Below are 60,948 nucleotides of genomic sequence, written 5' to 3'. Positions count from 1 at the left end.
GAGGCCACTGTCAAAATGCCCTCAGACGGGGCCCAGCACGAGGCAAGATAGGCAGGCGGGGTCCCACCCTTTCCAGTCCGGCAATCTCGGAGATGCAGTCCTGCATCCTGGCCTGGCCTCCCTCCACCCCCGCCGCAACGACCTCTCCCACTGCGGCTTCTCCTCACCCCTCCTCATGCTCCTCCTGGCCCGTCCTTGTCATTATTATTAATAATGATAATAATAATAATGATTGGGGCATTTAAGCGCTTAACCGTGTGCCACGCACTGTACCGAACACGGAAGTAGAAATGCCCAGTGTAGGGATTGACTGTCTTTAGTGCCGAATTGCACTTTCCAAGCGCTCAGTACAGCGCTCTGCACACAGTAAACGCTCAAAGGATACGATTGAATGAAATGACACAATCAGGGAAGACACAGTCCCCGTCCCACATGGAGCTCACCCTCTAAAAGGAATCGAATCCCCGTTATACGGACGAGGAAACTAAGGGCCCAGAGAAGGTCCTAAGGTCCTGCAGCAGACGAGTGGTGGAGTGGGGATTAGAACCCAGGTCCTAGGCCACGCGACCGAAAGGTTGAGCTTCTGGGACGAGCCAGTCGTGAACCAGACAGACAGACAGACAGATATCCTCTTCCCAAGGCTCCGCCTGCCTCCCAGTGGGGGGCTGCTGGGTGAGGGCCCAAGGGGGGAGAGACGGACCGACGGACGGGATGAGCTCTGTGACTGTGGGCAAGTCACTTAACTTCTCTGTGCCTCAGTGACCTCATCTGTAAAATGGGGATGAAGACCGTGAGCCTCACGTGGGGCAACCTGATTCCCCTGTGTCTACCCCAGCGCTTAGAACAGTGCTCTGCCCATAGTAAGCGCTTAACGAATACCAACATTATTATTATTTGGGGGGGGGGAGGTGGGGCCGCATAAAAGGATGGAGCGCAGGGGTTGGGGACCGTTGGATGGGGTGGGGGCCGACAGACGGGACGGGTGGTGGGGCACAACCTGACCGCCCCCCCCCCCCACTTAGACGGTGAACTCGGGACCGTGTCCGACCCGATGAACTCGTCTCTACCCCAGAGCTTAGAGGAGCGTTTCACGTGATAGTAAGCGCTTGGCAAATACCGTAGTGATAATGACCCTGAGCAGGAGGGAGGTCAGGTATTGAATCCCCATTGCACCGCTGGCGAAGTTGAGGCACGAAGAAGTTAGAAGACTTGCCCGGGGTGAGCCGGTGGGCGTTTGGCAGAGCTGGGACTAGAACCCAGGACCTTTGATTCCCAGCCCCGCGTTCTTTCCTGTAGGCCCCGCTGCTTCTCAGCTACGGTAGAGGGAATCGGCCTTGCTGAGGACCAAGTAATAGTAATAATGACGACGGCATTTGTTAAGCGCTCACTCTGTGCCAAGCACTGTTCTAAGCGCTGGGGGAGATACGAGGTTATCAGGTTGTCCCGCGTGAGGCTCACGGTCTTAATTCCCATTTTACAGATGAGGAAACGGGCACGGAGAACTTAGGTGACTTGTCCAAAGTCACACAGCGAGATACACATCACCTTGATTCTATTTATTTGCTATTGTTTCAATGAGATGTTCATCCCCTTGATTCTATTTATTGCCATCGTTTCTGTCCGTCTCCCCCGATTAGACCGTGCGCCCGTCAAAGGGCAGGGACTGTCTCTGTTACCGATTTGTCCATTCCAAGCGCTTAGTACAGCGCTCTGCGCATAGTAAGCGCTCAATAAATACTATCGAATGAACGAACAGGGGGCAGGGCGCCGATCCCTCTCTACTCACAGCTCTCTACCCCTCCTAACTTCTCACTTCCTCCCTCGAGGTCGGTAGCCACCGGCCCCTTCCCCACAACGCCGCACACACCCGCGGTCCCCCTCACCGCCCGCCGCCCGGGCCGTTCTCGCCCCCGCCGGGCTCCTGGGGACGCCCGGGTGAGGAGAGAGTGGAGCCCGCGAGGCCCGCCGGGATTGAGGCCGCCGCGGAGCTGACGGCAGGAGGAGGAGACGCATCGCGCCGGGCTGGCACGCCGGGCGGCTCCCCGGGGCGGCACCCGAGGGCAGCTCACCGGGGAGGCCGGCCCGCCGCCGCCGCCTCAGACATCACGGCACTTCAGAGCCCAATCCTCTCCTCTAGAAGAAGTCACTCCACTCCGGCAGACGGGGAACACGCCCACGGCGGGGCACGTGCCGGGGCAGGGCGTACGGGACGGGGGAGGGAGAAGGCAGGGCGCCCGCGGGTCGGGGGTGGGAGAGGAGGGGAGGGTCCGGCCCGGCCCCGGTGCCGAGAGGAGCCTGGACGGTGAAGCGCGGGCCCGAAGGTTAGCCCCACGCGTGAAATGCAGAAATATTTATTTTGGTTTCCTTCATCGTTTTTGGAAATTGTTTTGGTTTATAAAACATAGAAATAGCCAACACTTAAAGCGAACGTTCAAAACTCCAATGGGACAAATTACCGACTCGGTTGTGCAATCGAGGGCACCCGGATGAAGTCAGATTACTGAATAGTGTTATTACGGTGACGGTCCTCTAGCGCTGACCCTGTCGTGCTTGGCGATCGCGTGCCATCCGGGGATCGGAGAGACGGGATTGCCTCTGCCCGGGGACGGGGCAACTGGATTCGGCCAGGTGCGGGGGGCTCCGCGGATGGACGGAGACGCCGCCCCCTTGATTCCCCCCACGCTGCCGGTCCCCCGCCGGGCCCCAGAGACCCCGAGGAGGAAGGGGGACGGGGGAAGGGAAGGGGCCTCTCCTAGGTCGAGGCCGCGGGCGGCAGGCACTTGGTTCCTTTCCCCCCATCGCAGCCCTCAGGCGTCGCCTTGGCCCGAGACCAGCCCCTCCGCCTCGGCCCGCGATCGGCTGTGACCCGAGCGTCCGGACGCCCCCTTCGTGGGGCACCGCGGGGCAGGCTCGCCGCGGGACGGGGCGATCTCGGCGCGACCCGGGGGCGTATCCGCCGCTGAGGCCCGGCAGGCGCCGGCGAGGGCGGGAAGGTGCCAGGGAGGGCTGGGCCGCCCCTCCGTCCCCCTCGGACCCTCGCTTTCGCCGCGGAGCCGGGGCTGGGAGACGGCGGGGAGGGGTGGGCTCACCCTGTCCGTCGGGATGGCGTCCTGTCCCCGAAGCCGCCCGGCGTGGGGACGGCGGGACGGACGACCCGACCCCGGGGGGGGCGGCCGGGCCGCTCAGCGGCTGGGGGGAGAGGGTCTTCCAACCAGTGTTTGACCGAGATCACGATGACGTTCTCCAGAGCGGTTGAGGAAAAGAAAACGGGACAAAAAGGCCGAGAAGAGAGAGAGACAAAGGGAGAGCGTTCCTTCCAGTGTACCGGACCCCCGCGGGGCAGGCGGCCGCAGAGGAGCCCGGAGCCGGGAGCGGGCTCGTCGACAAGAGCGCCGCCGGCCCGTCCCCGCCCTCTTCTCGGTCGGAAAAACGGGGGCGGCCGGCCCAACCCCGGGCCTTCTGGGCCGAGGGAGGTCCGAAGAACTCATCACACTTAAAGCGAGATTCCCTGTTACAATTTAAGGCTCGTTTGGGAAACGGTAGGTCGGCGGCAGGCGGGGTGGGCGCCCGGGTCAGTAAGGCAGAGCCGCCCCCTTCGCTATTCCTATGGCCGGGCCCCCGGGGTCGGGGGGTCGCGCCCGCCCTCCCCACGCCGGCTGGGGGGGGGGGGGGGGAGGAGGGGCCGTGGCTCTCCCTCGCCGCCTTCGCCCGCGCTAGACTTTGATGGTGGCGTAGAGCTCGTCGATCTCCGGCCGGAACTGTTTCCTGAGCTCGGGGCGCTTGGCCTTCAGCGTCGGGGTCAGGAGGCCGTTCTCCACGCTGAACAGCTCCGAGTGGAGGGCGATGCCTTTCACCTGGAGGCCAGGGCGGGACGGAGGGATGGAGGAGAAGGCCACAGTGCCACCGTGACAGCCACGCTCTCGGACCCGGCTACTCCCCTCCCCACCCCGCATCCTGACCTAGTGGACAGAGCCCGGGCCCGGGAGCCAGAAGGGTCTGGGTTCTAATCCCCGCTCCGCCACCTGTCTGCTGGGTGACCACGGGCAAGTCACTTCACTTCTCTGGGCCTCAGTTCCCTCACCTGTAAAACGGGGATGAAGACCGTGAGCCCCACGTGGGACCACCCGATGTCCTTGTTTCCACCCCAGCGCTTAGAACAGTGCTCGGCACATAGTGAGCGCTTAACAAATACCATCATAAGAGGACTTGGCCTAATCTCTAGACTCTCCCCGCCTCTACACTGTGAGCTTAGCTGTGGGCAGGGACTGTTTCTCTTTATTGCTGTATTGTACTTTCCCAAGTGTTAAGTGCAGTGCTTTGCATATAGTAAGTGCTCAATAAATACAATTGAATGAATAAATTGAAAGCGAGAAGCAGTGTGGCTCAGTGGCAAGAGAACGGGCTTAGGAGCCAGAGGTCATGGGTTCTAATTCCGGCTCTGCCACCTGTCAGCTGTGTGACTTTGGGCAAGTCACCTGACTTCTCTATGCCTCGGTTCCCTCATCTGTAAAATGGAGATTAAGACTGTGAGCCTCACGGGGGACAACCTGATTACCCTGTATCCACCCCCGCGCTTAGAACAGTCCTCGGCACATAGTAAGCGCTTGACAAATACCAACATTATCATCATCACTACGAATGAATAGACTGTAAACCCCCAGGAACGTATCTACCAACTCTGTCATATTGTACTCTCCCAAGCGCTGAGTACAGCGCTCTACACAAAGTAAGCAGTAAATAAATACCATTGATTAATTGACTGGAAAATAGTTCAGCCAGTCAAAGGTAGGCCTTCCACCTCCGGCCTTAGCCTCCTGCCCAGCCCAGCCACACCGGACACCACCCTGGGGCACGGGGGGGGCTTCCAAACTAGTAAACTAAGGTCCGGGACCCTGGGGGCCTAATTGGTAGAGGGGACTGTGAAACAGTCAGTGGCGGGGGATGCGGGACCCTCTTGGGACTCTCTCTTTCTAGGCAAATCCTCCGGGATCCACCCACCCGCCCCCCAGCTCTGCCCAGCGTCTGACCTGCTCAAAGGGCTTGAGCCCCGCCTCCTTCCCGAGTCTTAGGAGGTCCTCCAGGATGGCCTTTTTGAGGTCCTGCGGGGGGGGGGGGGGGAACGAGCAAAGAGGGAGTGACTGGAAGGCCGGGCCCACCCTCCCAAGCAATGCAAAATGGCAGGGGAAGCCCGCGGTCGGGGTCCGGGGTCGGGGATCCGCTCGCTCACCTTATTTCGACACAGCTCGCCGTAGGAGCCCTGGATGCCTCGCTTTTTGGCCCAAGGACACACGGCCTCGGGGTCTGGCACCACGATAGCTATGAGGAAGGCCTGCAACACGCGTGCCCGCCCGCACGTACACGAACACACACACACACACACATGCGTTTGTTAGTGGGGGGCTTCGGGGGGGAGGGGGCGGGTGACCCTCGCCCACCCCTCTGAGAATTAGCTCCTGAGCCACCGGGGAAGCCCGGCCAGGAAATGGGCCCACTAGGGCTGTTCATGGGGGCTGGGAGCCCCAGCTCCTCCCTTTGTCCCAAAGAGTCGGTTTGACTCTTCTAGACTGTAAACTGGTTGTGGGCAGGGAACGTTTCTGTTTACTGTTGTACTGTACGCTCCCAAGCACTCGGTACAGTGCTCTGCACACAGTAAGTGCTCAATAAATACGACCGACTGACTGAACGACCCTCCCCGCAAAAGCTAAAAGGAGCAGCGTGGCCTAAAATGGTGCCCCACCCGGACTCCCGGCCGTCCTCCCGCCGCCTCCCTCTGGCCGCCCACAGCCGCCCGGCCTGGGGATTTGGGGTAGTTTCCGGCCCGGGGGACCCTCAGGGGAGAGCCCCGGGAATTCTGCCTCAGTGCCCTGCCAACCCCGTGAGAGGCCCAGGTGCTACCAGTCTCTCCTGGGAAGCGGTGGTCCCGGGAGAAAGCCCTCCCAGGAGAAGAGCGCCGGGAATGCCGCCCTCCTGCCTGGAGGCAGCTCAGCCCCATCGTCATTCCGGGAAACTGGAGCCACGGGGGTCGGGGGAAAGGCCGAGGAACAGGAGCCGTGCTCCTCCGGCCCAAGTTCAGGCCGGGGGAGAGAGACACACACCTGTAAGCTCTCGCCGTAGACAAACACCTGGGCCACGGGCTCGCTGCGCTGGTACACGTTCTCGATCTTCTCGGGCGCGATGTACTCGCCTTGGGCCAGCTTGAAGATGTGTTTTTTCCTGTCGATGATCTTCAGGGCACCGTTCTGTACACGGGGCGGGGAGGGAGGCGAGGGCGTTCGGGGCTCAGACCTGCCGGGCCCTCAGGGGAGGCAAACCCGGGGAGGGGGAGCCACCCAACAGTCCCTGCCCTCACCGCTACCGGTGGCTTCCCAGGGAAGGGAGAGAGTGGGAGTGTCAGGCCCGACCGCTGGGCCGCCAGGGCGGAGGTCAGCTGCATTAGGGGTGCAGGTCACCAGCCCGCTGGGAAGCCTCCTTCGAGGCAGAGGGGAGATGAGCTGCTCCCTCCCTCTCTCCTGGTTGCCCGCTCTTTTTTTTTTATGGCACTGGTTAAGCGCTTCATATGTGCCAGCTACTGTACTAAGTATATTGTTGGTATCTGTTAAGGGCTTACTATGTGCAGAGCACTGTTCTAAGCGCTGGGGTGGATACGGGGTCATCAGGTTGTCCCACGGGAGGCTCCCAGTTAATCCCCATTTTACAGATGAGGTAACTGAGGCCCAGTGAAGTGACTCGCCCACAGTCACACAGCTGACAAGTGGCAGAGCCGGGAGTCGAACTCATAACCTCTTACTCCGAAGCCCAGGCTCTTTTCCACTGAGCCACGCTGCTTAACAAATACCAACAGTATACTAAGCGGAGTTGGAAGGCCCCATCTAATCCCAGGATTTAGTACAGTGTCTGGCACGTAGTAAGAACTTAACAGAGACCATTTACAAAAAAAAAAAAAAAGGAGGGCAGGGGTCCGGGTGGGTCTGCAGGCTGTTTCACCAGCCCTGCACGTGGAGCCTGGGAACGGTCCCTAGCCGGACCCCCTCGGAGGCTGAAAGGTCACTGTGGCCAGGGGTTGTCTTTTTATCGTTGTAAGGTACTCTCCCGAGAGCTTAGTCCAGTGTTCCGCACACAGTAAGAGCTTAATAAATACAACTGAATGAATAAATGACCTGGGTTCGAATCCCGTCTCCACCACGTCTGCTGTGTGACCTCGTGCAAGTCACTAAATTTCCCTGTGCCTCAGTTACTTCTTCTGTAAAATGGGGGTTAGCGGTCTGAGCCTGATGTGGGACAGGGCCTGTGTCCAACTTGATTAGCTTTGTACTTACCTCAGCGCTTAGAACAGTGCTTGCCACATAGTAAGCGCCTAACCAGTACCATAATAATTATTACTAATCTTATATGAGCAAAATCAGGTTGGACACAGTATTAATCCCTCTTTTACAGAGGAGGGAACTGAGGCACAGAGAGGTGAAGAGCCTTGCCCAAGGTCACCCAGCAGACAAGGGGCGAGTTGGAATTAGAACCCGGGTCCTTCTGACTGCCGTACTATCCAACCGGTCCCTTGGCTCCAGTTCTAAAGTCCCTCAGACTGCCAAGGCCAGGATGCGCTGGTTTGCCAACCAAACACAACCCGTCCCTCCGGGCCCTGGAGCGGAGACCTCGGACCTTTTCGGTCGGGGAGGGAATTATTTGACTTGGGTTAATCGGTCGCAGGGATATGTTTTCCCACATTGCAAAGCCTTGTTCCAGGGAGATTTATCTCGGCAGATCTGCTGATACTTAGATTCCGTCAGCCCCGTGCCGGGAGCAGCGTGGCCTAGTGTCTACGGCCCGGGAATGGGAGTCGGAAGAACCTGGGTTCTAACCCGGGCTCCATCACCTGTCTGCTGTGTGACCTTGGGCACGTCACTTCACTTCTTTTTGTGTGCCTCGGTGACCTCATCTGTAAAACGGGGATTAAGACTGCGAGTCCCATATGGGACAGGGATGGTGTCCAACCTGATTATCCTGTGCTCGGTGCCTCGTACATAGTAGGCGCTTAACAAATATCACTTCCAAAAAAAAAAAAAAAAAAGGAGGGCAGGGGTCCGGGTGGCTCTGCAGGCCAAGTTTCACCTGATCTGCACGTGGAGCCTGGGAAGGGTCCCTAACCGGCCCCCCCCCCCCCCCCCGGGAGGGAAGCCGGAGAGTGTATGGGCCGGGAGATCGTGGGGAGACCAGCTGGCCGCCGGGGAGTCCGGCTCTCATCACCCAGTGGGAGGGGAAGGCCAGTCGGACCCCGTCAGGCGAGCGCGGGTCTGGCAGGGGTGGGGTGAGGGGTAATAATATAATAATAATAATTGTGGTATTTATTGAGCGCTTGCTCCGTGCCAGGCACTGTACTAAGCCCAGGGGTAGATACAAGCAAATTGGGTTGGACACAGCCCCTGTCCCACATGAGGCTCATAATCTTAATCCCCATTTTCCAGAGGAGGTAACTGAAGTAAAGAGAAGCAAGTGACTTGCCCAAGGGCTTCAGGGGTTCCGGGTTGTAGTTCCGGCTCTGCTCCTGGTGGCCAGCTGGGTGACTTCAGGCAAAGCAATTAACCTCTCTGGGCCTTGGTTTCTACCATCCGCTCCCCCTCCCTCTCAGACCAAGAGCTCCGGGTTTGACAAGAGCTGTGTCCAATCTACCAATCTTGCATCTTCCCCCCAGGGCTTTATTTTATTTTATTTTTAAATGGTATTCATTACGCACTGAATAGGTGCAGGCACTGTATTAAATGCTGGGGTAGATAAAAGGTTGTCAGGTTGCACACTGTCCTTGTCCGGCATGGGGCTCACAGTCTTAATCCCCATTTTACTGATGTGGTAACTGAGGCCCGGAGGAGTTGAGTGACTTTGCCCAAGGTCACACAACAGACAAGTGGCGGAGCTGGAACTGAAACCCTCGTCCTCTCTCAGGCCCAAGCTATATCCACTAGGCCGTACCGCTTCCCACTCGTCAGTCAATCGAATATATCGAGGGCTCACTGTGTGCAAAGCCCTGTACTGAGAGCTCGGGACACTAAATTATAACAATATAATTGGCGGTGTTGGAGCCAGACCAAGTTACTTCTCTATGCCACAGTTACCTCAACTGTAAAATGGGGATTAAGACTGTGAGCCTTATGCGGGACAGGGACCGTCCGACCCGATTTGCTTGTAGCCACCCAGGTGCCTGGCCCCTAGTAAGCGCTTAACAAATACCGCTATTATTATCATTATTAATGCTGTAACAACTAAATGAAAACAGGACAAGTCAGATGGCTGGAGGCTCCGGACGACTCACCGGCAGCCACTTCCCGACGTCCCCGGTGTGAAGCCAGCCGTCCTTGTCCAGCGCCTCGGCCGTCTTCTCCGGGTCCTTCAGGTAGCCCTTGAACACGTTGGGCCCTTTCACACACACCTGGGGAAGCGGGGAGCGTTTGGAGACCGTTACTGCGGGCTCCGGCCGGCCCGGCTCCACCCAGCAGGTCCCAGCTCACGGGGCGGGGGAGAGGCAGAAGGGTGAAGAAGTTATTTATTCATACGCGATTCCCACGTCTGCCATCTGTCCCGTCGGCCCCGCGGGCTCCGGAACCCCAGTCCGGCCCCCTCCCCGACCCCCATCCCTCCCTTGCCCCAGCGTGGCTCAGGCGTGGCCCGGCTGCGGGCAGGCCCTCCTAGGCCACCGGCGGGGATCCGAGGCTCGAGGCTCGGACGCGGGGCTGCTCACCTCCCCTTCCCCCTTGGCCGCGAAGTAGTTCATTTCTTCGACGTCGACGAGCTTTATGTGGTTGCATGGCATCGGCGCGCCCACGTGCCCTGGGGGTGTGACAGGCCCACCGCTACTTGCCCGGACTTAGTCTCTCCCCCGGCCATCGGCCAACCCCGCTTCCCCTTTTCATCCCCCGCACCACTCTCCCTCTGCCGACTGGGTTGGGGGTGGGCAAGAGAGTAGGAATATAGGGGGGCTCCACTGGCCCAAACCACCGGGCTCCAGGGCAGGAGAAACAGGAGCCCGGAGACACGGATTCTCGTCTTGGTCCTGCTCCGGCTGACTAAACGGCCCTCGACAAGCCCCTTAACCTCTCTGGCCTCGGTCTTCTCCATCCGTAAAATGGGGAGAAGAGCCCCCTTCCCCCCTCCGTCTTCCACGGGGAGCCTTGAGGTTAGTCCGAGGGACCTACGAGCGATGGGCCCCAGCGTCGGGGTCAGGGTCCACTGCTGACCGTCTACTACCTACTCCACCCCAGCCCGCACACTTGGGCCCTCTAACGCCAACTTCTCACCGCCCTTCCATCTATCTCGTCTATCTCTCCCATGCCCTCCCTCCTCGTATCTGACAACGACTCTCCCCCACTTCGAAGCCTTACTGAAGGCCCAACTCCTCCAAGAAGCCTTCCCTGACTAAGCCCTCCTTTCCTCTTCTCCCACTCCCTTCTGCGTCGCCCTGACTTGCTCCCTTTCTTCATCCCCCCCCCGCCCAGTCCCACGGCATTTATGTCCATTTCTGTAATTCATTTATTTCTATTAATGTCTGCCCCCTTCTCAAGAGTGTGAGCTCGCCGAGGGCAGGGAATGTCTGTTAACTGTTATACTGTACTCTCCCAAGTGCTCGGTACAGTGCTGTGCACACAGTAAGCACTCGATAAATACGACCGACTGATTGACCGACAGTGGGGCCGGGGCTGAGCGGGGAAAATGGCATCAGACCGGGAGCCTTCGCTTTCGGAGAGAGGCAGAGGTGACCCCAGGCCGCAACCCGGACAGGCTAGCCGGGGGCGGCCCAGGGGAGTCCACGGGGCGGGCGGGGGATGGGGGTGGGGGGTTTCGTCGGTCGTACCGGCCGTCCAGTCTCCGGGAATCGACAGGGAGCAGCCGGCCGTGCACTCCGTCTGCCCGTAGCCTTCGTAGAACTGCAACGGAGAGCAGTGAGCGGGAAACAGTCACCGCGCGACCGCGTTCTGGGGAACGTTCCCCTCTCCGACCCCGACCGGGGCTCAGCCCAGCTCCCGAGGAAGAAAAGGGAGGCAGTGTGGCCTAGCAGGAAGAGTGCGAGCCTGGGAGCCAGAGCCCCTGGCTGCTGACCCCGGCTCCGCCGCTTGTCCGCCGTGTGACCTCGGACAAGTCACTTAACTTTTCGGGGCTTCAGTTCCCTCATCTGTAAAATGAGGATTAAGACTGCGAGACGGGGACTGTATCCAATCTGATTGTCTTGTAACTACACCAGCGCTTAGTTGATTGTCCGGCACGTAGTGAGCAGAGAGTGCTTAGAACAGTGCTTGGCGTGTAGTAAGCGCTTAACAAATACCATCATTGAGGCACGTGGCTCAGTGGAAGGAGCCTGGGCTTCGGAGTCAGAGGTCATGGGTTCGACTCCCGGCTCTGCCACTTGTCAGCTGTGTGACCGTGGGCGAGTCACTTCACTTCTCTGGGCCTCAGTTCCCTCATCTGTAAAATGGGGATTAATTGTGAGCCTCATCTGGGACGACCTGATTATCCTGTATCTACCTCAGCGCTTAGAACAGTGCTCTGCACATAGTAAGCAAGCGCTTAACAAATACCAACATTATTATTATTTTTTAAAATCCCATTCAAAAACAAAACAAAAACCTAATTTGGTGTAGTGGATGGAGCCCGGGCTTGGGAGTCAGAGGACGTGGGTTCTAATCCCGGCTCGGCCGCTTGTCAGCTGTGTGACTTTGGGCAAGTCGCTTAACTTCTCTGGGCCTCAGTGACCTCATCTGGAAAATGGGGATGAAGACCGTGAGCCCCACGTGGGACAACCTGATTACCTTGTATTCATTCAATAATATTTTTTTTTAAATCTACCCCAGGGCTTAGAAAAGTGCTGAGCACAGAGTAAGCACTTAACAAATACCATGGTTATTATTATTATTATCATTCTCTGGGCCTCAGTTCCCTCATCTGTCAAATGGGGAGATTAACACAGTGAGCCCCATGTGGGACAATAACTGTCCAACCCAATTTGCTTGTATCTACCCCGTCACTCAGCACGGGGCCCGGCACACAGTAAGCACTTAGCAAATACCACCGTTATTTCTGCTGCTTCACGAGAAGCAGCGTGGCTCAGTGGAAAGAGCCCGGGCTTTGGAGTCAGAGGTCATGAGTTCGAATCCCAGCTCTGCCACTTGTCAGCTGTGTGACCGTGGGCAAGTCACTTCACTTCTCTGGGCCTCAGTGACCTCATCTGTCAAATGGGGATTAAGACCGTGAGCCCCACGTGGGACGACCTGATGACCCTGCGTCTACCCCAGCGCTTAGAACAGTGCTCTGCACATAGTAAGCGCTTAACAAATACCAACATTTTTATTCTCATAGAAGACTCCGGTGCCTGAACCGGGGCGGGGCAGAGCGGGTGCCCACCCTCGCGGCCTGGGCACTTACCTGGCAGCCCAGGGCGGCTCTCAGGAAAGTCAACACGGTAGCAGAAACGGGGGCCGCTCCAGTGATCATCAGCCTGACTCTGCCGCCGAGACTCGCCTTCACCGGCGGGTGGAGGCGGGGAAGGGAGGAAACGGAGGACACGGACGGTCAGCGAGGCACCTCATACGGAGCCTCGCCCTTCCAGAAGGGCCACAGTCCCACCGACCCGCCCCCGCCTCGAAACCGTCGGATACCATCACCCTGTTCTCTGCCCTCAGATGGCCACCCATGTCACGCTGTGGCTGAAGGATTTTCTTTGGAAGAGGCTCGAGGACGGCCTGGGAGAACCCAACCTGTGTTTTCCTCAACGTGCTTTCTTAAACATAGAGAGGACTAGTGGCTAGAGCATGCGCCTGGGAGTCAGCAGGACCTGGGTTCAAATCCCGCCTCCGCCACTTGTCTGCTCTGTGACCTTGGGCAAGTCGCTTCACCTCTCTGGGCCTCAGTTACTTTATCCGTTGGACTGTGTCCAACCTGATTAGAGAAGCAGCGTGGCTTAGTGGGAAGAGCACGGGCTCAGGAGTTAGAGGTCATGGGTTCTAATCCCGGCTCGGCCACTTAGCAGCTGCGTGATTTTGGGCAAGTCACTTAACTTCTCTGTGGCTCGGGTACCTCGCCTGTAAAATGGGGACTAACACTGTGAGCCCCACGTGGGACAACCTGATTACCATGTATCTACCCCAGTACTTAGAACAGCGCTTGGCACCTAGTAAGTGCTTAACAAAAAAAAAATCATTATTATTATTTTTACCCAGGCACTTAGGACAGTGCCTGGCACGTAGTAAGCACTTAACAAATATCATTAAGATAAACATTCATCAAGATTTCAGTCCTCCCGACACTCCCTCACTCAATCATTCCAATTCAATTCCATCATATTGAACGTTGTGTTCAAAGCACTGTATTAAGCGCTTGGGAGAGTATGATGTAACAATAAACTGACACACTCCCCGCCCACAACGAGCTTACAGTCCACCCTGCGGCTCTGACCGCTTCCTTCATAAATCTGCCAATCCAGGCCCGACAAGAACCCGGGACTGGAGGAGTCCAGTTGCCCAGGCTCGAGGTCTCGTGGGAGAAAACCGGACCAGGCTTGTCTCCCCAGGAAAAAGCAGGGCTGGGGGTGCGCCGGGCCTATTATTTTTTTGGGGGGGGACGGCCTGGCTGTTCCTGCTGCTGCATATCCCTCCCCCCGCCGTGATGCGGCTCAGCCAGCTCCCACGATAACCGGTGGGCCGGTCGAGGGAAGAGAAAGGGGGGAGACCCCCAACTAATATGTTTACTTCAAGGCGGTCGTTAGGCTGGGTGGTTGGTGCCCGGGTGCCCGGAGTAGGTCCTCAAGGTCCCAACTCGCGGGACCACACGCTAACAAACATGTCTCCCCTATTAGAGTGTGAGCTCCTCAAGGGAGGGAATAAATTTCCCCTCCCAGCCCCACAGTACTTACGTACACATCTGTAATTTATTTATTCATGTCGGTCTCCTCCTCTAGACTGCAAGTTCATTGTGGGCAGGGAATGTATCTGTTTACTGTTACGTTGTACTCTTCCAAGCGCTCAGTACAGGGCTCTACACCCAGTAAGCGCTCAATAAACACGATTCAATGAATGAATGAATGACGTCTACCGTCTACTGGACTCTCCCAAGTGCTTAGTACAGAGCTCTGCACAGGGTAAGAGCTTGATAAATCCCACTGAGTGATTGAACTGACACACTAACAAAAATAGACTGCAAGCTCATATATTGTACTCTGTACAATATATTGTAATTCTCAATATTGTATATTGAGAAGCAGCGTGGCTCAGTGGAAAGAGCACGGGCTTTGGAGTCAGAGGTCATGGGTTCGAACCCCGGCTCTGCCACTTGCCAGCTGTGTGACTTTGGGCAAGTCACTTAACTTCTCGGTGCCTCAGTTCCCTCATCTGTAAAATGGGGATTAAGACTGTGAGCCCCACGTGGGACAACCTGATTCCCCTGTGTCTACCCCAGCGCTTAGAACAGTGCTCGGCACATAGTAAGCGCTTAACAAATACCAACATTATTATTATTATTACTCTCCCAAGTGCTTAATACAGTGCTCCGCAAACAGTGAGCAGTGCGGCCTAGTGGATAAGGCATAGGCCTGGGAGTCAGAAGGACGTGGGTTCTAATTCCAGCTCTGCCACTTGTTTGCTTTGTGACCTTGGGCAAGTTACTTCACCTTTCTAGGCCTCAGCTACCTCATCTGTAAAATGGGGATAAAGACTTTGAGCCCCACGTGGGACAGTGACTGTGTTCAACGCGATTCACTTGTATCCACCCCAGTGCTTAATACGGTGTTTGCCACCTAGTAAGCGTTTATCAAAGCTTTATTGCTGAGTTGTACCTTCCAAGCGCTCAGTACAGTGTTCTGCACACAGTAGGCGTCCAATAAATATGACTGAATGAATGAAATACCATAATTATCACTATTACTATTAGTAGTAAGTGCTCAATAAATACAACTGACTGGCGATTGACTGACTCACCCGATCTGTAATATTATTATTATCACCCCCAGCTTCATCTTAAACCAGAAACGGGGCAGTCCCGGGCCCGGCCCCTACCTGGATCTTGTGGAAAATGAGCTTGTCCCACAGGCTGTTGTTGCGGATGATGCCGCTCCGGAGCTCCGCTTCTTTCCTCTTGGAGGCAAAGTCCAGCAACCAGCGCTTCAGCGCCGTGTTGGCCTGCCCGAAAATCTAACAGGCCCGGGAACCGTCAGCCGGGGCCGCGTAGGCCGCTCTCCCGCCGGCGCCCCTGCCTCCAATCGCGATGGGGCCCGCCTCGCGGCCTCTCTGGAGCGGGACGTCGGCCGGACTCCGGCCGGGTCGACGATCCACCCGTCCCCACTTCCCCGGGCGAGTTCGGCCGGGATCCGTCCGGATCGGCGAGCGGGTCCCCCCCAGCGGGACGGACCGACTGGGCGACTCTCCCTCGGAGACCAGCTGGGGCTGGGGACAGGGGAGGCGGAGGGAAGTCTTACTTTGTCGAACATCCTGTTGAGCAGCCTGGGGACCACGGGGAAGATGGTGGGCTGCAGCATCTTCAGGTCATCCATAAGGAGGCGGATGTCTCCTTGGAAGAATCCGATCTTGGCTCCGTGGCAGAGCATCGCCGTCTGCAGGGACACGCAGAGAGCCCCTCGTCAGCCCGGCGCGCCCACCCAAAATGCGTAGCGGAGCGAGTCCGGGCCTGGGAGTCAGGAGGTCTAATCTCGGCTCTACCACTTGTCTGCTGTGTGACCTGGGGCAGGTCACTTCACTTGTCTGGGCCTCGGTTACCTCATCTGTAAGGCGGGGATCGAGATCTGTGGGCCCCGCGTGGGACAGGGACCCTGTCCGACTTGATTTACTTGTATCCACCCCAGCGCTCAGTACAGTACCTGGCACATAGTGAGCACTTAACAAATACTAATTATTATGATTATTTTTATTAATACAGGAGACCCAGAGGTGGAAATGGCGGGCAGAGAGCCGTCGGGCTCCCAGCTCCCCACCTCCTTCAGAATACCCATCATTTCCCTGAGGGGGTGACTGGGACCCCAGGTGACACCCCCACCCCCAAATCCCGATGCCCCGGGCTCCTGCCCATCCCAGATAACCGGTCCCTTTCTCCCGAGGGGGACGGTGGCCGATCTCGGGGTCCATTCGCCGGGAGAGATGGGACCCCCTCGGATGAGGGGAGGCGGGGCCGGTCCTTTATTCTTTGACCACTCCTGTTGTAGGTCCGTTTCCGTTTGCCTCCTCCGTTAGGGCGGACGCTCCCTATGGCCCGGACACGAGGCGTCGGGTTACTCTGCAATTCCCAAACGTCTAGTGCAGTGCGCCGCACCAAGTAGGTGTTCAGTAAATGCCCCTACTACCTCTGTGGCTTCTGAACCCCACCCCCACCCTACATCAGGGTGGGGATGGACATGGGTGAGAGGGAAGGGATGGCTGGAAGGCCGGAAGGAAGCTGGGGCAAAAACCACTGGGTCTCAGCCCCAGTCCGGGACTACTGCGGGGGCACTTTCAACACCGCCCACCCAAAGAGGGTCCCCCTCTGTAGCATGCCCCTGTGCCAACGTGCCCTGGGGCACCACCTCAAACTCAGCCAGGGTATTTTGCTCCTTCCACTCCCGGAGCCCCATGTCCAACCCGATTAACTCGTATCTACCCCCATGCTTAGAACAGTGCTTGGCACGAAGTTAGCGCTTAATAAATACCATAATTATCATTATCACATCCGGTCACGGGCCTCCACGTGTCCGATCTGACCGCACTGTCTCAGTCCCAGCGCTTAGCACAGAGTTGACGCTTCTGAATAAATCAACGGTATGTATTGCGTACGGAGCACTGTACTAAGCGCTTGGGAGAGTACAATACGAGTTGGTAGACTCGTTCCGCACCCTCAACAAACTTCACACAAATATCACAATTCTTATTACTGAAAGGAAGCTCAGACCAGCCTCTACCCCTCCCCCGGCCCGCCAGCACTCTCTCCCCCCCGTGGAAAAAAAAAAAATCCCTCCAGGTCCACGGAGAGGTCAGGAGACGGGCAGGAAAAGTCTCCGATTTCACCGGGACCTTCTGAGTGCCGGGAGCCATCGAGAGCAGAGGTCAGTTCCTCCCCCAAGGCCAGAAGGCTCTTTTTTCCTTGGCCTACCAGCTATTTTTGGGAAGCAGTGTGGGTCAGTGGAAAGTGCACGGGTTTGGGAGTCAGAGGTCATGGGTTCGAACCCCGGCCCTGCCACTTGTCAGCTGTGTGACTGTGGGCAAGTCACTTCACTTCTCTGGGCCTCAGTTCCCTCATCTGTAAAATGGGGATGAAGACTTTGAGCCTTGCGTGGGACAATCCGATTACCCTGTATCTACCCCAGCGCTCAGAACAGTGCTCGGCACATAGTAAGTGCTTAACAGATACCAACATCATTATTATTATTCTATGTCGAGAAATGCTTGGGTGTGGACGTACGCCCCGCTGCATCCGGCCGAAGCCCAGGGTAATCCGGGGGGCCACCGGTGGAGGGGAAACCGTAAGTATAGAGATCTGGACCGTCCAAAATCCATCCATCTGCACCCCTACTACTTTCCACCGCTAAGGATCGCCTTGCGAGTGCTCGATACGGGGCGGAGGAGGAGGAGGAGGGGCCGTTCTCCGGCTGAAATCTCTTACCTGCATGAGTCTCTCATACATGTGTGCAAGAGGTAAAAACGAAATGTGCGTGTCACTGGCGTTCAACCCAAGAACTTTCTGAAAGAGACAACAGCTGAGGGAACATGCAACGGGACTAGATGCCTACCTCCACCACTCTCTCAAACATATGTGCCAGGGGCAAGAAAGAAATCAAAATATCATCCCGGTCAGGAAGGAGCACAGACTGCAAGCGGGAGCCACCACCGAGACAGGGAAAAGAAAACAAAACAAAAAACGACCGTGATTTGGATACCGCCCCTCATTTCTGAGCCCCTATCACCCCAGCTTCTGGGAGAAACAGAAGGTAAATTACGACACCTCTCCCACGTCTCCCGTGCCCCTAACGAACCGTCAGCGCTCAGTACAGCGCTGAGCACACAGGAAGCGCTCAATAAATACCACCGGTCGATTGATCGACAGGGACGAGGTCCCGGAGGGATCCCGTTGGGCAAGCGGGGGGTGCCTGAGTCCCCAAGGGGGTCACAAATTGGGCCCCGCTCCCCGACTCAGCCCCTGTGACCATCATTTTAGGCCTCCAGTTAAGAAGTGAGGGGAATATGGGCTCAGTCATTCAGAATTAAAGTCGAGAATTATTTCCAGTTATATCGCCGGAGTGAGAAATACACCTTGGAACCCAAGGGCTATTAAGTAACAATCATCCCGTCTCAAAGCCATAAAGAGGGGGAAAAATGAACCACCACCCAGAGAGTGCCCTGTTTGTCCCGCCAGGTCCTCTCCCCGGCCCCGGCCCCGACCTTAACCCATCGATGCCCTGCAGATCTCCGGTCCCCCATCCAGGAGGGAGAGGCTCAAGCGGCCAGGACCGAGCCGGCCGAAAATAGTCGCGGACGGCCACCCGAAGCCGATCCCGGGCACCGTGGCGGCTCGGCCCGGTCTAAGGCGGGCAGGACTCCCCCGGGCACCACGAGGAATTCCCCGCCGACAGAAAGCAGTTCTCGCTTGGCCCCGACCTCACCCCTCCCCGTGCAAACAGACACTTGTTTAAGCGGATTTTAAATGCGACTCGGAGTGAAGGAAACAAGGAGCACTGCCAGGGAGGCGATGGGAACGCTCTGAGAGGCTTTCATTTCCCCCTGCCCCTGGGGAGGGCGGACCTTCCCGGTCGTGGGGTGAGCAAACAGAGCCAGGTGGGCCTCTCGCCCCCGCCCTTGACCCCTCAGAGACTCCGGTCATTGGGCAACCGGGAGAGCACGAGATGCCAGCCGCCTCCCTCCCGCTGTCTCCGGCCCATTCTTGCCTGCCAGAAACCGCAGAGAGAAACCCGATTAGAACCGGGCATACGCCGCAAGCCCCGAGCAGTTCCTGCCAGGAGATTCGCCTCCCGGGAGTGTCTCCAGAAGGCACCCCCCCGGAGAGAGATAAAGTGATCCGAGAGATGTTGGGAGATAAGGAGAAAAACTGCCAGGTCTTCGGGTCAAACTGGCAGCCTCGGCCAGAAAGAACGAGGGAGCTTGTTGGCCAGAGTCGCCCGAGGCGGGGCCGAGAAAGCCACCAGCTTCCCGAGCCCTTCCGATCGGTCCCGGATCCCGGCGGCCCCGCGCCCGGCCTGACGCCCCCGCCGAACTTACCTCTGTCATCATCACGAACGCTGAACAGTCGCTCACTATGTTTTTATGGGTGATCATGGCCCCTTTGGGGTTGCCTGTGAGATACATGGGGAAAAATGGTAAGGGCTGCGTGGAGGAAGCCCACAGACCCATCTGCGTGGAGGAAGCCGCCGGGAGAATCTCACTGACTAACAGCCGTTGGCCAACGGCATCCTCTGGGGCAATCGCCTTCCGCCCCCGGCGGCTCTTCAATAAATCAATGGTATTTATTGAGCACTTACTGTGTGCACGGCATCGTATTAAGTGCTTGGGAAAACACGATACAGTAACCTTGCCTAAACCAACCCAAGAGCCCTGCCCTATTCCTGTCCCGGATAGACAAGGGATCCATTAGACTGTAAGCTTGTTGTGGGCAGGGAACGTGTATACCAACTCCCTTGTGTTTTACTCGCCCGACTGCTTAGTACAGTGCTCTCTGCGCGCTACTTTTCTGCGGTGTGATCGTGGGCAAGTCCCTTTACTTTTCTGTGTCTCAGTTACCTCATCTGTAAAATTGGGATTCATTTGGAGATTGAGCCCCATGTGGGACATGGACTGTGTCCAGCCTGATCAGCTCGTATCTACCTCCGTGCTTAGTACAGTGTCTGGCACAAAATTAGCTCTTAACAAATACCATTAAAAAAACCCCAAACAAAAAAAGGAAGCACTCAATAAATCCCAGTGATCTATTGACAGGTCTCCATCTTGGAAGCCAAAGGTTTGCTTGATATTCTCTTGGCCTTAGAACAGAAGACCACAGCATGGTCTAGTGGAAAGAGCAGGGGCCCAAGAGTCAGGAGGATCTGGGTTCTAATCCTGACACATGTCTGCTGTGTGATCTTGGGCAAGTTCTTCCCCTCTCCCAGCCCACAGCACTTACATCCATATCTGTAATTTATTTACTTGTATTGATGCCTGTCTCTCCTGACTGTAAGCTCGCTGTGGGCAAGGAATGCGTCTGTTTATTATTTTATTGTACTCTCCCAAGTGCTTAGTACAGTGCTCTGCACACAGTAAGTGCTCCATAAATACGATGGATTGAATGAATGAACGAAGGAAAGTCACTTAATTTCTCTGGGTCTTAGCTACCTCGTCTGTAAAATTGGGATTAAGACTGTGAACCCCATGTAGGGCAGGGACTGTGTCCAATCTGATTAACTTGTATCTACCCCGGTGCTTAAATCAGTGCTTGGCACAGAGTAAGCACTTAAGTACCATCGTTATTATTATTATTCTTCACCCTGAGAGGATTTTCCCAAGGGCGGAGGAGACCCGATCCTGGATGATGTGGGATCAATTGTTATGTCATGACTCGTTCTTGCAAGAGGACCTCTCTGACCCCGTTAGTTAGAGAACTTGCCTGTAGTTCCGCTCGTGAAGCAAATCACCGCGAGGTCGTCGGGTGCCGGAGGCTAGAAACGATTAGGGCAAGAGTCAGTGGAGGGGCCGTCGTGCCCGGGCCCACCCCCACCCTTGCCCCGCATCGGTCCTGGAGGGGAGGGCCGGGAAAGGGCCAGAGCGAGTGACTTCAAGTGGCCGAGAGGACAAGTGGGGCCCGGAAATTTGCTACCTGGATGAAACCGTGGATCGCATTTGAGACTCACCCTGGGTTTCTGCCGATTGGCTCTTCCCAGGGACTGGACAGAGAAGAAGGGGAGAGTTAGCGAGGTGAACGCTTTTCACCTCAGGCGCTCTTCGCTCTAAAGCACGAGACTCCGCCACCCCACCCCCCCGGTGAATTTAGCCAAGCTGGCAATCAACCGACGGCATCTCCCGAGTACCCGCTGGCGGCCGGACACCGTACGATGAGCTAGGGATGGTGCAACTGTAGCGAGGCCTGCGTCCCTCCCCTCAACGAACCCGCGGTCTAATGACGGGGGGGAAATCAATGAGCCGGGCTGTACTGAGCATCCACTGAGTACTAGACATTGTACTCAATGCTCGGGTATTGCCAGAAACACGTCCCCTGCCCTCAAGGAGTTGACGGGTTCGGTTGGGAGAGACGACACCGCTGATTTACAGATAGTGGAAGGTGAAGGAAGAGCAAGGATAGAGCTGGCGGCGCTACAAACGTTTCCGGGACAAAGAGTTGAACAAATAATTTTGCTGCCTCGACACTCAGGGCTGTGACTTTAAGACCATCATTAGGTGAGTACAAGCATTATTTATAAATTAAGGTTACGTCCAAATAGAATCCACTCCAGTGAACCGCACTTTGGCCCCCAGGGCACACCTTCTCCTCCAAGCTGCCAGAAACAGAAGCTACGCCGTCATGTTTTCGCAGGGTGCTGCCGTTTTATCTGAGAGACCAGGACTGTTCAAAAACGTTACGGTATTTGTCGAGTGCCTACAATGTGGCAGGCACCGTATTAAGCGCTGGGGTAGATACAAGGCAACCGGGTTGAACACAGTCCCTGTCACACCTGGGGCTCGCAGTCTTCATCCCCACTTTCCAGATGAGGTAACCGAGGCCCAGCGAAGGAAAGCATCTGGCCCAAGGTCACAGAGCAGACAGGTGGCGGAGCCAGGATTAGAACCCAGGCCCTTCTGACTCCCAGGCCCGCGCTCTAACCGCTAAGCAGTTAGACCCTACGGATTTTGGTCCAGACGAGGAACAGACCCGATTCGGACACCTGGTCCCGAACTGCCCCTGCCCCTGCAGGGTGGAGAAAGGTGCCTGGGCCGCCCCCGAGCCCGTGAGAGGAGACTCGCTCACCTGCAGGCTTACGTGTTTACCAACTCTGTTATAGTGTCCTCTTCCAAGTGCTTAGTACAGTGCTCTGTACACAGTAAGCGCTCGGTAAATTTAATTGCTTGCTTGATTGATTGATGCTAGGCCCAGCTGGCTCTCTCCAGGTGTCCCTCCCCACCTTAGATGGGGCAGACCTCCCGCTGAGAGCCTCCCGCCTCTCCGGCGGGGGAAAACCGAGGGTCAGACTGACAGTCCCGGCATTGTTATATTGTACTCTCCCAAGCGCTTAGTACAGTGCTCTGCACTCAGTAAGCACTTAGTAAATACAACTGACTGTCAGCTCCATCTGCAGGATTTCTTGAACGCCACCACAGCACACAGGGGCTTTTGGGGGCGTCTGGAGTCACCGAGTTCCGCTCATGGAAGCCCCCATGTCCCTAATGACAATAATAATAATAATAAATAATTATGGAACTTGTTAAGTGCTTACTATGTGCCAAGCGCTGTTCTAAGCGCTGGGGTAGATACGAGTTAATCAGGTTGGACACAGTCCCTGTCCCGCATGGGGCTTACACTCTTAATCCCCATTTTACAGATGAGGTAACTGAGTCCCAGAGAAGTGAAGTGACTAGTCCAAGGTCACACAGCAGCAGAGAAGTGGAGGAGCCGGGATTAGAACCCAGGTCCTTCTGACTCCCAGGCCCGTGCTCTACCCATTTGGCCACGCTGCTTCTCCTAATAATAATAATAATAATGATAATAATAATGTTGGTATTTGTTAAGCGCTTACTATGTGCAGAGCACTGTTCTAAGCACCGGGGTAGATACAGGGTAATCAGGTTGTCCCCCGTGAGGCTCATAGTCTTCATCCCCATTTTACAGATGAGGTAACTGAGGCACAGAGAAGTGAAGTGACTTGCCCACAGTCACACAGCTGACAAGTGGCAGAGCAGGTATTCGAACCCAAGACCTCTGACTCCCAAGCCCGTGCTCTTTCCACTGAGCCATGCTTTCTCATTCCTCCTGGACGAGTTCACTGCCATTTGGGATTCTTGTGAGCCCGTCGTTGGGCAGGGATTGTCTCTATCTGTTGCCGAACTGTACATTCCAAGCGCTTAGTACAGTGCTCTGCACACAGCAAGTGCTCAATAAATATGACTGAATGAAATCCAGAGGTCACTGCAGGCTCCGCCGACCACCCTCAGTGTTCACAATTTCGATTTCCTAACCAGTCACCACCGGGAGAGAGGGAGGGAGGGAGACACACCAGCCTGGATGTGGAGAAGCAAGGAGGTAGACAGAACCCTGTCCTTTGGGAAGGAATTCTGGAATAAATCAATCCACAACTCGCAGTGTAGCCCTGAGCCTCTCCGGGGAACACTATGAACCCCAAATCCCACATCGGGCCTGGGTGGCTGAGATTGAACAAGTTTCATCACCCCAGTCTTGCTCAGGAATCAGAGCAGGGGCATCATCTCAATACAATAATAATAATAATGTTGGTATTTGTTAAGCGCTTACTATGTGCACAGCACTGTTCTAAGCTCTGGGAGAGACACAGGGTCATCAGGTTGTCCCACGTGAGGCTCACAGTTAATCCCCATTTTACAGATGAGATAACTGCGGCACCGAGAAACGAAGTGACTTGCCCACAGTCACACAGCTGGCAAGTGGCAGAGCTGGGATTTGAACCCATGACCTCTGACTCCCAAGCCCGGGATCTTTCCACTGAGCCGCGCTGATGCCCCAGAGCTCGACTGAGAGGTGCTTTTCTCCTGGAGGCCAGGGATCACATGATCCAGCTCGAGTGTACTTTCCCAGGTGCTCGGTAAGTGAACACAGTAAGCGCTCAATAAATACGATTGAATGAATTGAATGAATGAGGTGCTCAATAAATACTACTATGGATTCCTATCCTGCCAAAGAGACACCCCCCACCACACCTGTTGTCCACTAGGATGCCAAGGTTAATTTTCCCATTTCTGGAACACACCACTTCCTCCTCCTGTAACCGCCTCCCACCCCACAAAGTCCAGGGAATTCTCCGCTCTCGGAGCACCGGGCCGACCAGCCGGCCGGCCGCGCCTCAGCCGGGATTCAGCCGATGTTCAGAGGAGAATTCCTCCTGTCCGCGATCTCCCCGGCCCCAGCCGAGCCTGGAAAAACTGGTGCCGCCCCAGGGATGGAGTATCCTGGAGCAATACGGGCCAGGGCTTAGCACGGTGCATCGGGCCCACTGGGCGCTCAGTAAATGACCTCGTTACTACTAATAACGTTGGTATTTGTTAAGCGCTTACTATGTGCAGAGCACTGTTCTAAGCGCTGGGGGAGATCCAGGGTCATCAGGTTGTCCCACGTGAGGCTCACAGTCTTCATCCCCATTTTACAGATGAGGGAACTGAGGCCCAGAGAAGTCAAGTGACTTGCCCACAGTCACACAGCTGACAAGGGGCAGAGCCGGGAGTCGAACCCATGACCTCGGACTCCTAAGCCCGGGCTCTTTCCACTGAGCCACACTGCTCCTCTGCTACTACTCTTCCTCCTCCCGCTACTATGACCAGCTGCGGGAGAGCAGCACTGACCCCTACTTACCTCGAAGGATTTCATGCTGATGATGTTGACCCCACACTTCTTGCCTCGTTCCACAATGTCGATGTCAAAGGAGTCCATGAGAACGACGGTTTTGAGGACGGGGGTGAGCTTCTTCTCCACCCCGTCCAGCAACATCCTAGCCTTCTCCGGTTTATCACAGAAAATCAGGGAGAGCTCGGCTGGATGAGAGAGGAGAGAAGAGGGCGGGTGATTTCCGGCCGACACGGGGTCGGCACGTCCGCGACGGCTCGGCTAGAACCCGGGGTCGGGGGGTGGTGTTCAGGGCACCGTCGCCGGCAGGGAGGAGGCGTGTTCTTCGATCTTTAAAGGCTCCCGGAAACGGGCCGACCGGGGGCCGGACCCTTCTGGGCGAGCCCCCCGCGGCCCAGGGTGGGCAAAGGGGGCGGGGGGCCTTGACCCACCTCTGGTGACGATGAACGTGATGGCTTCGGCGCCGAGGGTGTCGTAGAGAGGCACCACCACCAGCGAGTAGGCGTAGCAGCCCTGTTCGATGACCACCCACTACCGAGAAGGAGGAAAGGGGACGTGTCAGGTCACTCCATAGGCCACAACATACTGCGGAGGGGGCGGGGGGCACCGGACGTGGGCACTTTCAGACCGGGCGGTCGATCTCAAGGCGATCCCCTGGACAGAGAGCGGCCTCGCTCGGCCACCCCATCACCAGTGGGTTTTCTAATCTGGACTCAGAGAGGACTTGGCTGGCTCGTGGCGACCACGGTGGAGATGGGGGGCACCGAGAAAGTAAATCGGGGGGCAACAACTCTGCCCTGAGTTCATCGCCGCCCCCCCGTCCCATGGGCCCTCTCCAAACACCGCTCCTCCCCCCACCATCCAGTCTCCTTTCTGAAAGTGGGGCATTCCTGCAGGAAGACAGAGAGGAGGGAAAAGTCCAGGAAAGCGAAAAGGAGAAGAGGGAGGTGAAACGAGGAAGGTTTCAATAGGCGACCGAGGCGACTGACCCCCGCTCCTCCCCGGGAAATGGACCCTCAGCCCTTTCAAATCCTGTGGAAATGGAGGATGGGAGGGGAGGGGACAGGTGGAGGGAGAAAAGACAGGGCCAATCACCCCCTTGAAGGCTCCACATTCTCAGATAATCTCGGTTAGGTCACTACCATTCATCCAACCGTCGTCAATAACAATAATGATGCCTCTATTAGGTGCTTATTATGCACAAAGCGCTAAACCCTGAGGTGCATATAAAATAATCCCACGAGATACAGCCTCTGCCCCACTCGGGGCTCTGAGGGAGGTCATTCATTAATTCAGTTGTATTTATTGAGCACCTAGTGCGTGCCGAGCCCTGTACTAAATCCTTGGGAAAGTACGATACAACAACAAACAGAAACATTCCCTGCCCTCGGAGAGCTTACAGTTTGGGCCCACAGCAGTGAAGTGACTTTACTGAGGCAACCCAGCAGGCAAATGGTGGAGCTAGGACTAGAATCCAGGCCTTCTGACACCCAGTCTTGCTGCCTCTCCATCCCTTTCTTGGATCCTTCCTCCTTCCCACCCCGATTCCAGTGGAATCGTGGAGAGGAGGGAGAGGCTGCGAGGGGCCGGAAGGGGAAGAGGAAGCAGCCAGAGGAGCGGCCACTGGGGCAACCAGGAAAGCCACCAATAGCTCCGGTCAGTCCAAGCCGGCTGATTGAGCCTCCATGTCCTGACTGAGCCGGATGAGTGGGGGTGTGTGTGTGGGGGGGGCTACTTTATCCTCGTGAAGCAAGTCTTGACCAGAGAGAGAGAGCAGGACACCGTGGGAAGTGATAATAATTATATTAAGGTATTTGTTAAGCGCGTACTAAGTGAAAAGCACTGTTCTAAGTACTGGGGTAGATACAAGGTAGACAGTGAGTCTGAGACGTCTGGAAAAAATCTGGGCATTCCTGCAGCTGGACCCCAGCCGGTCTCCGTCTCTCAGGACAGCGGCAAGCCTGAGGCTCACGGGCTTTTCCTGCGTGGACGGTGCGTGGCAGTGGACCCTGAGGCCCACTTTGTGGTGGGTGTCGGGGAGTTGGAGGCCCCGGGGGAAGCCCAGCTGGCCGCTAGGACTCACAGTGGGTGGCGGGTTTGAGAAGGCCACCTAGAAGAGCATCATCCTGGGTGGCAGGGAAACCAAGCCGGTCTGGCTTCTCCCCAGATCGGTCCAGAGGCCCAAGCGGCAGGTCACGGGTAAGGATAGGACAACTCAGTCCTGCAAACCCCAATACAGCTGTTAGAGTGAATTAGTGTCTATGGGATGGACAGATGGACAACCAGATAGCCAGCCAGATGACCCACCAGGCGACTGAAGCCTACCTCTTCGCTCCCAGGGCCCAATTTCCCTGGAAACTGACCGGAATAAGGTGCGACTTTCGGAGCCAAACTGGCAACTTTGTTCTCTGGAATGCCGGACCGGTAACTGAGGTAACTGAGGCACAGAGAAGTTAAGTGACTTGCCCACAGTCACACAGCTGACAAGTGGCACAGCCGGGATTTGAACCCATGACCTCTGACTCCCAAGCCCGGGCTCTTTCCACTGAGCCACGCTGCTTCTCTAGTAGTAGACAAGCAACGTGGCCGAAGGAAAGAACACGGGCTTGAGAATCAGAGGAACGGGGTTCTAAATCCAGCTTTACCACTTGCCTGCTGGGTGGCCTTGGACAAGTCACTTCACTTCTCTGTGTCTCACTTACCTCATCTGTAAAGTGGGGATAAGATACCTATTCTTCCTCCTACAGACTGTGTGCCCCATGTGAGACAGGGGCTTTGTCTGTGCCTAAACCATGTGCTTCTTTCTCAGCCTTTACTACAATGCTTTGCACACAAGAGGCACTTAATAAGTACTAATGACTACTACTCAGCTCCATCTGAGGAAGGCTGAGGTTGAGAACCAGAGGGGTCTTTTACAAATGACCTCCCTTCACTGAGCAGGAACAGACTTGATCAGAACAACTTCCCAGAGACGCTTCTGGGCCACCTCCACTTAAGCCTTAGTCAGTCAATCATATTTATTGAGATCTTACTGTGTGTGCAGAGCACTGTAGTAAGCACTTGAGCACCGTACTAAGACTTAACACGAGGCTGCTAAGACTGTAAGCTTGTCTCTAATAATAATAATTATGGTACTTGTTAAGTGCTTATAATGTGCCAGGCACTGTTCTAAGCACAAGGTGATCAGGCTGGACACAGTCCCTTGTCCCACACCGGGCTCACACTTTTAATCCCCATTTTTAGATGAGGGAACTGAGGCACAGAGTAGTTAAGTGACTCGCCTAAGGTCACACGGCAGACAAGTGGCGGAGCCGGGATCAGAACCCATGACCTTCTGACTCCCGAGCCCGTGCTCTAGGTGCACTACGCCAAGCTGCTTCTCCAGTCTCTGAACTGTAAGGTTTTTGTAAGCAGGGATTGTGTCTGTTTTTCATCGTACTGTACTTTCCCAAGGGCTTAGTACAGTGCTCTTCACATAATAAATGCTCAGTAAATGCGATTGAATGAACGAATGAAGGAGGAGGTGAGGTGGGGAGGGACGGAGAAACAGAACCTAGAATCTCTTCCTTAATCTTCTGCCTTAATCCCCCAGTACCTGCTAGAAACAAAGCTGTCCAAACAGGCAGCGGATGAACACACACACGTGTGTGTAAGCACAGAGGCAAACACACACACACACACACCCCTCCTGCCCCCTGCCCTCCTATCAGCCCAGCAAATCTATCCAGGAAGGCAGCCAACAGCTACTAAAGCCAGAACCCCGGCCGTGGCAGTCGGCTGGCACCGCCGGGCACAGATAGACACCTTGCCGTGGCAGTCGATAGAGCCGTTCCTCTGAAATCACCCTTCTGGCCAGGGGCCTTGAGGCCCGTCCGGGAAGGGGAGGGCGAAAGGAGCTCTTCAAGCCCTTTACCTGACTAGTGTCCACCTTCCCCCCCCATTACCCCTCCCCTTCCTATCTAATGGCCCCCTTCCTGACCGAAATCCCGATGAAGTGAACGGCTAAAGCCCCGGAGGGCGTACCTCGGGTCGGTTTTGGGCGAAGATGCCAACGTACTGCTCCGATCCTGCTTTGAAACCTTTCTGGATCAGGGCTGAGCCCACACACTCCGCCTGGTCGGCCACCTGAAAAGAAAAAAGAAGTAAAAACTGAACATCTGACTGGAAAAAAAATAAAAATCGCCTCCTGCCGCTTACCCATCATTTGCTGCCCCTAGTTGCCCTCTTCAACTCCTGGTCAGGCACCATCTCACCACCCCCTCCTCATTCCATCCCGCCCTTCCCTCCAGGGAGCTTTCCCAGATGAACCCTCTCATTGCCTAAAACCCACCAGCATTAATCCCGACCTGTTCCTTCCCCCTCATTCTTGAATCACCGAACCATTGCCGATGAAACAATAAAAATAAAATAACTGTAGTATTTGTTCAGTGCTTACTGTGCGCTGAGCACCGGGATCGATACCATACATTCGGATCAGACGCAGTCCCTGTCCCACATGGGGCTTACAGTCTAAAGGGGAGAGAGACCTAGTATTTCATCCCCATTTTACAGAAGAAGAAACTGAGCTACAGCAAAGTTCAGTGATGTGTCCAGGGTCACTGAGCTGGCAAGTGACAGGGCTGGGATGACAACCCAGGTCAAGCGTTCAGAGATATTTATCGAGCGCTTACCGTGTGCACGGCACCGTACTAAGTGGTTAGGAGAGTACGATATAACAGAGTTGGTAGACACAACCCTGCCCACAGTGAGCTCACAGTCCAGAGAGGGAGACAGACAATAATTCAGAGGGATAAATTACGGCTAGGTACCTAAGTGCTGTGGGGCTACGGGGCACAGATCCAAGTGAATAGGTGACGCAGGAGAGAGAGGGAATTAGGAAAACGGGACTTAATCAGGGAAGGCTTCATGGAGATGTGCCCTTATTAAGGCTTTGAAGGTGAGGAGAGTAGTGGTGTGGCTTACGTGGACAGGGAGGGAATCAGGAACTGTGCTCTTTAGACTAGGCCACGACCGCCTGTCTGACTGTCACCTCCCCTATCAGAAGATGGGGTAGTGGATAGAGCCCGTGCCTGGAGTCAGAAGGTCATGGATTCTAATCCCGGCTCCACCACTTGTCTGCTGTGTGATCTTGGGCAAGTCACTTCATTTCTCTGGGCCTCAGTTCCCTCATCTGTTAAATGGGGATTAAGAACGTGAGCCCCTCCTGGGACAGGGACTGTGTCCTACGCGATCTGCCTATATCCGCCCCAGTGTTTAATACAGAGCCTGACACATAGTAAGCGCTTAAAAAATACCACAATTATTATTAGTATTGGGAAAGCTCCTGAGGGCAGTGGCCCCGTTGTCCTGAACATGGCCTCGCGTAGTGTCCCTCATGCCCCAGACCCCATCACGAGGCCTGTGAACTCTGGACAGACCCTCGTTTACTGACTGCCACGGGAGAAGAGTTGCCCCACTTGTGAAACCTGACGGGTGAATAAGTCACCAAGGTAGCCTTCCCAGAAATAAACACTGTTATCTGCTTTGGCTGGCTTTCCAGTTGGGGTAAACACAGCCAACCATGGCTCTGTTTAGCTCCTCTGAAGCCAGGGGCTGGGATTTGGAAGCTCTGGGCCTGGTGGGGATCCCCTCCGCGAGCCTTGCTGAGCCCCTCTGAAACAAGCTCGTAGACTCCGGACACGTCAGTTTCCCTGGAGGCCCGGGCTCTTGCTCAAATGGAGGGTCCTGGACCCGCCCGACCTTCTCCGCTCCCTGGGGATGGGCCCGGACGCTGCTCCACCGCCTTCCCTCTCCCACTGATGACGATGATGATCGCAGTGGTGTTTGTTAAGCGCTTACTATGTGCCAAGCACTGTTCTAAGTGCTGGGCTAGACACAAGGTAATCAGGTTCTCCCACTTGGGGCTCACAGTCTTCATCCCCGTTTTACAGATGAGGTAACTCAGGTACAGAGAAAATTAGTAAAGTGGCTTGCCCAAGGTCATACAGCAGATAGGTAGAGGAGCTGGGATTAGAACCCACATCCTCTGACTTCCAAGCCCGAGCACTTGCCACTTGCCACTATCCTTCTCTGGGTCTTTACAGGGGATTTAGAATCCCAGGGCTACTTTACGGGGTGAAGAAGCCTTATTAAAAGCACGTCTCCTCCAAGAGGCCTTCCCGACTAACCCTTCATTTCCCTCTTCTCCCACTCCCTTCTAGATCACCCTTGCACTAGGATTTTTCTCACTTTATTCACCTCTCCCTCAACCCCACACCATTTATGTCCATAGCCATAATTATTTATTTATTTATATGAATGTCTGTCTCCCCCTTGTACTCATTCAATCGTATTTAGAGAAGCAGTGTGGCTCAGTAGAAAGAGCACGGGCTTGGGAGTCTGAGGTCATGGGTTCGAATCCCAGCTCTGCCACTTGTCAGCTGTGTGGGCAAGTCACTTAACGTCTCTGTGCCTCGGTTCCCTCATCTGTAAAATGGGGATTAAGACTGTGAGCCCCACATGGGCCAACCTGATTACCATGTATCTACCCAGCGCTTAGAACAGTGATTGGCACATAGTAAGCGCTTAACAAATACCAACATTATTATTTATTGAGTACGTACTGTGTGCAGAGCACTGTACTAAGCGCTTGGGAGAGTACCCTGTCCCTCATGGGACTCCCATTCTAAGTAGGAGGGAGTAGTATTGTAGTTTATTTAAATTGATGCCTGTCACCTGCCCTAGATGGTAAGCTCGTTGTGAGCAGGGAATGTCTGTGTTTACTGTTATATTATTCTCTCCCAAGCACTTAGTACAGTGCTTTGCACACAGTAAGCGCTCAATAGATACGATCGAATGAATGAATGAACTGAATCCTCATTTTACAGATGAGGAAACAGGCACAGAGAAGTGAAGGGACTTGTCCAAGGTCACACAGCAGACACGTGACAGATCTGGAATTAGAACACAGGTCCTCTGACTCTCGGGCCCGTGCTCTTTTCCCTAGGCCGCGCTGCTTCCATCGGACACGTCCTCTCAGAGCACTGCACTGTTTGACCCCGAGCACGGTCCGGATCGGAGGGGAGACAGAGAGAGCACAGGGGAGACAGCTGACGGCAGAGAGTGAGAGCCATCAGCGAGTGAGGCGGGGAGCGAGCGAGGCAGAGGCATTAAGTGATAATAATAATAATAATAATGCTGGTATTTGTTAAGCGCTTACTATGTGCCGAGCACTGTTCTAAGCGCTGGGGTAGACACAGGGGAATCAGGATGTCCCACGTGGGGCTCACACTCTTAATCCCCATTTTACAGATGAGGTAACTGAAGCACAGAGAAGTTAAGTGACTTGCCCACAAGTGCTCAATAAATTCGACTGAATGATCGAATGAGTGCAGGAGACAGACATTAATATAAATAAATAATTATGATTATGGACATAAATGGTGTGGGGTTGAGGGAAGGGTGAATAAAGGGAGAAAAATCCTAGTGCCAGGGTGATCTAGAAGGGAGTGGGAGAAGAGGGAAATGAGGGGTTAGTCGAGGCAGAGAGGGAGAAAATGCCAACAAACCACTGAGGCAGAGTGGAGAAATTCAACCAGGAAGTTTCTCTAGTGGGTTGGAGAACCTACCCCCCAAAAGAGGTGTCCTCTTTCCCCCGGATGCTGCTAACTTCTGCCTCCTCCTCCTCCCTCTCCTCCCCCCACATCAGCGGACAGTAGAAGTGGTTCTCTGGCAGGGCAGAGAGAATGTAAGGTTGGTTTCTGAAAGGGCAGCCCTTCCGAGGGAAATCACACCTCCCTCTGCTTCCTCGGGCCTTTTACAGACGAGAGACCTCGTTGGTTCCTCCTCTTGTACGCTGCCGGGCACCCAGCCCAGTGCCCCCCGCACATGCCAGGCCCGTGCCCCGCACCCGTTCCAGAACCCCGCACATGCAGGGTGCCCAGCACACGACCTCGCATACGTCAATCAAGTCGGTCAATTTTATTTATTGAGCACGTACTGTGTGCAGAGTTCATTCGTTCATTCAGTCGTATTTACTAAGCGCTTACTGTGTGCAGAGTTCATTCGTTCAATCGTATTGACTGAGCGCTTACTGTGTGCAGAGTTCACTCATTCGTTCAATCGTATTGACTAAGCGCTTACTGTGTGCAGAGCACTGTACTAAGCGCTTGGGAGAGTTCAATATAACAATAAACAGTGACATTCCCTGCCCACAATGAGCTCATAGTGCTTATTTCTGTGCTTAGCACTTAGTAGAGTGCTTTGCACACAGTAAGCACTCAGTAAATATGATTATTATTATTAGAGTGGGGTAGACACGCATTAATACAAATAAATAAAATTACAGTTATGGATATAGGTGCTGTGGGGCTGGAAGGCGGGGAAGAGCAAACGGAGCGAGTCGGGGTGACGCGGAAGGGAGTGAGAGATGAGGAAAAGTGGAGCGTAGTCTGGGAAGGCCTCTTGGAGGAGATGTGCTTTCAATAAGGCTTTGAACGGGGAGGGGACAGTAACTGTCGGATTTGAGGAGGGAGGGTGTTCCCTGTCCACAGTGAGCTTACAGGTGTTCAGTACAGCACGCTGCACAAGACTGGAGCTCAAAAACAATTTAACTGCAGCATGGTGGGGGTTCTTGTAAGGGCATTTTAAGGGAAACCAAAACATAAACTTCTCCTGTCCAAGTGTCCCTTGCCTGCCCCCAAAACTTTCACTTGGACTGGAGGAGGAAAGGGAGGAATGGAGGGTGATCAGGGTCAGAGGGACTGGCCCCAGTGAGACACTTCAAGGCCCTGAGTGAAGTCAGAATAATAATAAGAATAATTGTGGTATTTGTTAAGTGCTTACTTTGTGCCCAGCACTGTTCTAAGCGCTGAAGTGGACATGAGTTAAGCAGGTTGGACATAGTCCCAGATGGGGTTCACAAGAAGCCAAGGCAGCTGTCCTCAGTGGTGTTTAGCAAGTGTTTGCTGGGTGCAGAGCACTGTACTAAGCCCTCTGGGGAGGACGATACAATAGAGTTGGGAGGCAGATTCCTGCCCTCGAGGAACTTACAGTCCTAGTGCAGGAGACAGGCGTTAAAATAAATAACTGATAGGGGAAATGGCCGAGTACAAGGATATGGACTAGACTGTAAGCGCATTGTGGGCAGGGAATGTGTCTGTTATATTGTTGTGTTGTACACTCCCAAGCGCACAGTACTGTGCACATAGAAAGCGCTCAATAAATACCACTGACTGACTGCCTGGGTGGACATGAGTGCGGTGGGGCTATGGGTGGAAGAGTATCAAAGTACCCTCATGTGTCCCCCAATTCTTGGACTAGAGGGGCCACTGGCCACTGCCCCCGCCCCACCCACCCACCCCACACACGCTCCACTTAGACTGTGAGTCCCATGTGACACAGGGACTGTGTCCAGACTAATCAACTTGCAACTCCCCCAGCGTTTAGAAGAGTGTTTGACACACAGTAAGCACTTCATACCATTAAAAAAAGGAAAAGAATTGGACAGAAGCCCCCTGCCTCATGCTGCCCAGTGACCCCCTCTATGCCCCAAACCTGTACCGGACATGGGGTGGGGTGGGAAGGGGTCAGCCGGGGGCAAGCAGGGAGCCTCAAGGAGCCAGGGTCCCGTCAGCAAGAACTGAAGCAGCCCACGCTCAGATCAGACTCGAGAGAAGCAGCACTGCTCAGTGGAGGAAGCCCGGGCCCCCGAGTCAGAAGGACCTGAGTCCTAATTCCACATCTGCCACTTGTCTGCTGTGTGACTTTGGGCAAGTCGCTTCACTTCTCTGAGCCTCAGCTACCTCATCTGTAAAAAAAAAATGGGGATGAGAACTGGGATCCCCCTGTGAAACGTGGACTGTGTCCGACAATTTTTTTAATTGTAATTTGTTATTTGTTATGTAATTTGTTAGGTGCTTACTTTGTGCCAGGCAGTGTACTAAGCTCTGGGTCAGATACAAGATAATCAGAATAGATGCAGTCCATGTCCCACCTGGGGCTCAAAGTATGAATCTCCATTTTGAAGATGAGGTAACTAAAGAAGAAGTGAAGTAACTCGCTCAAGGTCAGACAGCAGACAAGTGGGGGAGCTGGGATTAGAACCCAAGTCCTTCTGGCTCCCGGAACTGTGCTCTATGCACTGAGTCTGATTAGCTTGTATCTACCGTAGCGCTCATTACAGGGCCTGGCACATAGTAAGTACTGAAGAGATACAATTTAAAAAAAAAGTCAGGGGACGCTGTCCAGGGCAGCCACTCGGCACCGTAGCTCCCAAACCCCGGGGTCAGAGTATGGATCCGGACCCGTCCGAAAGCTACACCGTTCTGGTTTGGACCCAGAGGAGTTAAGTCCTCCACTGGAAGCTCACCCACCTCTTTGTAGGAGATCCACTCGTAAGGCTGATTGGGTTTCCGAAAGCCGAGGCAGGGGCCGTTATCTAGAAGAGACGAGAGGACACGCTGTCACCTCGATCCACCTGGCTCCCGCAGCCCGGCCCAGAGATCCCGGGAGGAACCACTGACCCTTCTGGCCTGGCCCTCTGCCCATTCATTCAATCGTATTTACTGAGCAATTACCGTGTGCAGAGCACTGTACTTAGTGGTTGGGAGAGTCCAATAGAACAATAAACAGACACATTTCCTGCCCACCACGGGCTCACAGTCTCGAGAGGGAGACGGACATTAATATAAATTACATAAATGGATGTAAGTAGTGTGGGGCTGGGAGGGGGGATGAATAAAGGGAGAAAGTCAGGGTGATGCAGAAGGGAGTGGAAGAAGAGGAAGGGAGGGCTTAGTCAGGGAAGACCTCTTGGAGGAGAAGGGCCTTCAATAAAGCTTTGAAGGTGGGGGGAGAGTCACTGTCTTTGCATTCCCAAAGCCCTCCCCGCTGCCCTCTCCTCCAGCACGTGGGATAATACGCATCCTTTCCGGTCTGGAGGCCCTCACGCCATTAGTCGGGGGGTCTCAAGAAAGGAGGGAATCCTGGTCCCGGAAGGTGACGCCGAAGCCCCGTTGGCAGGTGACTCGGGGACTGATACTCGGTGGCAAAGGTCCGGAGGTGTTTGAGCCCCGTTGGTGATGGCCGGCCGGTCAGCCCAGCATCAGGGAAGAGACCCCAAGCCCTGCGGAGGACGCCCTTTCCTGCCCTTGGAGCTGCGGGAGGAGGCTCAGGGCTCAAAGAGTGTCAGGGCACCTCCCGCCACCCACCCGGGCATCGGCATCCTTCCGGGGGATTGGCTGGTTACGGGGGAGCCCTGCCAAGACTGAGGTCCGGCTCACACTCAGAGCCGCCTTCGACCCCATCCCCGTCCAGGGTCCACCGCTGCCAGGAAGGTGCAGGGGCTCGGGTGTGCCCCTGCTAAAGCCAAAGAGGACTGGCAGAGCCAGCGGTAGGAGGGGGAGGGCCCGCTGAACTTCAGAGAGGAAAAGGGGAAGCTATTCAGTGGTTGCCCGTCACGGCTAGTGGCTCAGTCCTTCTCTCCCTGACTGTCCTCGGCCATCGGTCAGCAGGGCCACGAAGCAGCCCTTGCTGTCAGAGCCCCTTTCTCTGGAAGACTTCCTGGAGGTCCCTGAGCACGTCTTCCCTTCCTCAAGCCAGGCCCAGATCCTACAAGAGGACAGGCCAGGGCAGTCACGATGAGGGCAGGGCTGGAGAAAAATGTTCTCTATCATGGTCCTACAGTAGATCGCGTGGACTCTTCCTCCTCCTCCTCTTCCTGTTCCGCCTCCTTCAGAGAGCACCCGTGCATTTTCCTCTGAAATCACCAGTAGCCCCCATGGGAAGGTCAGTGCCCATTGTTCTGGATGGGCACAGGAACATGGCCAGGATCACCCTGGGCTGCTCAGCCAGGCCCAGAATCTAGGCCCACCCAGGCCTCCCGAATCTCAATCCAGTGGTCCAAGCCAGGGCCTTGCTAATCCCGGGCTGTCTCTGTAAGAGACCCCGCGTGATATTGGGCGGCATAAACACCGGCGCTTACCGGACACTCGGATGCCCCGCTGGAAGCCCTCGTACAGGGTCCGAATGTCATCGTAGAAGTAGGTCAGGGGCTCGTCGCTCTCCAGCAGCGTGGATCTCCGGGCGTGTTCCCCGCCCTGTCCCACACAGAAGGGAGAGTCGGGGAGAGAGAACAGGATACCCAAGCAAACCCGAGGACTTGGCAGTCTCTCCTCATCACCTCGCCGCCCCGCCACGTTCCCTGCCCTCACCCCAACCACGGGAACCGGCAGGACAGGGCTGCCGTGACCCCATACTGCTCGGAGCCCTGCCAACACACCGAGAGCACCCTGGCTCCCACAGGGAGGGCTGAGCTTCCTGGGGTCCTCACCTCCCACTCCTCTCCGCCGACCTAATCCACGCTGTCTCCCACCCTCGTAGTGCTCCTTCCACTGTGCCACATCCTTCCCCACTCCCCACCCTCTATCGCCAGAACCAGGACCCTGGCTGCTGATTCTGTTGTACTGTACTCTCCTAAGTGCTTAGTACAGTGCTCTGCTCATAGGAAGAGCTCAATAAATCCAACTGATTGATTGATCCTTTCTTCAGAGCCCGACCAAGACCTCGCTTGCACCCCAGATTGTTCTCAGGTGACTCTGGCTAGACCAATATCTCCAAGAATCGCCTAGCACTTTTTTTTTTAAATGGAATTTGTTAAGCACTTACTATGCATCTAACACTGCTCTGAGCGCCGGGGTAGTTACAGGTCAATTAGGTCAGACCCAGTCCCGGCCCCACATGGGGCTCACAGTCTAAGGAGGAGGGAAGAGAGAGAACTGGTACTGAATCCCCATTTTGCAGTCGGGGAAACTGAGGCACAGAGCAGCAAGTGACTTGCCCAAGGTCACAGAGCAAGCAATTGGCAGAGCCAGGACTAGAACTCAGGTCCTCTGATTCCAAGATCCACGCTCTTTCCAGTAGGCCATGCTACTTTTCCCACTTATGCCGATCTCGAGGCCACAAAGTTCCCAGAAAGTTTGAAGGCACGGAGGGAAGGAAAAAAAACCACTCAAAAACCACTCAGGGGAAGATTGAAATATAAAATGCTTGGTTTTCCCATGAGAGCCAAACTGGTTTTATAGCTTTAAGGACCTGAAACACATTGAGCACAATTAACTCAGCCCACAGTCGGGAATTAAAAATATAAATGCCTTCATCTTATTCAAGAAATTACAGATGAATGAGGAATAACTTATAATTACTAGTACAGATGGAGTTACAAGCTGCTGTCTCTACCAGGAGGTGTTGAAACCTCTCTTTATCAGAAACGGAAAAAGAGGTGGGGAGAAGGGAGAAGAGGAGAAACAGTTAACGGCCCATAAAAAGGACTTCATAAAAATTACTGGGGCTCAGAAAGTCCCCTCTCTATAGTCGGTAACCCGAGTGGGGAAAGAAGAAACTCACGTTTTTAGAAAATGAGCTCAAAATAAAGACCAGACGGCCTCTAAAATGGCCACAGCTGACGATGTCCGCGGAAGTAATATCACAGCCTGTGGTATCGGAACAGACCGGCGTTCAGTACGGTGCTTTGCACGCAGTAAACGCTCAATAAATGCCATTAATCGACTGACCTTTCGGAAAATGGAGGTGGCCTCAAATAAATCATTTTATGGGAATCCTATTAAACTGTAAACTCCTTGAGGGCAGAGTTGCGTCTACTAGAAGCAGCCTGGCAGAGTGACTAGGGCACGGGCCTGAGAGTCAGAAGGTCACGGGGTCTAATCCCGACTCTGCCACTTGTCTGCTGCGTGACCTTGGACGAGTCATTTCGTTTCTCTGGGCCTCAGTTACCTCATCTGTAAAATGGGGATTGAGACTGAGAACTCCACATGGGACCGTGATCGTGTCCAACCCGATTTGCTTGTACCCACCCCAGCGCTTAGTACAGTGCCCGGCACATAGTAAGAGATTAACAGATACCATCATCATTATTATTATTATTACACTCTCCCTACTTGATTGAACTTTAACCATGTTGAAAAACCCTGTCTAACTTGAAAAGCATTTCATCTTTTGAAAAAGCAATTATTTCATGTTAAAAAAAGTATATATTTTTCCACGTAGAGGGAAAAATGGAAAACAGGGCCCCACTCCCACTCCAATTTTTTTGATTTTCCTTAACTGTTTCCATAGTCCTATCAAAACAGACCCATGTGTGTTTGTTTGCCATCAAACTGGCGGTGCCCTTACGTTGTGTGAAACATTTTTGTGGGTTTGTGTGTGTCTGCCTCTACAGCGGTACCGGCGGCCAGCCCCTGTTGGACTTTGCCTCGCGGCCAGGAATTTTAGGCTCGGGGACTTCGGGTTTCTGGGATCCGGGGCTTCTTCCCCGGCGGGCAATCCGGAGGGTCGCACCCCCAGACGGCGGCTGGGCCCGACAGCCCCAACCACTGGGCTTCACAGTCCGGGGAGAAGGGAGGCAGCAAGAGACCCTGATCCTTAACTCCAAGTCGCACAATTCCACCAAATCCTGTCTTCCCCCTCCCTGCCTCCGTGGTCCTCCTTAAAGACGCTTCGCCTGTGTGGGCCAGCTGGGCTCCTGGTCCCACTGCTCCGCTGGCCACTCTGGTCCTTGCATGTTTAATCGTAATTTTTTTTTGTATTAAACGCTTCCTACGTGTCCAGCACTGTACTAAGAGCTGGGGTAGATAGAAGGACTCTACAATCTAAGTAGTCAACCCCCATTCTGTAGAGGAGGGAATGGACGTACAGAGAAGCGAAGTGACTTACCCAAGGTCACGCGGCAGAGTCGGAATTAGAACCCGAGTCCTCTGACTCCCAGGCCCGGGCTCTTTCCACTAGGCCACTCTGCTTCTCTGCCCATCGTTTAACTCACCTACTTGGGTTTCTGCTCTCACTTGTCTCTCTGCTCTGTTGTGGTGGACTCTCCCAAGTGCTTAGTACGGCGCTCTGCCCACAGTAGGAGCTCAATAAGTACCACTGGTGATGTTCTTACTCTTTCACCAGTTTTTGTGATGATTTTTGCCCGCTGGTCTTGGATAGTGCTTTGTACTCAGACAGTGCTCAATAAATACCACTGGGGCTTGGATTTATACACTTTGAGCACTTGATAGTCTCCCCCACCCTCAGGCCCGGAGCACTCATGTACCTATCCAAAATGCATTTTAATGTCTGTCTCACCCCTCTAGATTTTAAGCTTCTTGAGGGCAGGGAACATGTCTACAAATTCTGTTGTACTTTCCTCTCCCGAGCACTCAGTACAGTGCTCTGCAGGCAGGAGGCGTTCAATAAATACCACTGATTGACCGGTCACCTGCAACCCTCTGGGAGTGGGCTTCCGTTGGGCAGGGACCGGGCCTTGAAATTTGACTGAACACACGGAAATTCAATTGTCCAGTCAATCGCTTATTCTGGTTGCTGTAATCAAAAATATTTTGGAGTCAGTCTACCCACTTAGAGTATTGGGTATTTGCTAAATGCTTACTATACGCCTGGTGCTTCCCCTGCGCTGTGCTAAACGCTGGAAATCAGGTCAGACACTGTCCCTGTCCCACAGGAGGCTCACGGTCTAAAGTCCCATTTTGCAGAGGAGAAAATTGAGGCCCAGAGAAATGAAGCGCTGTACATTCCAAGTACTTAGTACAGTGCTCTGCACATAGTAAGCGCTCAATCAATGCTATTGAATGAATGAAGAAGACTTGCCCACAAGGTCCCAATAGCAGCCAATGGGAGAAGCAGGACTAGAACCCAGGTCCTCCAATTCCCAGGTCCCAGGCTCTTCCCCAAGGTGATACTGTTCTCCTGTGGGCAGTGTGGCCTAATGAAAAGGGCACGGGCCTGGGAGTCAGAGGACCTGGGTCTAATCCCGGCTCCATCACTTATAATAATAATGGTGGTATTTGTTAAGCGCTTACTATGTGCAAAGCGCTGTTCTAAGCGCCGGGGGGATACAAGTGATCAGGTTGTCCCACGTGGGGCTCACGGTTTTAATCCCCATTTTCCAGATGAGGTAACTGAGGCACAGAGAAGTGAAGTGACTTGCCCAAAGTCACACAGCTGGCAAGTGGTGGAGCCGGGATTCGAATCTATGACCCCTGACTCCCAAGCCCGCACTCCTTCCACTGAGCCACGCTGCTTCTCCTACCTTGGGCAGGTCACTTCACTTCTCTGTGCCTCAGTTACCTCATCTTTAATATGGCAATTAAGACTGTGAGCTCCACGTGGTACATGGACTCCGTCTGATCTTCCTGGTCTCTACCAGAGCTTAGTACAGTACCTGGCACATAGTAAGTACATGGGAAGCAGCGTGGCTCAGTGGAAAGAGCCTGGGCTTCGGCGTCAGAGGTCATGGGTTCGACTCCCGGCTCGCCACTTGTCGGCTGTGTGACTGTGGGCAAGTCACTGCACTTCTCTGGGCCTCAGTTACCTCATCTGTAAAATGGGGATTAACTGTGAGCCTCACGTGGGACAACCTGATCTACCCCAGCGCTTAGAACAGTGCTCTGCACATAGTAAGCGCTTAACAACTACCAACATGATTATTAAGTACATAACGAATACCCAAAAAAGCCCAATAAAAAAAGGGGGCGGAGAGACTGCGTCTCAAGCTTCTGACGGACTCGCCCGGGCACTCCGAACGGTGCACTGTACCCAGTGGGCGCTCAATAAATAACCACCACTACCGCTCCTCTCGCTCCACTAGATTCCAGTTGGGGATTAAGATTAGCCAATCTCCAGGGCCGCATTTCCTCATTCCCTTCTTGGGCAACGTCGCGACAGTCAAGAGCAACGAACATCTTGTGAGGGAGAGAAGCCATCGAAGGAAAAGCTGGGTGAGTGCTCCCCCGACTCCCCTCCTTGCTCTCTGTTTTCCAGGGGCAGCAGCCTGTCCCAGCCTGTCAGTGGTGCTCCGCACGCAGTAAGCGCTCAATAAATACTATTGAATGGTTTGAGCGCCTCTTCAGCCACGCACACACACTTGTTCTCTGATTACACCGGAGGGTTGACACTCAGGGCAAGCGCAAATCTTCTTGGGCCACTGCTGGGGGTGAGCGTGAGGCCAATTTTACGGGCGGGGAAACTCACAAGGGGCGGATATTAGCCCGGAAGAGGACGCCGACTGAATCTGAGAGTCTCGCCGTTCCCTTGATCCATCGACCGATCGACTGACTCCCCGATTGAGCGCGAGGGTGCAGTTTAGGTTTCTGGATGAGTCAGGTCTTTGCCCGACGTGTGTTTCGGGGATGGCAGTGAGGGCTTACGTCTAAACCACTATTCATTTCATTCGATCGTATTTATCGAGCACTTACTATGTGCAGAGCACTGTAATAAGTGCTCAGGAGGGTACACTATAACAATAAACAGACACGATCCTTGCCCACAACGAGCTTCCGGTCTACTACCGTGCTTCTAACGACACCCCCGTGGAAGCAGCCAGAAACAGTAATAATGTTGGTATCTGTTAAGCGCTTACTATGTGCAGAGCACTCTTCTAAGTGCTGGGGTAGATACAGGGGAATCAGGTTGTCCCACGTGAGGCTCACAGTGTTCATCCCCATTTTACCGATGAGGTCACTGAGGCCCAGAGAAGTTGAGTGACTTGCCCACAGTCACGCAGCTGCCAAGTGGCAGAGCCATGACCTTTGACTCCCAAGCCCGTGCTCTTTCCACTGAGCCATGCTGCTTCTCTTGAGCAGTGAGGCCTAGCGGATAGAGCACGGACCTGGGAGGCAGAAGGACCTGGGTTCTAATCCGGGCTCTGCCACTCTCTGTGCCTCAGTTCCCTCGTCGGTAAAATGGGGATTAGGACTGTGAGTCCCCTCAGGGACCCAGCCTGTGTCCAACCCGTGTATCTAGCCTAGCACAGAGTCCATGCCGGGCGTATAGTGAGCGCTTAACGACTACTATTTGGGACAAAAATAGCATAAGGGACAGGCTGCGTGCCGAGGATCCCGCTGGCTCCTTGAAAGTCTTGGGGATTTCTGCCCTTAATGGCTTCGTCACCCCAAAGACCAAACACACCACACACAACAGCACTCTTCTCCGTGGCCCTAACGCTAACCTCCTCAGTTGCACCAAGACCCAAGCGCGCGGGGAAGAACGGGGGGTGGGAGGCGGAAGGGACAGGACAAGGACAGGAACCTACACTACAGACCTACAGATGACTTCACCGAGAATAATAATATTAATTACGATATTTAAGTGCTTACTAGGTGCCCAGCACTGTTCTAAGCGCTGGGATAGATACAAGGTCATCAGGTTGTCCCACGTGGGGCTCACAGTCTTCATCCCCATTTGACAGATGAGGTAACAGGCACGGAGAAGTTAGGTGACTTGCCCGGTCACAAAGCTGATAGGTGGCGGAGCCGGGATTAGAACCCATGACCTCCGACTCCCAAGCCGGGGCTCCTTCCACTGAGCCACGCTGCTTCTCCGAGAAATGGAACCAGCACCCAGAGCACACTGCCTTAAGTGAACCCTACTCTCTCCCACCAGAGATTCGCCTCCCGGCTCTGCCACTTGTCAGCTGTGTGACTGTGGGCAAGTCACTTCACTTCTCTTCAAAACTCCTGCACCACCTAAGCCCTCAAGGACTCACAGCTTCCCAAAGAACTCCTAATGTTGGTATTTGTTAAGCGCTTACTATGTGCAGAGCACTATTCTAAGCGCTGAGGTAGACACAGGGGAATCAGGTTGTCCCACGTGGGGCTCACAGTCTTCATCCCCATTTTACAGATGAGGGAACTGAGGCACAGAGAAGTGAAGTGACTCGCCCACAGTCACACAGCTGACGAGTGGCGGAGCTGGGATTCAAACTCATGACCTCTGACTCCAAAGCCCGTGCCCTTTCCACTGAGCCACGCTGCTTCTAGTCAATCAGTTATACTTATTGAGCACTTACTGAGCGCAGAGCACTGTACTGAGTGCTTGGGAGAGTACAAGCAGCATGGGAAGCAGCTCAGTGGAAGGAACACAGGCTTGGGAGTCAGAGGTCATGGGTTCGAATCCCAGCTCCGCCACTTGTCAGCTGTGTGACCTGTGGCAAGTCACCTCACTTCTCTGGGCCTCAGTTACCTCATCTGTAAAAGGGGGATGAAGACTGTGAGCCTCAGGTGGGACAACCTAATTACCTTGTATCTACCCCATCGCTTAGAACAGTGCATGGCACATAGTAAGTGCTAAACAAATACCAACATTACTGGAGAAGCAGCGAGGCTCAGTGGAAAGAGCATGAGCTGGGGAGTCAGAGGTCATGGGTTCGAATCCCAGCTCTGCCGCTTGTCAGCTGTGTGACTGTGGGCAAGTCACTTCACTTCGCTGGGCCTCAGTGACCTCATCTGTCAAATGGGGACGAAGACTGTGAGCTCCACGTGGGACAACCTGATCACCTTGTATCCCTCCCAGCGCTCAGAACAGTGCTTTGCACATAGTAAGCGCTTAACAAATGCCATCATTATTATTATTACAACAGAGACACGTTACCCTGCCCACGGCAAGCTTACAAGTCAGAGGTCATGGGTTCGAATCCCATCTCTGCCACTCGTCAGCTGTGTGACTGTGGGCAAGTCACTTAACTTCTCTGGGCCTCAGTTACCTCATCTGTAAAATGGGGATGAAGACTGTGAGCCCCACGTGGGCCAACCTGATCACCTTGTATCCCCCCCAGCGCTTAGAACAGTGCTCTGCACATAGTAAGCGCTTAACAAATACCACCAATATATAAGTCTCGAGTCTTTAAGTCCTATCTCACCTATCCCACTTAGACCACATGGGCCTAAAATTGTTCAATCTGATTATCTCGTAACTCCCCCAGCACTTAATAGAGTGTTTGGGACATACTAAGCGGCGCTTCACAAACACCACAGTGATCACATCTCCTTTTCCATCTTCCTCCTGCCCGTAACTTTTTTTTTTTTTATGGTTTTAAGTCCTCTCTCAGGGTGGCACCTGGAGAGTTTCCAGTCCTCTACCGGTCTCGGCTCCGGGAGGGAGAGTCCAGCAGAGGCCCGTCCATTTCATTCCCAGCTTGGCCAGCGGTTAGCGTGTGGAAGGTCATCTGCTACACGTCAAAACTCACCCGTGCTGGGCAGCGGTGGCACGGGAGCGAGTCGAGGGCGGAGATTCAAGTTTACTGCGCGGAAGGATGCAGTGTTAAACCACTTCTGTATTTTTACCAAAAAAACTCTATGGATCCACTACCAGAACGATGGCAGCTGGAAAGTGGGGCGTTCTGGGAGAGATGCGTCCACGGTGTCGTTATGGGTCGGAAACGACTTGACGGCCTAAGACAAGACTAGAATTCATTAAGTGCTTACTAGGGGTCAGGCACTGTACTAAGGGCTGGATAAAATCAGGGTGTAGACAGTCTATGTCCCGCACGGACTCACAGTTTTAATCCCCACTTTACAGACGAGGTAACTGAGGCACAGAAAAGTTAGGTGACTTGCCCGAGGTGACACAGCAGGCAGGTGGCAGAGGCAGAATTAGAATCCGGGTCCTCTGACTCCCAGGCCTGGGCTCTTCCCGCTAGGCCGCACTGCCTCCCTAATTTATTTTAGTGTTTGTCTCCCTCGCTAGACCTTTAAGCTCTTTGAGGGTAGGGGTCATGTCCATTTAATCAGGTTCACGCCCTGCCATGCCGAACTGCTGTCCGGGCTGCGCGATGACCCTTCCCTCTCCGTGGGTTGGGCGTCTAATCAATCAATGCTATTTACTGAGTACTTACCACGTGCACAGCACTGTACTAAGCTGTTGGAAGAGTACAATATAAGAGAGTTGCCAGACACGCTCTCGGCCCACAGTGAGCTTAGTCTACCATGGAAGAGCTTTTTAATAATAATAATAATGATAATGTTGGTATTTGTAAAGCCGTTGCTATGTGCCAAGCACTGTTCTAAGTGCTGGGGTAGATAATAATAATAATAATGTTGGTATTTGTTAAGCACTTACTATGTGCAGAGCACCGTTCTAAGCGCTGGGGTAGATACAGAGTAATCAGGTTGTCCCTCGTGAGGCTCACAGTTAATCCCCATTTTACAGATACAAGGGGAATTAGGTTGTCCCACGTGGGGCTCACAGTCTTCATCCCCCCTTTTACAGATGCGGGAACTGAGGCCCAGAGAAGTGAAGTGACCTGCCCAAGGTCACGCAGCTGACAAGTGGAGGAGCCGGGATTAGAACCCACGGCCTCTGACTCCCGAGCCCGGGCTCTTTCCACCGAGTCACGCCGCTTCACTTTTAAAGCATTCAACCCATCGATCGATCCGTGGCATTTATTGAGCACTCACCGCGGGCAGTGCTCCGTACTAAGCGCTTGGGAGGGTACAATCTAACAGAGCTGGTAGATGGGTTCCTCGTCCGCAACGAGTTTACAGTACAGGTGTCCTGGGTGACTTTAGGGAAGGTTTTGGAATGCCGGTGAGTCAGTGACTTCTTTTTATTTAACGAATTTGAGTGTGTGTGTGCGTATGTGGTTCGTTGGCTGCTCGTGAGGTGGAAAGTGTACGGAGGGAGCGCTGGCGTGGCCCTGGGGGTAGGGTGGGGCTCCGGAGAGCTGGGAGGGAATGTTTTGGAAAGTCCAATCCACCTGCACAACTGGGCGAAGCAGACGCTCCGGATAACAGCCTCGGGGAGCTACGGAGGCCGGGAACCTGGACGGGTGGGAAGCCCGGAGGAGGAGGAGACGGCGGGCCCTGACCGTGTGGAGGTCTGGCCGACGAGGCCCGGGAACTCTTTTTTGAATTTAAAAAAATGGTCTTTATTCATTCAATAGTATTTACTGAGCACTTATTATGGGCAGGGCACTGTACTAAGCGTTTGGAATTCTTGATTCTATTTATTGCTATTGTTCTCGTCCGTCCGTCTCCCCCGATTAGACTGTGAGCCCGTCAAAGGGCAGGGACTGTCTCTATCTGTCACCGATTTGTACATTGCAAGCGCTTAGTACAGTGGTCTGCCCATAGTAAGCGCTCGATAAATACTATTGAATGAATACAATTCGGCAACAGATAGAGACCATCCCTGCCCATTGACAGGCTTACAGTTTATCAGGCGCTTACTATGTGCCAAGCACTGTTCTAAGCGCTGGGGTAGATACGAGGTAATCGGGCTGTCCCACGTGGGGCTCACAGTCTTCAACCCCATTTTAATAATAATCATGATAATATTTGTTAAGCGCTTACTATGTGCCGAGCACTGTTCTAAGCGCTGGGGTAGATACGAGGTAATCGGGCTGTCCCACGTGGGGCTCACAGTCTTCAACCCCATTTGAATAATAATCATGATAATATTTGTTAAGCGCTTACTATGTGCTGAGCACTGTTCTAAGCGCTGGGGTAGATACGGGGGTCAACAGATTGTCCCACGTGGGGCTCACATTTTTTAATCCCCATTTTTACAGATGAGGTAACTGAGGCCCAGAGAAGTGAAGTGCCCTGCCCAAAGTCACACAGCTGACAAGTGGCAGAGCAGGGATTCGAACCCTGATGCCGATGCGTCTGTGGATGCTCAGTTACAGACACCGTGCATCCCGCCAACTCCCCGCCCCCGGCCAGACTACTTGTTTTGTTTCGTTGTCCGTCTCCCCCGTTTAGACCGTGAGCCCGTCGTTGGGCAGGGATGGTCTCTATCTGTGGCCCGGTTGGACATTCCAAGCGCTCAGTACAGCGCTCTGCACATAGTCAGCGCTCAGTAAATACGACCGAAGGAAGGAATGAAGGCACGGAAACAGGGCGGGAGGGTGAGGGGAGGGGGGCAGCCTTCACACTCTGCAGGCCTCTTTCTCCCCCCGAGGCGGAAGGAGCTCAGCTGCTCTGGCGACCCAGCTCGGGGCCGGCCCGGCCCCCGGGGAGCGCGACGATTGCCAGGCGGCAAACCCGACTGGGTCTAGGAACTGGTTTGACACATTACAGAACCAAACCCGTGTCGAAAGCGGGGCCGGGCAACAAGTCTGAACAAAGAGCGGTTTGATGGGACGGCGAGTGCAGTCGGAATTTCGCATGCCATTAATCGGGAGCTTCCTGCCTCGGGTCGGAGTCGAGGAAATCCCAGGGCGGGAGCGGCGGGATTAGCCCCCACGGACCTCTTCTGGCAAGCTTATCGGCAGGAGATCGAAGAGGAGCACTGTGGCTTAGCGGCTAGGCCCGGGCCTGGGAGTCAAAAGGACCTGGGTTCTAATCCCGGCTCTGCCGCTTGTCTCCTGGGTGACCTTAGGGCAAGTCACTTCACTTCTCTGGGCCTCAGTGACCTCCTCTGTAAAATGGGGATTAATGATGTTGGTATTTGTTAAGCGCTTACTATGTGCAGAGCACCGTTCTAAGCGCTGGGGGAGATCCAGGGTCATCAGGATGTCCCACGTGAGGCTCACAGTTTTAATCCCCATTTTACAGATGAGGTCACTGAGGCCCGGAGAAGTGAAGTGACTCGCCCACAGTCACACAGCTGACGAGGGGCAGAGCCGGGATTCGAACCCATGACCTCTGACTCCCAAGCCCGGGCTCTTTCCACTGAGCCACGCTGCTTCTCTAGATTATTAAGAGTGTGAGCCCCATGTGAGGCAGGGACTGTGTTCAACCTGAAAGGCTTGTATCTACCCCAGTGCGTAGAACAGTGCTTGGCACCACAGTAAGCACTTAACAGACACAATTAATAATGATGGTATCTGTTAAGCGCTTACTGTGTGCAAAGCACTGCTCTAGGCCCTGGGGTAGATACGAGGTGATCAGGTTGTCCCACGTGGGGCTCACAGTCCTCATCCCATTTTACATATGAGGTCACTGAGGCCCACAGAAGCGAAGTGACTTGCCCAAAGTCACACGGCTGACAAGCGGCAGAGCCGGGATTAGAACCCATGACCTCTGACTCCCAAGCCCGGGCTCTTGCCACTGAGCCATGCTGCTTCTCTGCTTATAATAATATTAATAATAATAATGTTATTATTATAAGCCCCATCTCCTGGGTTTGCCAATTGTTTTCACTGGGTCACTGGGTGTTGATTTTTTTCAATTCTCCCCTCTTTGCCCAAGAACCTCACAGTAGGTACCACTGATTGATAATAATAACAATAGTAATAATTAGAGTGGTATTTGTTAAGTACTTACTTAACAGTGCCAAGCACTGTTCTAAGTGCTGGGATAGATACAAGCTAATCAGGTCGGGCACAGTCCCTGTCCCACATGGAGCTCACACTCTTGACCCCCATTTTACAGATGGGGGTCACTGAGGCACAGAGGAAAAATAATAATATGGAGCACTCACTATGTGCCAAGCACTGTTCTAAGCGCTGGAGTAGTTAGAGAAGCAGCGTGGCTCAGTGGAAAGAGCACGGGCTTTGGAGTCAGAGGTCATGGGTTCGAATCCCGGCTCGGTCACTTGTCAGCTGTGTGACTTCGGGCGAGTCACTTAACTGCTCGGTGCCTCGGTTCCCTCATCTGTAAAATGGGGATGCAGACCGTGAGCCCCACGTGGGACAACCTGATTCCCCTGTGTCTCCCCCAGCGCTTAGAACAGCGCTCGGCACCTAGTGAGCGCTTAACAAATACCAACATTATTATACAGGCTAATCAGGTGTCCCAGGTGGGGCTCACAGTCGTCATGCCCATTTTACAGATGAGGTAGCTGAGGCACAGAGAAGTGAAGTGACTTGCCAAGGTCACCCAGCAGACAAGGGGGCGAGCAGGGGATTAGAACCCAGGTCCTTCTGACTCCCAGATCTGTGTTCTAGGGAACGGCTGTCCTCCCAGCTCTCGGTGACTGCTCTCGGCCTTTCTGTAGGGCCCACACTCCTCAGTCCCTCTCTTTCTCACACCCCCTTCCCCACAATATCCCAGTATCTCTCTTCTTTCCACCATCTCCACTACTCAGCTCCACTGCTCCCTGATGATGATTTCCCCCCTTTCCCTCTGCTCCTCTCCCTCCCCTCAGCACTGTGCTCATTTGTACAGATTTTTATTCCCCTATTTATTCTGTTAATGAGGCTTGCATCCCCTCGATTCTACTTATCGTGATTAAGTTGTCTTGTTTTTGTCCGTCCGTCTCCCCCGATTAGACCGTGAGCCCGTCGACGGGCAGGGATTGTCTCTGTCTGTTGCCGAATTGTCCATTCCAAGCGCTTAGTAATAACGTTGGTAGTTGTTAAGCGCTTACTATGTGCAGAGCACCGTTCTAAGCGCTGGGGTAGACATAGGGTAATCAGGTCGTCCCACGTGAGGCTCACAGTTAAAATGGGGATTAATACAGATGAGGTCACTGAGGCCCAGAGAAGTGAAGTGACTCGCCCACCGTCACTCAGCAGACAAGTGGCGGAGCCGGGATTCGCACTCGTGACGGCCGACTCCCGAGCCCGGGCTCTTTCCACTGAGCCACGCTGCTTCGTCCAGTGCTCTGCACATAGTAAGCGCTCAATAAATACTATTGAACGAACGAATGAACGATGACCATCGGTCTGGGTAAGAATCGAATCCCCAGGCTGTTTCCCACGGCTCAATCTGAGGTGACACCTTGCCCGAAGCTTTGGACTTACACAGCTCCGGACGACCCTTCTGAGATTGACGATTTTGCTGACCCCTCCGCCGGCTTTCAAAACATTTCCAACGTCAAGGGGAAATCCTACAGGACAGGGGAGCTCCGCCACTTGACCGCTCTGTGACTTCGGGCAAGTTTACCTCTCCGGGCCTCAATAACCACAACAGCAATAATCGTAACGACAGTAGTAACTGTGGAGTTTGTTAAGCACTTACTACGCGGCAAGCACTGTTCTAGATAGAAGGAAATCAGGTCAGACACAGTCCCCGTCCCACACGGGGCCACAGTCTTAAGCCTCATTTCACAGATGCCGATAACTGAAACGCAGAGAGGTTAAGTAACTTGCCCGAGGGCCCGGAGCCGGCACGGGTCGGATTCAGGACTGGAACCCAGGTCGTCTGACTCCCAGACCTGTGTCCCTTCCACTAGGCCTCGCTGATTCTTGTTTCGTCACCTGGAAAACGGCAGTTCGAAACCACTTCTCCCTCCTACTTCGACAGTGAGCCCCGTGCGGGACAGGGACTGTGCCTGATTTGATAATATCGTATTTACCCCAGGGCTTAGTCTAGTGCTTGGCATTTAGTAGGCGCTTAAATACCCCAACTACGACGCTGATGAGGACCAGGACGATGGAGGAGCTGCCGGTGTGACCTAGGACTGGAGGGTGGAATGCCCGGTGACGCTCTGAATTCATCAGGTGAAGCGGCGCGGCTCAGTGGAAAGAGCCCGGGCTTGGGAGTCAGAGGTCACGGGTTCGAATCCCGGCCCTGCCACTCGTCAGCTGTGTGACTGTGGGCGAATCACAACTTCTCTGGGCCTCAGTTCCCTCATCTGCAAAACGGGGATGAAGACCGTGAGCCTCACGAGGGACAACCTGATGACCCTGTATCTACCCCAGCGCCTAGAACAGTGCTGTGCACATAGGAAGTGCTTAACAAATACCAACATCATTATTATTACTATTATTATTCGCCATCCTTGACGCCAGGATGTCCAGAACCAATCTCCTCCTTCTTTTCCTCCTCCCCCCACCTCTTTCTCATCTTCCTCCTCCTCCTCCAGGCAGCCTATCAAGGAGCAGCCCACTGACCGCTACTGATCCTGGAAGTGTGCAATGGTCATCTGTCCGGTGCGCCTTTTGTTTGGGAATCTGTCTGTCCCGTTTCTCCTATCAGACTGCAAGCTCCTAAATGCCTGGGACCGTGTCCTAGACGTCCTTTGTGATGCCCGGCCTCCACCCCCTTGCCCCTCACCCAACCCTCCCTAGCCCTACCCAGCGTTCTGCTCATGGTGGGGGGAAAATGAGCGAGTGTCAATAATCCCGGTGGGCTGATTGACGGGCTGAGACGAGCCCAGGAGAGTGAGTTTCTGGTTTAGTTGGGCCACACCTTAAAGCAAGGCTGCTCACAGCTCCCTGGGGCCACCGGTTGGGCTTGGGAGTCAGGAGGCCCCGAGTTCTAATCCCTGCTCTGCCACTCGTCTGCTGTGTGACCTTGGGTAGGTCACTTCACTGCTCTGCGCTCAGTTTCCTCATCTGTAAAATAGGAATAATACTAATAATGTTGGTATTTGTTAAGCGCTTGCTATGTGCAGAGCACTGTTCTAAGCGCTGGGGTAGACACAGGGGAATCAGGTTGTCCCCCGTGGGGCTCACGGTCTTCATCCCCATTTTACAGATGAGGTCACTGAGGCCCAGAGAAGTGAAGTGACTCGCCCACAGTCACACAGCTGACAGGTGGCAGAGCTGGGAGTGAAACTGACAGAATTGAGACCGTTAATAATAATAATAATAATAATAATGTTGGTATTTGTTAAGCGCTTACTATGTGCAGAACACTGTTCTAAGCGCTGGGGTAGATACAGGGTCATCGGGTTGTCCCACGTGAGGCTCACAGTTAATCCCCATTTTACAGATGAGGTCACTGAGGCACAGAGAAGTGAAGTGACTCGCCCACGGTCACCCAGCTGACAAGTGGCAGAGCCGGGAGTCAAATCCATGACCTCCGACTCCGAAGCCCAGGCTCTTTCCACTGAGCCACGCTGCTTCCCGTGTGAGCTCTATGTGGGACAGGGACCGTGTCCAATATGATTATCTTGTAACCCCAGCGCTCAGAACAGTGCCCGGCACATAGTAAGCGCATCGCACCATAATAATTAAAAAAAAAAGGAGGCCACCTCATCCTACGAGGACCAACGTGACCGGGCCGGGCTGCCCCGGCCGCTGTCCAGAAACCGCCGGGATCCTAGGTCCAGGGGGCCAAGGCTCCCGGCGGAGGCCCACCGTCCTGCCCGAGCTGTAGACCCGGAACTGGGCCCGCCCCTCACACGGTTTATTTTTTTTTAACGCTATTTGTTATGCACTTTCTATGAGTCACTCACTGTTCTAAGTGCTGGAGCAGATACAAGTTAATCAGGTCGGACACGGTCCCTGTCCCACATGGAGCTCACAGTGTAAGCAGGAGGGAGAAGAGGGAGTGAACCCCATTTCACAGTTGAGGAAACTGAGGCGCAGGGAAGCGAAGGGACTCGCCCAAGGTCCCGCAGCAGGACAGTGGCGGAGCTGGGATTAGGACCCAGGCTTGTGCTCTATCTATTAGGCCACATTGCTCCCTGAGAAGGAGAATGATGACACCCGAGTGCCGCTTAATCCCACGGCTGAAATAGCATGATTTAGTGGATAAAGTCCGGGCCTGGGAGTCAGAAGGAGCTGGGTTCTCATTCCGACTCCGCCACATGTCTGCTGTGTGACCTTGGGCGAGTCACTTCGCTTTCCTGGGCCTCAGATCCCTCATCTGTAAAATGGGGATTAATAATAATAATAATAATGATTATAATGGTATTTGCTAAGCGCTATGTGCCAGGCCCTGTGCTAAGCACTGGGGTGGATCTGAGCCAATCGAGTTGGGCACAGTCCCTTGACCCACACGGGGCTCACAGTCTCAATCCCCATTTTACAGATGAGGTAACTGAGGCAGAGAGAAGTGATGTGACTTGTCCAAGGTCACACAGCAGACAAGTGGCAGAGCCAGAATTAGAACCCATGACTGCGAGCCCAATGTGGGACAGGGATTGTGTCCAACCTGATTAACTTGTATCTACCCCAGCGCTTAGAAGAGTGGTTGGCACATAGTAAGCGCTTAACAAGTACCACTATTATTACTGGCTGTGTCACACCCGGGATTTTCCCTCATTTGACAATAATAATAATGTTGGTAACTGTTCAACGCTTACTATGTGCAAAGCACTGTTCTAAGCGCTGGGGGACGATCAGGTTGTCCCGCACGGAGCTCACAGTTTTAATCCCCATTTTGCGGATGAGGGAACTGAGGCACAGAGAAGTGAAGTGACTTGCCCAAAGTCGCACAGCTGGCCAGCGGCGGAGCGGGGATTCGAACCCATGACCTCTGACTCCCAAGCCCGGGCTCTTTCCACTGAGCCACGCTGCTTCTCTGTTTCCTTTGGGGGAGGGCGGGTGGAGAGAGAAGAGGGTGAAGCGGGAGGAGGCGAGGAGCCTGGGGGCCCGCTGCCCGTTGCCCCCCTCAGCGACCCACCCGCCGATGCCCCGGCCCGCGCCCGCGCCCTACCTCGATCTCCACCGACTGCATGGCCAGGTCGCAGGGCGGTTTGATGGCTTTGGGCCTGGTGGCGTACCAGAAGGTGGTGAGGGCGGCGAAGGCCCCGAAGCCCATGAGCGTGTTGGTGGGGATGCTTCGCACATACTGCCGCAGCTCCTCCAGCTCCGGCAGCCGCAGGTGGCGGAACAGCTCGTGGGCCTGCATGGTCCCCGCCGGGACGGTCCGCCCGCCGGCCGCCCGATCCTCGGCACGCTCTGCGGGGACAAGGGGAATGGCATGGGAGGCGAGGCCGGACCGGGCACCCGGGGGCGGGACCCCGCTCCGACCACCCCCCACGCCCACCCGCCCGTCCAAACCAGTCCGACCCGGGGTTTGGCCTGGACGATCTCGGCTCCTCCGCGGCAGGGGACCGAGGCGCCGCCCGATCGATCGATTGCATTTATCGAGCACTTCGTGCAGAGCAGTCGGTCGTATTTATTAATAATAACGATGGTATCCTTTAAGTGCTTACTACGTGCCAAGGACTGTTCTAAGTGCTGAATAATAATGGTAATAATAACAATTATTAAAATGTCATGGTGGCATTTAAGTGCTTACTATGTGCCAGGCACTATACTAAGCGCCGGGGTGGATATAAGCAAATCGGTTTGGACACGGTCCCTGTCCGACGTGAGGCTTACGGTCTCAAGCCCCATTTTACCGACGAGGGAACTGAGGCACAGAGAAGTTAAGTGGGATCAGAATCCCGTCCTCTGACTCCCAAACCCGTGCTCTTTCCACTAAGCCACGCTGCTTCTCTGAATATATCTGTAATTTTATTTTTATTGATGTCTGTCTCCCCGCCCCCGCCTAGACCGTGAGCTCACTGTGGGCAGGGAATGTCACTGCTTATTGTTGTACTTTCCCAAGTGCTTAGTACAGTGCTCTGCACACAGCAAGCACTTAATAAATACGAAGGAATGAATGAAAATGGAGTCGGACCCAGGTCCTTCCGACTCCTAGGCCCAGGCTCTATCCTCTAGGCTACGTTGAGTCTCGACGTTTTAGTTGATGCACTGAGGGCGTCTCCTGCCTAGGGGCCAGCGGGGCTCTCCGAGGTTAGGTGACCGGGCTGCACATGTGATACTCTCCCCTCCTCCCCTCGGCTCCGTGCCGCCCCCCCGGCTCCTCCCGCCATCGCGTCCCAGCACCTGCTTTCCCCCGAGAGGGCAGGCGCCCCTTCCCTCCGCAGCTGTCAGCTCCACACCGGCTGCCCTTGTGCCTCTGTGCGAAGTCTCCCACCGGGGACCGCCAGGCCCGGACCCCCCCGGCCGACGGGGGCGTCCAGCCAGGGTCCCCCCGAGCGCCACCCCGGCCGGCGGGACGCAACGTGTGATCCGGCCGAAGCAGGAGGACACAGAGGAGCCGGGAAAAGTCGGGAAGGGCACTGTCCCCGATCGGCAACGCAGAGCAGGCCCCCTTTGACAGCTGACGGGCGGGGGGGGGGGGGGAGGAGTTAGGAGGGGGGAGCCGGCCGGCCCTCGCCACCAAGGTCCCCGGGGACGTCTATCACGTGCCGAGCCCCGGCGCTGCTGCCCACTGGGTGAAAGGTAACTAGCAGGCACAGTCCGGGGAGGGGAAGGATGGGCCAATGGCAGGCGGGAGCTTGGAGTCACCCCACTGCCCCACCCAGAGAGGACCGGAGGCGGTGGCAAGAGGCCCCGCCACGGAGGGCCTCCCGCGTCCACCCCGGAGGACGACGGTGGCCACGGGCACTTGGGCTGGCCCAGCCGGGAGCGCCGTAAGCCCCTTGCGGGCAGGGAAGCAGCGTGACCCAGTGGAACACCGGCCTGGGGGTCAGAAGGGCCTGGGCTCCAATCCCGGCTCTGCCACTTGTCCGCCGTGCGACCTCGATCAAGCCACTTCACTTCTCCGGGCCTCAGTTCCCTCATCCGTTCATTCAGTCGTATTTACTGAGCGCTTACTGGGTGCAGAGCACCGCATTAAGCGCTCATCTGTAAAACGGGGACTACGACCGTGAGCCCCGTGTGGGATAGGGACGGTGTCCGACCTGATTAGCTTGCGTCTACCCCAGCACTTAGAACACCGCTTGGCACACAGTAAGCACTTAATGAGTACAATTAAAAAGAGGGAGAAATGCATCTACTGTTAAATTGTACTCTTCCAAGCATTTGGTACAGTACTTTGCACACAGTAAATGCTCAACGGATATGATTGACTGATGGCCCTTCCCTCGGAAGGGGACGCGGCTTTGGGGAAGTGGGGTTCTGGTCACCACAGCCCCGGTCCATCCTTAAACCGCTCCATCTTCTCCGTCCTTCTTGGCTGCCGGGCAAGCCGCACTCCAAAACGTCCAGCGGCTGCCCATCCGCTTCCACATCAAACAGAAACTCCTCACCATCGGCTTTAAAGCTCCCCATCCCCTCGCCCCCTCCTACCTCACCTCGCTTCTCTCCTACTCCAATCCAACCCACACACTTCGCTCCTCTAATGCCGACCTTCTCACTGGGCCTCCCTCTCGCCGCCAACCTCTCGCCCACATCCTGCCGCTGGTCTGGAACGCCCTCCCTGCTCACATCAGTTACTCTTATTGAAGTAATTGAAGTATTGAAGGCAGATCTCCTCCAAGAAGCCTTCCCTGACTAAGCCCTCTTTTCCTTTTCTTCCACTCCCTCTGCGTCACCTTGACTTGCCCTCTTTATTTACTAGTTGGTATCTGTAAAGCGCTTACTATGGGCCGAGCACTGTTCTAAGCGCTGGGGTAGATACAGGGTAATCAGGTGGTCTTGCCCACAGTCACCCAGCTGACAAGTGGCGGAGCCGGGATTCGAACCCATGACCTCTGATTTCCAAGCCCGGGCTCTTTCCACTGAGCCACGCTGCTTCTCTTATTATGGAGCCCTCAATCCCCATTTCCGCCCTACAGAGAAAGTCATTCAGAGCAATATAATAATGGTATTTGTGAAATGCTTACTATGTGCTAAACTCTTTACTACTACTACTACTAATAATTATGGTATCTGTTAAGCACTTACTACGAGTCAGGCACTGTACTAAGCACCGGGGTGGACTCAAGCAAATCGGTCTGGGCACAGTCCCCGTCTCACGGGGGGCTCACGGTCTCGATCCCCGTTTTCCGGATGAGGTAACCGAGGCACAGAAAAGTGAAGTGACTTGCCCCCGGCCCCCCGGCAGACAAGCGGCGGAGCCGGGATTAGAACCCACCACCTGAGCCGCTTGCCCTGCATCTAACTCAACTCCCATCTTCACCGGGAGCCGGAGACACGAAAACCACGTGCGAGCAGAGATCGATCCCGTCTGAAGTTGGACTTTTGGCCCCCGATCTTGATGCCGGCAAATTGCCACTTCCCTGGCTGCCAAGATCTGGGCCCCAACTCGGAACAAGTCGCTGCCCACTGTTTTTCCAACAGAAACGTTGACCGTTGAGAGGACATCTCTGGGCACCCGTCGGAGCCCGGCGACTGCCAGTGCTAGGTGGAACCGTATGGAAAGGACAAAGATCCAATCAATCAACCGTATTTACTGAGCTCTTCCTGTGTGCACAGCATCGTACTAAGCAAGTGCTTGACATCCGACTCGCCACTTGACCGGCCGTGGAGCGGGGAGGAAGCAGGATGTGGGGGTCCGGAGAGCAGGGCGGGCCCCGCTCTTGAACCCAGCACCCGGTCTAAGACGGAGCAGCCCCTGGGGGCCCGCCCTAAAGAAAGCCGGGCACAAAAAATCCACGCTCTGCCACTTGTCTGCTGTGTGACCTTAGTTACCTCATCTGTTGAGTGGGGATTGAGAAGCAGCGTGGTTCCGTGGAAAGAGCCCGGGCTTGGGAGTCAGAAGTCACGGGTTCGAATCCCGGCTCGGCCACTTGTCAGCTGGGTGACGGTGGGCAAGTCACTTAACTCCTCTGTGCCTCAGTGACCTCATCTGGAAAATGGGGATGAAGACTGGGAGCCTCACGTGGGACGACCCGATTACCCTGCATCCATCCCAGCGCTTACAACGGTGCCCTGCGCATAGTAAGCGCTTAACAAATACCAACATTATTATTAGTAGTAGTAGTAAGCGCTTAACAAATACCAACATTATTATTGAGACTGGGAGCCCTATGTGGGACGGGGACTGTGTCCAACTTGATTTGCTCGTGCCCACCCCAGCATTTAGCACAGTGCCTGTAACATAGTAAGAGCTTAACAGATACCATTTTTAAAAATTATTATTAACAATAATGATAAAAAAAAGCTCCTCTGCCCCGGGGACCTTCAAAATGACCCAGAAGCACGTGGCCATTCTCCCGCTCTGCATTCCAGGTGTGAAGACGGGCTCGGTGCCTGGCTTCTGACGTCCTACCTCTGACGGGAGGGTTGGGGGTGGGAAGGGGTGCGGGGAGAACGGAGGGAGCCGAGGTGCCAGAAAAACTTGATTCTAGCGATAAAAGCTTCACACCATCTCCCCTGGGGCGTCTACCCCTCCAGGAAACAGAGGGACATGGGGCTGTGGCTTTAATCGCCTGAAGGGGAGGGGAGGGACAGAGGGCCTTTTGAGAGGTTGGCTTTTTTTGGTGGGTATTCGTTAAGCACTTACTCCGTGCCAAGCACTGTACTAAGTGCCGGGGTAGATACGAGCTTATCAAGGTTGGACACGGTCCCTGTCCCACATGGGGCTCATAAGCGGGGCAGGATTCCTTAGTGTCCAGAGCCCGGGCCTGGGAGTCAGAGGACCCGGGTTCTGATCCCGGCTCCCCCACTTAATAATGTTGGCATGTGCCGAGCACTGTTCTAAGCGCTGGGGTAGACACAGGGGAATCAGGTTGTCCCACGAGGGGCTCACAGTCTTAATCCCCATTTTACAGATGAGGTAAGTGAGGCACCGAGAAGTTAAGTGACTTGCCCAAAGTCACACAGCTGACAAGAACCCATGACCTCTGACTCCAAAGCCCGTGCTCTTTCCACTGAGCCACGCTGCTTCTCTAATCCCCACTTGTCTGCTGGGTGACCTTGGGAGAGTCATTTCACTTCTCTGGGCCTCGGTTATCTCATCTGGAAAACAGGGATTGAGACTGAGCCCCATGTGGGATGAGCTGATTACCCTGTATCTACCTCAGCGCTTAGAAGAGTGCTTGGCGCAGAGTATTGTAGGGTTAGTTCTGTTGCCAAATTGTCCATTCCAAGCCCTTAGTACAGTGCTCTGCACGTAGTAAGTGCTCAATAAATACAATTGAATGAATCAATAGTAAGCGCTTAACAAGTACAATAATATTATTATCTTAATCCCCATTTTATAGATGAGGCAACTGAGGCCAAGAGAAAAAGAAGTGACTTGCCCTGGGAGAGTTCTCCCAGATGCCGCACTGCAATTCTCAGGGACACGACATCCTGGCAGGGACTGTCTCTATCTGTTACCGATTTACATATTCCAAGCGCTTAGTACAGTGCTCTGCACATTGTAAGCGCTCAAAAAATACTATTGAACGAATGAATCCTGTTTCACCTCCTCTTATGGCTTCTCCTTGTCGCCCTCCTCATTTGATCCTGGGTCTCTGCCCCGGCCTCTCCCTAGCTCAAGCTGAGAGAAGCGGCAAGGCGTAGTGGTTAAACCCCAGGCCTGGGAGTCAGAAGGCCATGGGTTCTAATCCCGGCTCAGCCACTTGTCTTCTGCGTGACCTTGGGCGAGTCACTTCACTGGGCCTCAGTTACCTCGTCTGGAAAACAGGGATGGAGACTGTGAGCCCCACGTGGGACAGGGACCTTGTCCATCCTGATTTGCTTGTACCCACCTCAGCGCTCAGTACAGTGTCTGGCACATAGTAAGGGCTTCGCAAACACCATAATTATGCAGCCTCTCCTCTGGGCCTCGCCCCAGCGCCACAGATCTCGTCAAAGTGAGGAAGGGAGGTTGAAGGCAACGTGTTTCCAAAGAAGCAGAAGGGAGGCCCTCTCTGGCTCCTCCACCACTCCTCGCTCAGGCTCCCCTGGCTTCAGATGTCGTCTGCCCCCCCGACCCTCTCCCCATCCCGTGTGGCCTAATCGATAGAGCAAGGGCCTGGGGGGCAGAAGGATCTGGGTTCGAATCCCAGCTCCGCCACTTGTCCGCTGCGTGATCCTGGGCAAGTCACTTCTCTGGGCCTCAGTTCCCTCGTCCGTAATAATAAGGTTCAAATCCCGGCTCCGCCACTTGTCAGCTGTGTGACTTTGGGCAGATCACTTAACTTCTCTGGGCCTCAGTTCCCTCATCCTAAAATGGGGATTAAGACTGTGAGCCCTTCGTGAGACAACCTGATGACCTTGCATCTACTCCAGAGCTCAGAACAGTGCTTGGCACATAGTAAGAGCTTAACAAACACCAATATCATTATTATTATCACAACTGTGAGAATTGTTAAGCGCTTACTATGCGCCAAGAACTGTACTAAGCCCTGGGGTAGAGACAAGATAAGCAGGATGGACACAGTCCATATCCCACATGGGGCTCACAGTCTTAATCCCCATTTTACAGATGAGGTAACTGAGGCCCAGAGAAGTGAAGTGACTTGCCCAAGATCACACAGCAGACAAGTGGTGGAGCCAGAATTGGAACCCATGACCTTCTGTCTCCCAGGCCCGTGCCCTACCCACTAAGCCATGCCGCTTCTCATTATAATTCTCATAATAATAATTCTTATAATTACTAACGGACCCCAGACCGTGCCGCCTGGGCCGTGCCACCCAAGCCGGGCAGGGCTCCCCGATGGGCACCCGGACCCCGCAGCCGCGCAGCCTCGACCCGAGCGGCTGGCAGGGAATCCCGGCCCGCTCCTCCAAGTCGCCGGCCAAGTTGGCACCGTCCGGCTAGTCCCCCGGACTCCGCCTCCCGCCCGCTGAGCACAAGGGACCTTTGACGGAGAGCTGAAAGCCGCCCCATTGTCTGCCCCTGGCCGGGCAGGGCCCGAGCGTCCGGGGGAAACAAGGGACCAGCAGGCGGGCCGCCCGCTCCCACACGGGGAAGGACGGCAGAGAACACGCCGGGGCCAGCCCGGCCAGCTCCTTCTCCCCGCCGGCGACCGGGCACGCGACCGAGAGGGGCTGGCTGGCACTCGGGCCGCTTGCGCCGACAGGAGCGGGAGCAGAGGAGAAGGAGTGGACGGCGTCGGCCGCAAGGCACGGATGGGGCCGCTGTGCCCATGCCCTGAGGCGGGGGGAAGGAACTGGGGAAGGAAGCGGAAGAGTTCGAATTCGACAAAGCCGTGTGCCCGGGGGGACGGGCGGGCAGAAAGCGGGAGGACCCTGGGGGCCGTGGCCGCTTCTGTCCTCTCCTCCTGGGGTCGAGGCGAGCGGACACCATGGAGGCCGTTACGATCTCTCCTCGGGCCCGGACTCCAAGGCCACAGCCAACGCCAGGGCGG

The 60,948-nt window shown here is 54.7% G+C and overlaps 1 protein-coding gene across 2 annotated transcripts; it reads right to left on the bottom strand.

The window, feature by feature from the left end:
* Positions 1 to 2,335: 2,335 nt before the first annotated feature.
* On the bottom strand, positions 2,336 to 53,809 carry ACSL1 (acyl-CoA synthetase long chain family member 1). 2 transcript variants are annotated; one of them, XM_029076698.1, is made up of 20 exons: positions 53,565 to 53,809; positions 36,482 to 36,596; positions 34,872 to 34,936; positions 28,543 to 28,644; positions 24,951 to 25,050; positions 24,529 to 24,707; positions 20,849 to 20,881; positions 20,605 to 20,656; positions 19,227 to 19,300; positions 17,744 to 17,821; positions 15,446 to 15,580; positions 15,027 to 15,161; positions 12,403 to 12,498; positions 10,838 to 10,910; positions 9,728 to 9,816; positions 9,302 to 9,418; positions 6,096 to 6,239; positions 5,228 to 5,329; positions 5,028 to 5,099; positions 2,336 to 3,854 (listed from the first exon to the last, which is right to left on the bottom strand). In XM_029076698.1, exons 1-20 carry the CDS (start codon positions 53,757 to 53,759, stop codon positions 3,714 to 3,716), a joined length of 2,097 nt encoding a protein of 698 aa, XP_028932531.1. In that variant the 5' UTR covers positions 53,760 to 53,809; the 3' UTR covers positions 2,336 to 3,713. The 2 variants fall into 2 exon arrangements, with proteins under 2 accessions (XP_028932531.1, XP_028932532.1); XM_029076699.1 differs by lacking the exon at positions 17,744 to 17,821 and adding an exon at positions 17,617 to 17,694.
* Between the last annotated feature and the right edge of the window lie 7,139 nt (positions 53,810 to 60,948).

This window comes from Ornithorhynchus anatinus, chromosome 12 (assembly GCF_004115215.2).
Source record: "Ornithorhynchus anatinus isolate Pmale09 chromosome 12, mOrnAna1.pri.v4, whole genome shotgun sequence".
Classification (NCBI taxonomy): domain Eukaryota; kingdom Metazoa; phylum Chordata; class Mammalia; order Monotremata; family Ornithorhynchidae; genus Ornithorhynchus; species Ornithorhynchus anatinus.
The sequence above is the reverse complement of the archived record's forward strand: the minus strand, read 5'-3'. Positions and strand labels throughout refer to the sequence as shown.

Excerpts from the sequence above, each read along its gene's own strand:
- ACSL1 (XM_029076698.1), bottom strand. The coding sequence starts at position 53,759 with ATGCAGGCCCACGAGCTGTTCCGCCACCTGCGGCTGCCGGAGCTGGAG. Across the intron at positions 20,657-20,848 it reads CCAATCGGCAGAAACCCAGG|CCTCCGGCACCCGACGACCT; the intron begins GTGAGTCTCAAA and ends AATCGTTTCTAG. Across the intron at positions 17,822-19,226 it reads CGTTCGTGATGATGACAGAG|TCTGTGCTCCTTCCTGACCG; the intron begins GTAAGTTCGGCG and ends TCCCGCTTGCAG.